We start from the raw sequence: 63,964 nt of genomic DNA, 5'->3' as shown, positions 1-63,964 counted from the left end.
CGGATATTCAAAGAGAAACAAGTCACACGTTGTGTATCTTGACTGAGTCTGCTCTTAAACCAGTACCACACGATGTAGAGAATCCAATGCCTGCCCCTCCCACAGCAGGAACGGCAATTGAAACAGACTGTTCTGATCCTGATGAAGATGTTGATTGTCACAATGTATTTCCTGATCCAGAACAACTGGAGGGTCAGCTAAGAGATCTGTTATCTAAAGAAAAGTCAGAACTGCTAGCTTCTAGACTTCAGGAATGGAATTTGCTACAACGACGCACCACAACTTCACACTTTCCCCATCGACACAACAAGTTAGCTGCATACTATGCAATGCGATGTCTGTTTCTGTACTGATGTAAATGTTGTTATGATGGAGTTAGATGGTACACATGTTCCCGATGAATGGAGGCTACTCATAGACTCTAGCAAAACAAGTTTGAAAGCTGTCTTGTTGCACAATGGTAACGAAAAACCATCTGTTCCATTGGCTCATGCGGTTGAAATGAAAGAGACCCATGTTTCTATAGAGTTAATTTTAAAAATGATCAAATACTCAGAAAATAAATTGAAAATTTGTGCTGACCTGAAAGTGGTAGCACTGCTGCTTGGCCTACAGTTAGGGTACACAAAGCATATGTTTCTTGTGCCTATGGAACAGTCGTGATAACAACAATCATGACAAAATGAGATGGTGGCCTCTCAGAGTCGAGCACACAGTTGGTCAGTACAATGTACAACACAAATCACTGGTCGATCCACTTCAAGTTTATCTTTCACCACTTCACATTAAACTTGGTTTAATGAAAAATGTTGTAATTGCATTTGATTGTGATTGAAATGGTTTCCAGTATTTGAAGGAGAAGTTTAGCACACTGAAAACTGATGCTAAAATAAAGGCCAAAATCTTTATTGGCCCTGAAATCAACATACTAATGCATGAGGACATTCAGAATAAAACTCAACTCTCTGGAACTTGCAGCTTGGGATGCATTTGTGCTAGTAGTGCAGAACCTCCTTGGGAACAGACGAACTGCAAACTATGCTGAATTAGTAGACAACATGCTTACAGCCTATGAACAACTTGGCTGCCGAATGTCATTGAAAGTGAATTTCTTACATTCCCATCTTGACTTTTTCCCACCCAATTTGGGACTCATAAGTGACTAACATGGAGAGCGGTTCCATAAAGATATTTCTACAATGGAGGACAGGCATCAAGGCCGCTGAAATCCCAACATAATGGGGGGGGGGGGGGGGCACTGCTTGTTTTTGCAACGGAAAATATGACCGTTCACAAATGCAAAAGCGGATGCCTGAAGCACTTTTAACAGTACTGGGCCTTGCTCAAGTAAGACTTTTAATCAGAAAAAAATAGACTTTGAAATTTTGTTATTCCATTACATTTTTATACACTGTTTACTATGCAAACTTTGATGTAGATCAGGTAATTGTTGGGAGTAAAACTCGCTCTGTTCAAAATTATTCAATGCTTTCCAAGTGCTTAATTCATTTAGGCATACTTATGCATAGCAAAATTTCGTGACGTGTTACAACAATTCTGACTTCGGATTTGTAATCCGCACACTAGATTTAGTATAGGACAAATTGGTTTTTGCCCAGTAGCAGACGAAATTTTTAAATTTTTTTTTGTTGTGTGGTGGGCAAGGTAGTAAGATCACATCGATCTGTAAAATGCTGATATGTATGCCCAAATATATAATCTTGAGGGTTTCCTGTAGCTCTTCTCCGACTCAGTGGGAGATAATAGTAGTGCAGTTTCTGCCCAATGTATTGCCAATGTGATGTAGGCTATAGGCAGCCTATAATCAAATAAGCAGAATATAGAGCAGAGGCCAATTCTGAAGCACTGCTGTACATAGAAACTCCCCAAACTGCGCTTGGATGAAAAATGGCGCGAAAGTGGGTGATTTTGCCAAACTATCCCCTCACGTTGTGGAGGGGTTATTTGTCCCCATGGCACTCTTTACTCTCATCCAGTCCTGTTGTAGAGCTGGAGGGAGGTAGCAGCCCTATGAGAGGGTAAGCGCAGAAGCGCTGGAAGGTAAGGGCTGTATCCACTGTAAGAGGCTGCTAATGAGCGCTGTCACCACGAGCGGATCAGCGCCGGCCGCGGTAATATGGGTGGCCTTCCAGGAACGAAGGAGAGCCGGGTGAGATGTTTTGCACCCTTGTCCTACCCTTATCCGGACTTAGATCGCCTCCAGTGCCTGACGGGTAGCGTGAGGCAGCCGTCTTTAAGCGGTAGGTCCGGAGCTCAGCTAAGACGCGGCCATTGTAAAGCGCCGTCTCCTGGAAGTCCGACTACAATTTGTTTGCATAACCTCCTTTCTGGGTTATATTCTGTCACCCCAAAGATTCTGTATGGATCCCGATTTGGGCCACGCCTACCTCACTCAAGGCTCTTCAACGGTTTCTTGGCTTTGCTAATTATTATAGAAAATACTTTAAAAAAAATTCTGTTATTACTAAACTATTAGCTGACTTAGCCAGGAAGGGGTCTGATCTTCTCCGTTGGTCTCCTAAGGCTCTGTCAGCATTTGATACGTTGAAAGGAAGATTTGTTCAGGCACCTGTACTCATCCAGCCAGACACAACGCAACCTTTTATTGTTGAGGTGGATGCATCTGAGGTAGGAGTGGGTGCTGTACTATTTCAGGGGTCGTATTCCTTAACTAATTTGAAACCCTGTGCCCTTTTCTCTAGAAAATTCTCCTCCACCAAGGAGGGCCTTTGAAAAGTGGCACCACTTTTTAGAAGGGGCTCAGCACCAAATCCTTGTGCTTACAGCTCACAAAAATTTTGATTTTTAGATACTGCCAAGCGCTTAAATCCATGGCAAGCACGATTGGCCCTGTTTTTTACATGGTTTAACTTTGTAGTCATGGATCGTCCTGGATCTATTAACGTGAAGGCTGATGCCTTGTCACGAAGTTTTGATGTTGAAGATTCAGTTGATGCTGAACCGGGTAACATTCTCTCCCCTGGTGTCGTTGTCGCCATCATTAATTCTGATCTGGTCACTGAGATTCAGTGTTGTCAGGACTTGGCTCCTAGTAATCTTCCCTCCAGTAAATTGTTTGTGCCTCTAAATATTGGCTTTATTTCTGGTAATAATTTACATTGTGTGTGTATATAGAAACTTGGGGATAAGCATTTTAGTAAAATTGATTTTAATGTATTTTTAACTTTTTGATATTCAATAAAGAATAAAAAGAAACGTTTTGGAGAAATCCTATTGCTCTGTACTGGCCAACTGGTGACCTACTGTCACGCGATGAGGGTGCCTTTTGTCTTTGCGTGTGATGTGGGTGCTAGGGCCGAGGCACCCAGGAGACTTCCTGTGGGTTTACTTGGGTTCTTTGCCCATTCCAGAGAGACCTTGGACCCACATCTCTATGGACTTCATTACGGACATTCCACCCTCCGGGGATAGGTCAATCATCTGGGTAGTCGTAGATAAATTCTCAATGATGTGTCATTTAAAGAAACTTCCTAACGTGAAAGAATTGGCTACTTTGTTCGTGGACAACATTAACACCCATGTCAGCTCCTCTAGTGGCATCTCGCCTTTTTTACTTTAATTATAGTTTTAATCCATGTGTCACGATGTGAGGGGAGGAACACCAGAATGAAAATGACCAGGAACTAGGCCTCAAGGCTAGGGAAAGGGAAACGGTAACCACCTATGAAAACCCTAAACCTATCCCTGACTCCTGTCAGTATGAAGGTGAGAATATTCATACACCGTAAACCTAGGCCCTAGTAACCCTAAATATCCCTAGGAGTAGTGACAGGGTCTGAGTCTGGTTCCTTCCCAGATGAACGAACCAGCCTCTCCCTGAGGCCTAGTAAACAACAAGCAAATGGGAACAACAAAATACAAAGTACACTCAACTTCAATAGAAAATGGATGAGCAGGAACTCCGATGAGGACCACATACCATGCAGTTGGAAGAGCTGGTGTGAAGTGTGAGTCCAGACTAAATAGAGGAGCAGTAATGACCACAAGCTGCACCCGATACAAGAGGTGTGGTCATTACCAACAACAACACTGCAACAAGTGAAAACAGAGAGACTGTCAGATAACCTCACGTTCAGCCAGTCTCTCAGATCTTCTAACCTCTGTCATGGGAGGGACCGTGACACCATGTTTTTCTTTTGTCTCTGGGTCATGCTCTGTGAATCCTGCAGTGGATGCCATCATTGACTATCTTTGCACAGTTTGGGCACAGGCTCATAAGGGCCTGGAAAAATCTCAAAGCATCCAAAGTAAACAGTCTAATAGAAACCTGTCTGTAGGTCTGAACGTGTGTTGTATCCAAGGGTTTCTGCTGACTATCCTTGTATGTCTTTGAAAGATGAGGAATCCGGATTTAAGCAATGGCTTATTTAATTAATAAAAGTAAGGTAAAAGGTTACAAGATAAATGGATAACAGAGTATAAAGCAAACCTTCCTTCAATGTCCTATACTTGAAAAGAATATAAACATACTAGTACTAGCTTCCTAACAATCAATACATATCTAACTATATCTAACTATCATTGATCTAGTGTATATTATATATCAAATCGAACCACATTCACGCCCACAATTCCACCCCTTACTCCAGTATCTTCCGGCCTCCTTCATTACCATTCGTCCAATGAACTTGCAGTAATCTGATCTGAGTCCACTTCTTCATATTGATGCAGGAACTGCCACCTTCCTGCGGATGGCGCTGGTGTCCTTTTAGTTTGCCTTGGGCCTGAGGCATGGCATATTGTTTCAGCTATGTCAACAGCTGTCCGTCCAAACTTCCTTGAGAATCAGACCTTTTAGGGCCGACAGGATGCCTACACCATTACAAATGCGCAGTCCATTGTGTATAACACCGCAGGGGCTGGTTTCAAGTCATCAGGACAGGGGAAACAGGAACCCTATCTCATTTCCATTCTTATCACTCAGATGTCAAGCTTATTCACATTGCTATTGTTGCAGCTTTTATGACAGATGCTGTTTACGACAGGATGAAAACAAGATGTTCAGGCTTATTCAGATGTTAGGCCTATTGACATTGCTATTTACACCAGGATGACAGTAGTCCATTGCTCCCCCATCAACACATCCAAGTCCATCCAAGTGTATTAACTTGTATCAAACTCATGTTGACTTCCAACATATGCCCCTTTGTGTCTGAATGACACACCATTGATGACCACTTTACAGTCCATAGTTCTCTTCAACCTTGCGGTCCATCATCATCCGAATAGAGTAAGGGTGAATCCTGTCACTCACCATTCATCACTTTCCATTCATTCCAATAAATCTTGTTACACTCTTATTAGGACATTGAGGAAGTCATTAACATTTGAATCATCAATATATTCACATACTTATAAACAAAATCAAAATACATATATCATCTATACTAAGCACACCATGAAAATATAATTCAAGTATTTCATGCATGATGTAACTAAACATTCATTTTCTGATTACAATCTGTTGTATCGTTCAGGGATCAGGCACTTTCCCCTGCTATGTCCTTGTCTGCCACAGTTGTCACATTTTAAAAGATGTTCCTCCAGGCTCTTTGGTACATCTAATTCGCATGATGCAATTTTATATTTAGTTTGTATTTCTATTTCCATGGATAGGGCCTGGAGCCTTTTATATAGATACCGTGTCATACAACACATGTAAATTTGCAATAAGGATAAAACTACAGCAACAATGAGCAATACCACAATCGGATGGATTAAGAAATTTAAGATTCCATTGGCTGCACTTGAATGCCCAAATATAACCTCCCACCAATAACCCTTAGCATTATTTTCTAACAGATGAGTAATATGTTTTAGCTCTTTCTGGTCATGGTGTATAACGATTGTAGCATTAGCTCCTTCTTGCCGTAGCTTTCTAAGCAAATATTCATCTTGATCAAATCTGATCAGCCAATCATGCAGCTCTTTCCCCATTCCCAAATTTAATGCTTGAAGATTGACAGGGTTATGATATTCAATATCAATAGATAAGTTTGCAATGGTGGGAAACACATATCTCCAACTTGGTGTCTGGATTTCCGTGACATTACCAAGCGTGCACCATGCACCCTTATCCACAGCTGTTGTTATTGAACATTGACTTGTGATCAGAGTTACATTGGTGATGTTTAATAGAAAGAAACAGATTCTCTGATGTCCTAGGTATGTGACTGGTGTCTTATCTTTTGTAATAAACTCCCCATCCAGAACACAAACCGACGAGTTGTTCCAACACTTGTCCTCCACCAACCTATCCTGGCCTGGTGTACACAATATATCCTGATTTCTATGTAAGCAGAGGGAAATATCAACCTGCTTCCACACCCCATCCTTCCTGATTACATGAGGATGGTCTAATCTTGGATGTAGTAGTGTGGATCCTCCAGTAAGAATACCAATTGAAGTGACCTTATACACTACCTCTAACGGGGAGCTTGTGTATGGAATCAGGGAAGAGGCATAACACGTTTCCAAGTTATGATTAATACATCCAATCCAAGCACTCGCCCACCATTTGGAGTGTGTGAAAGTGAGGAGCTCTGGTAATGCAGCAGTGGCCTGAGATATTAATTCATATGGCCATTGCCCATTATACAAGGTTTGAATCGCCAATTTTATATTAGTTGATAGTTCCACCTGCCCTTGTGTACAGGCCAGAGCCCAGGATATGTTCCTCCCATCAGCCTGCATATTTTCCACGAACATCTTGAAATGTTGAATAACGTCTGTTGCTACCCCAATGCTAGTGTCTATATGCCCCTGCTGTAGGTTACTGATTATTTGATTAATTTCCCTTTGTACCTCAAACCCGTTTTTACTGTTAGATGCTATGGCTGCAAGTTTGGTTTTTAAGACGCTAATATCTGCCTGATTAATGATTCCCATTCCAGCTCCTACGCCACCCAATATTGTGTCGACCATATCCCTTTTTCCTCTGCTCTTCCCATTCCTCAAATGATGACGAGCCCTAGTGTTTTTGGAAATCAACCATTGATAGAGGGAACGCACCTGATTCATTGTATGTCCTGTACATATTGGATAGTGGGTTTTAATTAACCATAGAGAAATATTAAACCGCCATGTGATAAACGCATATTGAACACCACTAGCCATTGTCTGGGCAGAGTCTAGGTTAACTTGAAAGGGTTGTCCTTCTTGTAGTTGTAAGGCCTTTTGAGTATTCTCAGAATCTTTGTTTGTGCATGGCTTAATATTATCTGGAGTGGCATCAACAATATGCATACCCCCAATCTCTATTTCACGTGTACCACATGTCCAGTGACCGACCATCTCCCTATAAGATTTATATGATTTGGACATAGTACCGATAAGATAATTTCCACCATGTTGAATTGACATATCAATGTCTTTGGCTTCCCCAAGGCTTGTCCTTCTATAAGCCAGGTTAATATTTTTTGGAGTGAACATCGGGTGCATATTGTCATGCCAATATATGCCACATACAAACAAATATTCTCCTTCCCTTAAGTAGTCACTAAATACTCCATATTGAATACCTTTCTGCTCACCCGTATTTGGCAAGTCAGACTCTTCTCCCAGCCAATAACCAGTATCATTGACATATATTGTTGCCATCATGAATGGTTGTAGTGATTCTGGCAATATTCCCTGTGCACCATGCGTTATTGCCAATCTCCCAATATTTGAACTATGATTTACCCTCCCAAAAGAGAAAACCACCCTATACTTGAATTGCCCACCAGGATTCTGATAATATCTCTTGGTTACATCCTTTCCCTCTGGAATGAGTCGCACTTTCCTACTCCTAACTTCGTGATTATTAACTCTTTGTGGCATGTCCATGGTTATCAATTCTGATGGTATCAATATTGCCTTTTCATATTCCCCATCTGGAAACATAAATGTGTCCTCATCTCCTGATTGTTCCAATTCCTGCACTCCGATAACATAGGTGATGCCAATCATCAACAAAACTGTTGTAATCTCCATATCCAGAATCCGGAATTTTCGGCCTGTTAATTCATGCTTCATTTAAGATTCTGGAATAAAAGAACAAGAGAAGCATCACATTCTTATCAGTTACATCCGTTTGCATTGATCTGCATGAACCCACTTCTCCATATCCCTCCTTTTCATGCACTTGGTCCCTTTCTTGTTGTCCACCCGTTTGACCTTTACAACCTGATCACTCAATCTTACTGTTACCAGGAATGGGCCCATCCAATTGGCATCCCATGAAGACTTAGGCACAAAGTTCTTTACCATCACCCTGTCTCCTACTTCTAGTTTAATTGGTGGCCTGCCAGGTTCCTCTTTTGCCTTTGGAGCCATATTGCTGGCCGCAAAGTATAGATATTTTTGCACCTGGTCTTGCAACTGTGCAAGGAATCTTTCCTTTTCAGCACTGTCCCTCATTGGTGTACTAAGCTTCGGGTCTGCAGGGTGGCACAGGTTCATAATTCTACCAGTCATTAATTGATATGGGGTGATTGAAGTGCCTCTTGCCTCTGTACCCCGTATTGCCATTAGAATTGTGGGTAAATGACACAACCAGTTATTTCCAGATTGTAGTACCATTTTTTTAAGTCTTTCCTTTAGGGTTCTGTTCATTCTTTCTACCATTCCTGACGATTGGGGATGATATGGCACGTGAAATTTTTGCTCAACATTTAACATCTCACACATGCCTGTCATGATCTTTCCTGTGAAGTGTGTGCCTCGGTCTGACTCTATGGTCTTAGGGAATCCCCATCTTGAGATGACTTCCCTCCATAGGGCTTTTGCTGTTGCTATTGCAGTGTCTCTCCTCATGGGTAAGGCTTCCACCCATTTAGAAAACACATCAATCACCACTAGCAAGTAACGATACCCTCCAGGAGCACTGGGTAAAGGGCCAACAAAGTCAATTTGTAGCCTTTCCCATGGTCCTTCTGCCAACGGTATCCTGGACAGCACAGGCCTTTGTCCTTTTGGCCTTGGATTCATTTGCGCACAGATTAAACATTCTTGTATAACCCTCACAACAGTGTCTTTCATGTTTTCCCACCAATATTTTGTTTGAATAAACTTTAAAGTACCCTCAGTACCCATATGCCCTGTTAGCCTATGGTTCTCTTTGGCAATGTCTTTTTGATATTGACAAGGTACCACAAATCTAGGGCCGTCTGGGGTTTCTCTGAGCAACAAATCATCCTGGATATTGTAATATTGGGGTTTCTGTGCTGTCTTTTCCCTAATGGAGCATTTGATTTGCTGTAAATTAGAGTCTTTATCCTGCTCTGCTGCTAAGCACGGTGTTGGTGCTTTAACCACAGGCAGGCATTCAAGTTTAAGATCCATTTGGTCTCCGTCCTCACTGTCATGTTCATTCCAGGCCTGTCTTCCCTCAATATCATAGGGAGTCCACCTGGCCCCCATGACAGCTGCCTCTTTGGCTAGTTTGTCTACCTCATTGTTGCCAACCGCAATTTCATCAATGCCCTTCTGATGTGCCTTCACCTTTATTATTGCTACTCTCTGTGGTTCTAAACAGGCTTTGTCCCAAATGCCCTTCAACACTGAACCATGTGCAAGTGTCTTCCCTGATGCATCACTAAATCCTCTTGTATGCCACAAAGGCATGTACTCAGTTAGTGATCTAGTAACATAGGCACTGTCGGAAAAGATAGCAATTGGGCCTGACTGAAAGTGGAAAATGGCTTCTCTTACCGCTTCCAATTCTGCTCTTTGAGCAGAGAAATTTCTTGGGCACTTAATGAGAATTTGTTCATTGGTTTGTGGACACCACATGGCGTACCCTGTGTGAAACTGCCCCTCTTCCCAATACCTAGATCCATCCACCCAAATTTTCAGATCTGCCTTTCCTGCTGTCAGTTTGAATACTTCCTGTGTCTTAGTCCTATGCACCTCTCCACAATCATGTTCCTCACCTTCGTATTGCATCAGTTGTGGCAGCACATAGGTGGTACTGTGTGCCACAGTGATGTTCCTTGGTGTCAGATCTACCAGCCATCTGGCTACCCTTTGAGATGACACTCCACTGAGCGTCCGCTCCAAGAGCATCTTGATGGGAGTGTGAGGTGTTTGTAAGATGATCTTGGCAAACCCCACTATGTGTTCTGTAGCTATCACTGCCCAGTGTACTGCCAAAAGATTTCTGACACAGTCCTCAAATCCTATTTCCACAGGACTCAATAACCTTGATAGGTATCCAACAGGAACCCATTTTCCTTGCCTCTCCTGTAGCAACACAGCCGTAATTGCTATTTTGGAGGCATTTACCTGTATTGCAAAGGGTAAATCTGGGTTCGGATTGCTTAGAGCAGGTGCCTGAGTGAGGCTGATCTTCAGCCTAACAAACGCTCCCTCATGCTCTTGCATCCACCCAAGGGGGTCTGCTTCCCGTGCCTCTCCTTTCAGGAGTTCATAGAGCGGCTTAGCTTTCTCAGCAAATCCCTCTATGAAGTCCCTACAAAATCCAACCATCCCTAAAAACTGCCTAAGGGCTGTTTTTGTGTTTGGCCTTGGCAACTTCTGTATAGTTTCACACTTGTTAGGGTCAGGAATTCTCCCTCCTTTTGAAACTATGACTCCCAAAAATGTCACCGATTCCTTCATTAACTGGGCCTTCATAGGATTTAGCTTAAGGCCTGCTTCTTCAAGAAGTCTCAACAACTCATTTAGTAACACGTAGTGTTCTTCCTTGTTGTCAGTTTGGAGCAATATGTCATCCACATATTGCACAATACAGTCAGGCTCTGAAAATGACAACAATATTCCAACCATGCATTTATGGAAGTATGTTGAACTGGATTTGAAACCCTGTGGCAATCGACAAAATGTGTATTGTTTCCCTTGAAATGTAAATGCAAATTTGTATTGGCAATCAGGATGAATAGGAATTGAAAAATACCCATTTGAGATGTCTATTGATGAGTACACCGTGGAAGATGGCTTAAGTGTTGTCATCATGTCGGGCATTTTGGCGACAACATTTGTAACGGGAGGGGTACACTTGTTTAATGCCCTGTAGTCTAGCGTAGGGCGCCACCCATTTGGTTTCCGAACGGGCCATAAAGGCGCATTGTTTGTAGACTGGCATTCCCTGATTACATTTTGGACCAGCAATTCCTCAATTGTGTTTTTGATATATGGAATTGACTCAGGTGGTATCTTGTATTGCCTCTGGGGAGGGGGATCTGGGCCTTCTACCATCACAATCATATTTGACACTTTGCCACATTGAGTTTTTGATGTTGCCCACACTTTGTTATGTTGCCACAAGATATCAGCCAATCGTTTATCCTCTGTTTTTAATAATGCAGCAGGGTCTAGAGACTCTGCACCCTTGATCGCAGCAATTCCATAGTTATCAGTAACCATTTTAAGGCAGCCTTTATATCGTGATCCTTTCCACAACATCCAGTTACACAGATCAACAATGAGCCCATGTTCCCTCATTACATCTGATCCAATGATAGTACCCTCATGTGTTGGAGACAAGTACAAACTATGCTCCACACCTAGGTTTCCCATGCTTATAGCTACCGGTACAGATTGCCTAGAAGGTACCAATTGTCCACCGAAGCCTCTCAGAAAAATACTTTTACCTCTAGGGTTCATGGTCAAATCCAAATTCGTCAAACTTACCGCTGCCCCCGTATCCATTAAAATATTTGTACGATGGCCCCCTACCGCACCCTGGATACGTGGTCTACCGCCTTTGTCCCTATCTAGCTGGCACACAAGGGACAACACAGGGGCCTGACATCCCTATGGTTTTACATAAGGATTTGTTGGTGGTGGGGCCTTAAATTCCTCTGGCAACTCCGCTATTGCTTTTCCTATCCTTCTGATTTCTTTCAAAAGTGGACCATACAATGTAGCTTCATGAGGCTGAGATACTCCATCAGCTGCATTATCTAATCCTTGCTTTTGCTGCTGTTTTCTTGGGAAAAAAGCTCTGTCATTGTTGCCTTTCCTATTACTTCTGCATTCTCTCATAGTATGACCTGTATTTCCACATTTGTAGCACTTCCCCATAAATCTTACTTTGCCTTCATTCTTAACTATCTCTGATATTCTCTTCTGAGGTTTGTTGTCATTACAAGTCTCCTGAATCCAGTCCTTTAAAATATTTAGAAAGGCTTGATAGGAATTTGCGTTCCTTAAGGCAACCTTTGTTGGGTAGTCAATAAATGTGCATTTATTAGCCATTGAATAAAGAAAACTGCTGTCGTCAGGAGGCATGTCAGGACAGTTATATGTAGCACGAAATAGGGTCAAATACTCACTACAGAAAATGATTGGGTCATCCCCTCTCCTTAATTTTGCATTCTCTAGGGCATTGGTACCTCTAATATCTCTTCCCCCCATTACTCTCTGCAACTCTTTCAGCCTATCACTTGCATTTCCCCAGTTGGAATTGAGTTCTGCAGATAATCCTTTGTGAGTGCCCACAGGAGGCTGTAACTTCTCACAAAGCTGAGAAGGGAGCCATACCCTAAATAAGGCACATGCATCCCTATTGTTCAGATTATACTGCGTAACCACAGCTTCCAGCCTGTTGGAAAGATTAATGGGTGAAGCACTTGTATCAAATTTCCCCAATATTTGGCATAGGTTTGTTTTATCCTGTATAGATAGTGTTGTGGATTGGATACGATTGCTACCATGAATATGCAAACTATCTCTTCTTTGTCTGCTTCCATCTGACACAGGAGTAAATAGAGAGGAACTATGATCTGGGGTTGATTGTGGCCCATCTGCAGTGCAAATAGGCTGCTCCTCCCCCCATTTACGATCTTTTTCCTCCTGTTCAGGGGAACTGTACACCTGTGTTTGATCACCACAACAATGATTATTAGCACTTTCCTGTGATCTCAAGGTCATATTGCAATGTTGTTTATGAATCAGTTGATTATCAACATCATGCAATCGATCTTTAAGTACTTTTACAACATCATCATTCCTTTCTTCTTTCTCTTCTAAAGATGCAATTTTCAGATCTCTAAGTCTACATCTTTCCTCATACTCCTCTATTTCATCCTCCAAATCACAATTCTGTTGAACCAGCCTATCCACTTCCTCTCTGAGATCTTCACACTCACAACCATCATTTTCAGCGCTAGCAATAGCCACAGTGATTCCCTGTTCAACTCTATCCAGCTCACCCCTTAACTGAGCCTTTTCAGAGTACCACTGCAATTCCTTTTGCTCTGCAATCTCTTTCATTTTCATTAGCATGCACAACATATTAGCCAATTTCTCTTTCTTTGTTTTCTTATTTGACTTTCTATGTTTGCTATTCGCATTCTGCTCATCACATTGCTTTATCATATCATTAAACTGATGTGTTAAAGCATCGTTTGTACAAATCTTAAAACTAGCAGATGCATGTTTTTCAACAAATTTATCGACAATTTCCATTTTACTTACTACTACAGACAACAGAACAAAATACCACTAACTTACTAGTCAGTAAATGACAATTCACAAAGAAAAATAAATATACCACAAATGTATTGCAACTAGTAAATACTAATTCATTACAAAACAAACAACACCAGGGACAAAGATTTCATAAAATCCTCCCTATGGTAATCACACTCCAAAACCACTATCAGAGTCTCGTGATTTACCTATCCTTGACTGACCGTATCTCATATACCTGATCAACTACAGATCCAAGATCCAGGCCAAGAGTGATCTCCTATTGAAGCATAAGGCTACTTCCCCTTAACATGAGGTTCAGAGAGTTTACTCTCCCTCACTTTCTTCGCAGAGATGTCTGGTTTTTTCCTTTAGATCCTATGAGTACTCCAGTCAACAGGGTACTAACCCTAATTTGCCGGCAACACTTAACAATTCAACACATACACAGGCCTGAACTGCATAGATTATTACTAACATACATAACATAACATTGCATATATACAATTCAAGTAAAGGAACTGCTACTCACCAATTAAACGCGTCCGTTTTTACTGATGCAGTATAATCTCGAACTTCAGGTTGATGTCTCAGGTGTTCCTTAGAATTCACGAACCAGCGTGCTACTTGTCCACCAATGATACTTCCCCTTGTTCTGTCTTTCTTAGCAAAGGTTTTGGTCCGGTCTCAATGCAGGATATTCCTTGATCTTTCAATAACTGAATAAAGCAGAATCAAATCGTCTGGGTCCTTCGTAGAGTGCTGTTTTCCACGGTCCCATCTGGGGTGCCAAATGTTGTATCCAAGGGTTTCTGCTGACTATCCTTGTATGTCTTTGAAAGATGAGGAATCCGGATTTAAGCAATGGCTTATTTAATTAATAAAAGTAAGGTAAAAGGTTACAAGATAAATGGATAACAGAGTATAAAGCAAACCTTCCTTCAATGTCCTATACTTGAAAAGAATATAAACATACTAGTACTAGCTTCCTAACAATCAATACATATCTAACTATATCTAACTATCATTGATCTAGTGTATATTATATATCAAATCGAACCACATTCACGCCCACAATTCCACCCCTTACTCCAGTATCTTCCGGCCTCCTTCATTACCATTCGTCCAATGAACTTGCAGTAATCTGATCTGAGTCCACTTCTTCATATTGATGCAGGAACTGCCACCTTCCTGCGGATGGCGCTGGTGTCCTTTTAGTTTGCCTTGGGCCTGAGGCATGGCATATTGTTTCAGCTATGTCAACAGCTGTCCGTCCAAACTTCCTTGAGAATCAGACCTTTTAGGGCCGACAGGATGCCTACACCATTACAAATGCGCAGTCCATTGTGTATAACACCGCAGGGGCTGGTTTCAAGTCATCAGGACAGGGGAAACAGGAACCCTATCTCATTTCCATTCTTATCACTCAGATGTCAAGCTTATTCACATTGCTATTGTTGCAGCTTTTATGACAGATGCTGTTTACGACAGGATGAAAACAAGATGTTCAGGCTTATTCAGATGTTAGGCCTATTGACATTGCTATTTACACCAGGATGACAGTAGTCCATTGCTCCCCCATCAACACATCCAAGTCCATCCAAGTGTATTAACTTGTATCAAACTCATGTTGACTTCCAACAACGTGTTTGGGTGAGCTCATCTGGCTTTCTACAAAAAATCTGTGTCTCAGAGTAACATCTGGCAAACTTGCGCCTAAGTTTCTTTAGACCATATCTTTTCGTCTTCAGTTGCCCTCCTCGCTCAGGATACATGAGGTCTTCCATAAGTCATTGCTTAAATAAATTTCTCCTGTGATTTGTCCACCTAAACCTCCAGACCCAATGGTAGTTCTGGGTGAGCTTGAGTACGAGGTGGAGGGAATTCTTGACTCCCGGAAAGTTTAAGGCTCAGTGCAGTACTTAATCAATTGGAAGGGGTATGGTCCTGATAAGAAATAGGTGCCCACTCGGGATGTTCATGCTCCTTGCCTAATTAGGAAGTTCCATTTAAAATTTCCATTTAAGCCTGCTTCCCATGTTGAGGGTCCAGTGGCCACTCTTAAGAGGAGGGATAATGTCACAAACTTACCTGTCTAGGCTCCAGCGGCAAGATCTCCAGCTTTGACACAACTCCACTGGGAGAGACACACTCCTAATCCATGATCCCTGGTGATGCGACATTAGCAACAGGATGCAATGTTCTTTCTCCCCACAGCGGGCATGTGCTGGAGGAAACTATCAGTAGGCTGATTGCTCAGCTGATATATTCCTGTGTGCTACTGTTCTGACTAATGGAGTGCCGAGTCATAACTGATCAGGTTCTGATCCTGGGACTCTGTGCTCTATTTAAACTCATTTCTGGCATTATACCAGTGCCAGTCATAGTCATTGACTCCCTAGCTGTGCTCCTGGTTCCGGTTCTGTGTGTGTTTGGATTGCTTCTATTATTGACCTCTGCTTGCCTTTCACCACCCTCCATCTCGTGTTTTAGTACGGTGTTTCTTGTTTGGTTCTCTACTTCGACTTGACTATTTGACTACCCCTAAGAATGGGTTTCAGGTTCCATATTCTATTTGCAATGCCCCTGAAGTACCACTATAGTGGAAAATCCAAAGAAATAACCCCATTTTGGAATCTATAAACCCCAAAAATTCAGCGGGGTGCAGTGGTTTTGCCCCCCCCCCCCCCCCAGGTGTTTCTTAGACTTTCTTAACACTGATTGATTAAACATATTTGTGGTCGAGGCAGCTATATGAGAGCTCATTTATTTGTAGCATTTTGGGGTACATACATCTTTTTGGTGAGGTAGCCAAATGATAGCAATTGTCAGTGTTTTTTTAATTGGGTTCATCATGTGGGTAAATAACTTTTATTCTGCTAGTTGATATGATTACAATAATATCAAATTGATATCATTGTTATTATGGTTTGTATTGCTTATTAATATCAAAAATTATAATGGCAGTATCTGAAGTTACTGGTATAAAAAAATGCTAAATATTACCAATTATCAGATGATAATGGTCAATATTCCCCTTTTCCCCCTAGTTCTTGGGATTGTTCTTAGCTACAATATGTCGCCTTGGCATCACCAGGAATAACGCACAACTCAGATGTAATGTAATATAAAATACACCTTTACTTAAAGGGGTTATCCAACCCCTATAATGACCCGCTAATGCCTGGGCCCCTCAGGTTATACTTACCCCCAGTGTCAGACTGGGGTGCCTAGGGCCCACCAGTGGAATTGATTTTGGGGGCCCACCCTAGAGCTGGAGATATTACTTGTTCATTTTTCAGTCTCGCGCACATGAATGTATGCATTTTAGCACACAATACAGTATGCTAAACAGAACAGTATTGTGCACTGCACTATAACTAATTGTTTCTTATTAAGCAACTCATTTAATTCATAACTGTCTGTTATTTACAGTCGGTAGTTTGGACAGCAGTCACACGTGGACATTCCATGTCCTAGATGAACCACCCAGTCCCCCAGCCAGCCTAAACACTATCCAAAGTTAAGGAAATGTTTCCCGGCATTTTCAAAAGGATGTTTAGTGAAGTGATCGCAGTAGTGCCACGGCCTCCTTACAGCTCACCAAGCTCGGCTCTGTACATTGTATAGTGGCTGTGCTTGGTATCATGCTCAGCCCCATTCACTTCTGTGGGGCTGAGCTGCGCCTTGGCCACTTGATCAATGAACGTGACATCACCTGGCCTAGGAAAAGCACAGAGAAGGGCACAGGGCTCACAGGAGCACCGGTGCCCTCTCAAACAGCTGATCGGCAGAGGTCCCGGGTATTAGACCCCCACCGATCAGATACTGATGACCTATCCAGAGGAAAGGTCATCAGTTATAATATCTCAGAAAAACCCTTTAAATATACGGTACATTGTGAGTTGGATATTTAAAGATGGCGCCCACTCGCAAGCGCAGCAGGTGTTATAGCCACTAAGTGCTTGCTGTTTTAAACGGCAGACACCGAGGGCTAATGTATGCAATTGACAATAACGTCAGTCTCACACTTTTAACTCCTCAGATGCCATGGTCAAATGTGACCACAACATCTGGAATCTTAAAAACCTAGTGGCGATCAGGGTACCCAGATGGTGCTCGGTCCTTCTGAACGATCCGAGGATGCAGCAGCTATGTTCCAAAGAAGACCCTGCCTGAAACTCTGTTGAGGAAATCTGATAATTTCTTGTTCAAGTTCCCTAGGGGAATTATTAAAGTGTTAAAAAAAAAAATAATAAGTTATTGAATAAAAAGTGAGCAAACAGTTGTGCACACTCCAACATGTTATCAATAAAAACTAGATTGTCCAGCAAAAAATTAGCCCTAACACAGCTCCATAGCCATAGATTTAATACTGAAAAAAATACATTTGGAAAAAACTAAGCATATGTGGTATACATGTAATCATACTGACCCAGAGAATAAAAGTAACAAGTCAGTTTTACAGCAAGACACGGAGGCTCATATTGCCATCTCTTCCTTTACTGTCCACCAATAGCAGCAAAGAAATTTACATAAGAAACATGTGACCATAACAATCATGGACCCTCCCCTGTCAGCCCTTATAACAGGCAGCTCCTCTTCTGGATCCTCCTCTTTCTTTGCTGCTGCCACCAGATAAGTAACATCTGTACATTTTTTCCTTATGTATAGTGACGTTTAATGTCTGTATTGGCTTTATCGGTTTGCCAAAACTGTTAACCCCTGAGCTTCCCCTTAGTCCAGGGGCTCTGTGCTGTGCTTAGTCCGCACCCTATTTGTGCTGTGCTTATTCTGTACCCTGTTTTTCATTTTGCTTTGGCCCCGGTTTTCCCTTGTGTGGCTTTCCTGTGGCCATTTTTTCCAACTGCATTCCCACCACTATCATCCCTTCCCCTTTGCTGGCGCCGCTCCTGCACGCCGATTCTTTCTGACCTACCTTTCCTATACCGCCGCTTCTTGTGGGCTCTGCGATCCTCCGGTGGTGGGGAAGATCGCATGTGATCTCGGCGGCCATCTTGGGCACATTGCTCCTGTGCTTCTCTCTCTCCTGTGGTGCGGGATCTCGGCAGCCATTTTACCTGGACACTTGCCAGACGCTCCGGTTCTTGCGCTCCTGCTGCGGCTCGTCTTTGGGGGTGATTAACCCCTTGTGCTTAGCCCAACTAGCTCTACTTCCCTTGAGGTTTGTTAGGTTAGTTATCCGACCCTACTAGCACTCTTATTGGTTGCCACATTATATTATGTCTGCAGCAGACCAAACACCTGCCGGCCTAATCCCCCTCCCTCCAGGGGACGACCGGCCCTCTGACATAAATGCTCAGGCCCTTGACCTCCAGCGCTCTGTCTCCAGCGCCATTATGGAGGCAATGGGGTCTATGTCCTCCATTTTATCACAGACCATATCACAAGCTTTGCCCCTGGCCTCTCCCGGCAGATGCCTTTAATGCCTAATACGCAGCCTACCGTATTTGAACCTCCTACCACACAGGAGAATTTGACTGGTGTGATTACAGCCACCCATGATGGCATGCCTAGATCACGCAAGAGAGCCTTACCGCGCCAGGCAGAACGGGCGCGCACGTGGAAATGTGCTAGAGGACATAATAGTGATTCGGAATCAGACTTTGGGTCTGAGACGGAGGCTTATGCGGAGGAGAGTTGCCACTCTGAGGAGGAGGCTGATGACGTTATACCAGGCACTGCATACCCTAATCCTTCCACCTCCTTAACTAAGCAACCAGCCTCCACCACCGCAGACGCGGACTCTTCACTGGTGGATCCCTCGGGCGCTCATTTGTTTGACCCTGATACCCTCCACCACCCTAGGTCGGCGGAGTGGCTACCAGCTGCTCATGTGAACAACTATCTTGAACACTGGGTTTGATGCCCTCTAAGCAAGGAGGCCCGTAGCAAACTCAGGGCTGAGTGCCCCAGACCCCTGGTCCCCAACAAGGTCTGTAAGACCCCATTAGTTGACCCTAAGATGACCCAGTTCTTGTCAAAAACTGGCTGGAACCCCCGTAAAGGGTTAGACTCTGCATTACGGAGCTACCAAGACAAGCTCCTTGATATATTTGGCCCCCTAGCCAAAATATTTGAGATGGCCGAGATGGCCAGAGTGGAAGGCTCTCCTATTGATCCGGAGGAGCTTACTGGCTGGATACAAAGGGCGATTTGTATCGCGGGTAGTACAAATTCGTCCCTAGCCATTGAACGGCGTAAGGCCATCCTATTTAAAATTGACCCTAAATTGGCAAACCTGGCCCTTACCGAGGCAGGTAAAGATGCGCAGGGTCTGTTATTTGGGGATTCTTTTATCAAAGACCTCAGTCGCTTCGTGGGGGCATTTACAGCCCTTGACAAAGCCCAGTCCTCAATGCGCAGGGTCTTTCAGGGACGGGTCTCCACCAGGGCCGGCAGTAGGCGGGGCCGTTCAAGTTTTCAAGCCCGCAGCTCGGGCAGAGGCTCCTTTACCCAGAGACCGCCTTTCCAGGAACAGAGGAACCCGCCTCCATTCTTCGTGGCCAGTGGCGATCAAGGTCCTTTAGAGGGAACCCGAATTTCCGCAAGTCATTCGGTAAGTCTATCCCCAGTGGGGACTTCTTTGGGTCATTGTGTAGGGGGCAGACTCAATCACTGTTTCCACGCTTGGTCAAACATAACGTCAGACCCATGGGTGTTGACCACGGTGAGAGGCTTCCACATAGAGCTCACGGACTCCCCGAGTCTCGTCCCTCCTCCCCCTCCGCTGTCATTGTCACAGCCAGACATAAAGCTCATAGACATCGAGCTCGTCTCCCTCTTTCACAAAAGGGCAATTTGAAGGGCTCCCCCTATTCCCGAGGGAGTCCTCAGCAACATTTGTCTGGTCCAGAAGAAGGGCGGTCAAATGCGGCCGGTGATAAATCTTCGTGCCTTGAACGCAGTGGTACGCTATCGCCACTTCGAAATGGAAGGGATTCACCTTCTTTGAGACCTGTTGATTCCCGGGGACTGGATGGTGAAGTTGGACCTCAAAGACGCCTATCTGACGGTTCCGGTTGCCGCGACGTCCAGGGATCTTCTCAGTTTCCGGTGGAGAGGCGAGGTGTGGCGTTTCACCTGTCTCCCGTTCGGCCTTTCTTCGGCGCCTTGGTGCTTCACCAAGCTGCTGCGCCCAGTCATGTCCTGGCTGCGGAGTCGAGGAGTTCGTCTTGTCATATATCTGGACGACATGCTCATTTATGCACCAATCTCGGTCCTGTTACAACATCTTCATTGGACATCGGATCTCCTGACGGTTCTTGGGTTTCTCATGAACCTGGAGAAATCCTGCCTCACACCGTCACAACGGATGGAGTTCCTGGGTTTTACGGTGGACTCGATCTCGGAATCCCTCAGCCTTCCGGCGGAGAAATTGCGGTCGATCCGCAAAGAACTGAGGCATGCTCTATTGGCTGCCTGCCTGTCCCTGCAGCACCTGGCCCGCATCATCGGCCTGTTGGCCTCCTCGATTCAGGCGGTATTCCCGACCCCTCTGCATTATCGCGCCCTCCAGCGGCTGAAGATTGCACACCTTCGTTCCGGTGCCGCATTGGCGGATACGGTGGTTCTGGATACAGAGGCTCGGGAAGAGCTTCATTGGTGGATCGACAACTTGGAGGCATGGAACGGCAGAGCGATTTTCGGCTTTCAACCGTAATTCACCGTGGAATTGGACGTGAGTCTCCAGGGTTGGGGTGCTAACTGCGACGGAATTTCCACTGGAGGTCAGTGGTCAGAAGTCGAAGCCCACCTCCACATCAATGTGCTGGAACTCCTGGCGGGTTCGTTTGCCATCCAGAGTTTTACCAACGGTATCGCCCATGCGTGCATCAGGTTGCGCATGGACCATTTTTCAGCAGTCCTCTACGTCAATCGATTGGGTGGTACCCAGTCGGCAACGTTGGCACGCCTGGCGAAGGAGTTCTGGTTCTACTGCCTATCCAGGGACATCATGGCGCAAGCGGAATACCTTCCGGGCTTACACAACTACCGGGCGGATTAGAGCTCCCAATACTTTGCGGACGGCAGCGACTGGAGACTAGCGCCGGAGGTGTTTTCTACAGTGTCGGAAACCTGGGGTCCTTTTGCCATAGACCTCTTTGCCTCCCGACTCAATGCTCACCTGCCCCGGTTCTTCAGCTGGCGCCCGGACCCGGAGGCAGAAGCGGTGGATGCATTCCTTCAAGACTGGTCGACTGCTCTGCATTATGCGTTTTCACCTTTTGCTATGATTCCGAGGATGTTGTTGCAGACTCGTTGTCAGGAGGCGGAATTGTTGGTGGTGGTCCCCTTTTGGGGGACTCAGGCCTGGTATCTGATCCTTCTGGAACTTCTGGTGGATGTGCCTCTCCTCCTGCCGTGTCAGCGGAATCTTCTCCACGGACCTCTAGGCGTACAACACCCTCTACTGATCGACTGCTCGCTTCAACTTCTGGCGTGCCAAATCTCAGGACGCCCGGAGAGGTCAAAGGTATTTCAGAGGCAACTAGACGCCTCCTGGACAACGCTTGGGCTCCCGGCACCAGAAAATCTTATCGGGCAGCCTGAGGAACTTGGGTAGCTGGTGCTTGGAACGGGACCTAGATCCCATTTCGGCATCTGTGACTCATCTTTTGCAATTCCTTACATCCCTTTTTGAAGTGGGAAGAGCCTATAGGACTATTAACCTATTCTGCTCAGCCATTTCCTCCACTCAATAGGGATTCGACGGTGTTCCTGCGGGACAGCATCCTTCTGTTTCTCGCTTGTTGCGTGGCTCGCACTTGGCTCGTCCACCCCGTCCACGCTTCACCACGACGTGGGATGTCTCCTTGGTCCTCTCCTTCCTATCCACGTGGCCGGACAATCCGAATCTTTCCCTTTGTCAACTGTCGGCTAAATTGTTGACCCTTTGTTGTCTCGTCTCCTGTAAGAGGGTTTCCGATGTGACGGCCCTTGATCATGACGCAAGATCCTTTTCTCCGGAGGGCGTCACGTTTAACATCTCTCGACGCACCAAGACTAATATTAGGTCAGTGTCCTATCCCTGCTTTCCGGCTACACTGGTGCTTTGTCCTGTGGCCTGTTTGAAGGAATATGAGTCTCGGACACGGGCTCACCGCTCTTTGGATGTCCCGCAACTGTTTCTCTCCATTCGTCATCCTTTCGGACCGGTTTCCAGTCCAACTCTGGCGCGAGGGATGAAGTGGATCATGTCCCTTTCGGGAGTAGATACCGCTGTCTTTACTGCACACTCGGCCAGAGGCGCGACGGCCACTTCCCTGACGATTTCAGGGGCTCGCTTGGAGGACATTTTGCGTTTGGCTGACTGGTCTAGGGCCACGACTTTAGAGAATTTTACTTTCGTCCGCCTCCTCATGTGTTCTCGTCTATTATTGATCAGCTTTGAACTTGCAATATGAGCCTCCGTGTCTTGCTGTAAAACTTAATGATTTTCCTAGTCTATGACGTAAAGTCATGGTTTTATTAAAGACACGGAGGCGAGTATTGCCCACCCTGGTTTGTTCTTCCCGCCCATTTATGATTATTATTATTATTTATGTTGTAAAGTTTCTTGGTTATTCATTATGTATATTTATTACGGTTATATTATAAGTTACGACCTTACGGTTTATTACCTTTCCGAAGGCCTGACTTTGTGCAGTTTTCTGCCTGTTTTTCACACTGGCTATATTTATTTTGTTTCAGGTTGATTTCCCGCAGAGTCTAGAGATCTACTTCCTTCTGCGTTTCCACGGGTATTAGCCATGTTGGCTTGGTTCTACGGTTCGGTTGGAGCTGAGAGGTTGTCTCTTCCCGAGTCCGGTTCCAGTTCCGGTTCCAGTTGAGGTTCTAATGTTGGTGTCAGAGATCCAAAGAAAGAGGAGGATCCAGAAGAGGAGCTGCCTGTTATAGGGGCTGACAGGGGAGGGTCCATGATTGTTATGGTCACATGTTTCTTATGTAAATTTCTTTGCTGCTATTGGTGGACAGTAAAGGAAGAGATAGCAATACTCGCCTCCGTGTCTTTAATAAAACCATGACTTTACGTCATAGACTAGGAAAATCATTAAGTTTTACCGCATAGAAATTGCTGTGAAAACAAAACCTGTAAAACTGTAGCCGAACTTTTTTTTTTTAAATAATTCTACACCATTTAAAAATGTTTTCCCATTTCCCACTACATTGTATGCAAGCGTAAATTGTGTCGTTAAAACGTGCAACTAATCCCGCAAAAAAACAAGCTGTCATACAGCTATGTGAATGGAAAAATAAAAATGTTATGGCTCTTGGAGGGCTGGTAGTAAAAAAAACTAATGAAAAAAATGGAAAATGGCCCTGTCTTGAAGGGGTTAAACCCGCAACTGTCCCAAGAACAGACATGTCTACTTTTGATGCAGTGGCCTTTCATGGCTTAGCTCCATTCAATGCAGTGTATATATCAGCAGAAGCCACAGCCAGCAGTTTCTATCATAGTGTGAATAGGCCTAGGAGTATGGCATTTTGCAGTGAGGAAAGCTACAACTCTCAGCAGGTCCCGAAGGTCTGCATCTGACAGGGCATGCTGGGAGTTGTAATTTTCAGAGAGGGGAACAGTAAAAACATGAGCGTTTTTTTTTTTCACATCAGTAAATACCTACCTAGTTTAGGGACTTGGAGACTGGCCTGGCTGGACACATTATTGTAGCTTTATTTAAAAAAGATCCTCCTGCTTCTCTTCTCCTGCCCTGTCATCACATTCGCCCACACTGAACTCCCGCACTCCACTCAGCCTCTGGAACACGGGCGGCAGGATAGCTCTCTCTCTCTCTACGTGCAGTGACATCTTGTCGTGGGAGCAGAGGTCAGGAGGTAGGGGCCCACAGTTGAGTAAGATCGGCTCCAAAGCACTGTGCCAGCTATACAAGAGTATGGTAAATGCTGCGCTGTTTATTACAACAGCGCTTGTCAGCAGGCAGCTGGGGTTGCCGCTGACCGGTATAAGCAGACAGGCAAGGGGCCCACCAAGGATTTCACCGGCTCCCGGTGGGCCAGTTCGAGCCTGCTTACTCCGGTTCCCGGTCATAGGGGGCAGAAGGAGGGGGCGGCAGCCAATAGCAGGCCTCAATGGGGACGAGCCTCCCTAGCATTATGGGTGCCACTAGGGTGGCCTTCTATTGGCTGCCCCCACCTCTGTCGCCGGATGTTTTGATCCATGCGGTGGGGAGATGCTGCTGTGGCGGCCTTGCTTGGCTAGGTGTATTGCTTTTAACACCTGCCTACTCACAATTCATTGTACCTGTGATGTCCGTATGGAAAGGGGTGGAGTCATGACTATAGAACCACATGGCAGCTTGAAGTTACTCTCTAAACTATGTGTCTAATTTAAATATCAAAACGGGACTGATTCTCAATCCTCTAACACCATAAAATCACATTTAAAAAAAATAATCATTTGTATTTTCGTCATATTCTAGGAACCATCATTTTTCTGTTGACAGTGCTCTATGAGGGCTTTTTTTTTTTCCCCCCCCCCAAGACAAAATATAGTTTCCATTGATGCCCATTTGGAGTAAATATGACATTTCTATCCTTTTTTATTCTATTTTCTGTAAGGTGGCCATATAATAGCAATTCAATTTTTATTGTTTATTTAGTTTTTTTTTTTTATGGGGCTCACCATGCCGGAATTGAAATGATAACTTTATTCTATGGGTTAATATAATTACAACGGCACAAAATGTATAAACTTTTTTCTGTATTACTACTTGTGCATCATAAAGTGACTTAAAAAAATATATAATTTGTATTTTACATTGTCATATTCTAACGTAACATGAGTTTTCTCAAACTTATGTCTATGCCACATATGTTGCGCAACATATGTGGTTGTGTACCTCCATCCTGAGGGCACATGCGGTCACAATAAACTTTCCTTGTAAAACGTGCACTACCTGTAATCTGAACTTCTATTTGTAATGTGCTAATGAAATACTTTTGGTGAAACTGAGGAAAGACTTATGTCACCGGCAGTGAATTTTAAAACAGATGAGCATTCTAACTTTAGATCGTGATGCTGCAAATACTTGTTACACTGTTGGCTTTCGTTAGCTTTACAGACCAGTCATCTGCACATGATCGTTTCCATGGGAGATTTGTCTGCTTCAGTATTTTCCATTGTTAATCATTAGAGATGAGTGAATCGAATCAGGCGAAGTGGAATTCGATCCGAATTTCAGGAAAAATTTGATTCACAACTAATGCGAATTTCCTCGCGCTTCGTGGTAACGAAGCGCAATTTTTCCTACAATGGCGGATACACGTGTGAGGACATGGGGCAAGGAACTCTGGGAAGAGAGGCTGACCCATTTATTCCATGCATGCAGCCAATCAGCAGCCAGCCAGCCCTATAAATACCCGCAGCCATCTTGGATTCAGACATTTTCCAGCCTTCTGAGTGCAGGGACAGACTTTGCAGGCACTAGGGAGAGTTTTACTGAAAACCTCATTGTGAAAAAAAAAAAAGCGATTTATAAGTGCAGGGAAACATTATTCAAATTACAGGGAAACGATAGGGAGGAATCATTTCACAGCATCTTAGTGCAGGGAGAGACGTCTGAAGTCGCTAGGGACAGTGCTAGAAAAACCTCATTGTAAAAAAAAAACAACGATTTACAAGTGCAGGGAAACATTATTTGGGGATCCAAATAGCTATTATACAGCTCTGGCATTCCAGCAATTTGTTCTTGTTATTGGGGTGCAAGTGCTATGTTGAAAAGTCTTTAGTTGCTTATATCTGTGGAAAAAGAAAAATTATATACGCGTTTCACTTCTGCAGTTATTTGTGTTGAAAGAGTTTAGTGGCCTATTTCAGTACAAAAAGGAAAAATGTATACGCATTTCACTTCTGCAGTTATTTGTGGTGAAAGAGTTTAGTGGCCTATTTCAGTACAAAACGAAAAATATATACGCATTTCACTTCTGTTATTATTTCAGTACAAAAACAAAATATATTCAGCGTTCACTTTTGCAGTTATATGTGGTAAAACGTTTAGTGACGTATTTCGGTAGAAAAACTAAATATATTCATCGTTCAACGCTGCAGTAAAATTTGTGGTAAAACCTTTAGTGGCGTATTTCGGTAGAAAATTATACATTTATTCTGCGTTCAGCGTCGCAGTTATACGTCGTAAAGCTTTTAGTTGCATATTTCAATAGAAAACGAAAAATGTATTCTTATAAAAACTTTTATGCTTATTAAGGAGGGGTCCACAGAAGCAGCGGCGGTGTCAGTCAGTGCGTAGTGTTGTCGGTAAAATCACCTACTCTGCGGTGTGGCAGCTTTTTGTAAGGCCACCGGAGGAGGTGAACATGGCCATATGTAGAATCTGTGGGCAGAAGGTGAAGCGTGGCCATTGTGCCAATGTTGGCACCACAGCTATGGGTCAACATATGCAGCGTCACCATAAAGTGGCCTGGGAGAACCGTGGCTCCAATGTGGTGGCCCAGCCTGCCGCAGCAACCACTGCATGACCCAGTGGCACGCCGCACCCGATTTCAGGCAGTCAAGGCTCCACCACCTTAGGCAAAGGGAGCTGTCTGTTGTTCCCATCGTCTGCTGGTCCTGATGCTCCTTGTCAGTCATTCTGTCAGCAATCGATCACCGAAGCAAATGCCAAGAGACAACAGTATGCGTGCACGCATCCAACGGCGCAGAAGCTGAACGTGCTGCTGTCCAAGTTGCTGGTGCTGCAGTCCCTCCCTTTCCAAGTGGTGGACTCTGCACCTTTCAGAGAACTGATGGCTTGTGGAGAGTCCCAAGCCTTTAATGACGTATTTCGGTAGCAAAAAATGTTTTTTTTATTCAGCATTCAGTGCTGCAGTTATATGTGGTAAAACCTTTTGTGACGTATTTCGGTCGAAAAACTAATGTGCCACTCCGTGGCCTTCTCCTGATGCTGCTACTGCCGCCACCTCCAGACTCTGTCATTGTGCCACTTGGTGGCTTCCCCATACTACTGCCACTTCCACACTCTGTCTTTAACGCTGCCACTCGGTGGCCGCCTCATACTGCTGCAAACTCAAGACTCTGTCATTGTGGCACTGGAGGCCTTCTCCATCTAATTAAAAGCACATGGTAAATGGGCTGGTGGTGCACGGTTGAATCTCACCATCATCTGTATGTCATACTGGCAGAATTATTTCATTACCAGAGCAGAATCCCTATGCGTGTTACAATGCACAGTGTTCTACACCACTATAAAGGCTCTCTGCAGCCTGGAAATAGCAGTTTTTTAACGCAATTTGGATCGAAGCTAATCTTTTTGGAAAATTCGGCAAACCAGCAGAATTTTTGAGAGACCACCAGAAAGTATTTATTGTGCTGTGAAAATGTATGTTGTTTTGTTCCCAAAGGCTTCTAGTATTGTCATATCCTATGGTTTATGAGCTCTTAACATAGAGTATTAGATATGTTACCTAATAAAAACTGTTTTCAAATATTAAAACATTTAACATCCACGTGACCAAGGAAAAGGTAGGCTTGTTAAAAGGGTTGTCTCACTTCAGCAAATGTATTTATTATTGTAATTACACAAGTTAGGCCTCTTTCACGTGGCAGATTATGCAAAGGAAAAGTCTGCCTACATATTCCACTGCAGAGACCCATCTGGTTTGTACTGCATTTTTTTGTGTGTGAATGCCGTGGACCCACTCGTGGTTTAGCCCCAATTTTTTCTGCCTATCCATCCACATCAATAGTTTTCTTTTACACAATAGCACAAACATTATTGGAATACAGAGATTTCTAAAAATCCAAATTGCATCAAAAAATGAAATAATATACAAGGTGGGCTTTAATATACAGATAGGAGCCAGACAAACACTTTTCTGGATCAATATTGTAAATGTAATGATGCAAATTTGTACTTTAGATCAAAAAGAGGGACATTTAAGGAGCAAAGCGGGGCAGAGGGACTTGGATCAAAAGTAGGGACTGTCCCTCCAAAAGAGGGACCATTGGGAGGTTTGTAATTACATTGCTGGAATCCTTGTCTCTTCAGCTAGCCACACGTTATAGTAGTATGGGGGGGGTGTTACAAAGTGACAGATTCCCTTTAAATTCTGCAACTATTAATGGACTCTGACACACACGGGTCACCTTGTTTGCAAGTCTTGTGATTTGTCTGTGATCTAGCGTGTGATAAAATCCTGAGAAAAAACTTTGGGCAGTAGAGCTAGAACATGAGACAACATGATAAAGTGGTTTGGTACTAGCGGAATGAAATTGCATTAATACATCTGTCTCCAGAATATAGTATATAGTCTGAGCATTAGTTGTGATTGACATATAAGAAGACCTGCACAGTGTCCTAACTCTGTTCCAGAAATACAATTATTGTGCAATGTAATCACAGAAGATCCTGCTGTCTGTGTTTGGACTAAGCTGTAACGTGGCAACAGAGTGCGGGGCTTCACGTTTCCAACATGTTGCTTTTCGAGCTGCCCAACAAGTTATGTGCCCTTGCTCAGCCTGCGTAAACAAAGACATAATGCAAGGTTAACAGCATCTCAGTATCAGTCTGGAAATTTGAGCTGGTTGCTAGGTTAGGTCCAGGTTTAGCTGGCTGCAGTGGTGGACAGCCTGTGAATGAAGGAGTTGGGAGGCAGAAACAATGAAATAGAACAGCAAAGGACTCAGCAAACATCCTAGAAAGACAAACTGAGAACAGAACACACTGTAAAGGCAGAGCTGGCCTGAGATCATTTCACAGATCATTGTGTTGACAAGTTAGAGGAGATCAGGGCCCCAATCTAATTTTAGAGCTGTTAGTCCCTATGTTTGTATCAGAAATCTCAAGTAGAAAATAAAGGGCTAAGGTGCAAAGGGTTTGCAATCTACAAGAGACAACAGGTGAGGGTAGAATCTGCATATATAGTCACATAGATACAGTGAAAGTGTATTCATGATGAGCTCCATCAAATCCCACCTAGCTTGACTGACAAGCTCCTTTCAGTGTACCACCTCCTCTGTTGCTGCTAAAATCCGACACTGTTGTCTTTAAACACGGCATCTGGTGCACATACACTGTCTGGTGGGCCCCTGACAGTAGTGAAAATTTTTAACTGTATTTGTGTCCTCTGGACCCAAATACAATGAAAAGTTGGAGTACAGAAGCCATCATTTACTCCTGCTCGTATACTGTGGGCAGTATCAGGAAGAATGTGGGACCCAGCAGGCAGCAGCCAACCCCAATCTTGTTCCCCATAAAGAAGAATTAAGGACGGTGGAGAGGTCTGTTCAGCAGGAGGACACAGGCTAGAACAACAGAGTGAAGAGATGGCTCTCAGTGAAGTAGTCAAGGAAGGAAGGGAATCTTAGGAGAAGCAGAGTGGCTACACCCAAGACAGATGAGAGAAGGTGAGCACCTGCATCTGGAGAGGTAGAGCATCAGCATTTATTATTTGTTAAGTCACAGAAAGGGACTTTATGACTGTTGGGGGGCACAAAAGCATTTGATCACTGTGGAAGTATTTTTATTACTGCTGTGGGAAGCATTAAGAGGAGCATTACAGTTTGGCGTCTAAAAGAGGCATCATTGGACTGTGAGGGCCTAAACGGGGTATTATTGCTGTGTGGAGCACAAAGGAGGGCAGTTTTACTGTATGGAGGAACATTTAGTCACATTTAGGCTACATGCACACGACCGTGCCTTTTTTTGAGGTCCGCAAACTGCAATTTGCGGAACGGGCGCTAGCAATGTAAATTCCTATTCTTGTCCGCAAAGTGTTATTTTTTTAGCGGGGCTGCGGAACGTAGCCACGGATCTTTTGCGGCCCCATTGAAATGAAAGCCGACTCGGATGCGGACCCAAACAACGGTACCTTGTGGGACACTACCTGTTTAAGCATGAAGACAGTGTTCAGGGCAGCGGGAAAGGGGGGTTAACAGCAACAGGACATAGTCATAAGACCTTTGCACTAGGACCACCAACATATTAAAATGGTCCTGCTGCTCAATACATGCTGCAGCTTGTCAGTTAGGCAAGGTGGGCCCACAAAGGCAAAGTATTAAGGAAAACATCAGCGCTGGTGAAGTTAGAAAAAGCACGAATCCTAAAGCTTCAAATAGACAATAAAATATCTTAACGTTATCAACACATCAATGCTGTATTCAACAGGTTCAGATTCGATACATGAATCTCTTCACAGTTGCGGGGAGCAACTCCTCTCGAAATAAAATGCAGCACTACTGCATGGTCCTCTTGGAAGTGAAGTGTCAGCCCTTCCAGGAACAAACCAAATATCCAGTGCGGCCTGTTAATGTTCTTTTAGTCCTCCTCACTGTGTCATCTACTAGAAATGAAACAGACTTAAAAGAGTGCTTCATGTAAATAGGCAAGCATGCCTAGTATATAGCCCGACCCTTGGTTTTGACGTGTCGTCTTCTTTTAGGGCACTGAGAGGTTGAGTTCAGCTCATGAATACACCTGAACTCATAAAATGCTCAAAATAGCAAGCTGGAATAAAAAAGGGTTATATAGCCATTCTGACTTGGATTTTCAAAGTACACCAGCCTCATCAGCTCCAGCGGTGGCATGTTCCCAAAAGACTTGTCACTTCTGAAGCCAGTCATTGGCTGCAGCGGAGCAGGTGATCATGCTCACGCTGGAAGGAAAGTGCACCATAAGTATGTTTCTTACCCCAGAGGAGGCAGACTGCAGGAATCGGGTAAAAATTATTTATTCTCATTTAAATGAAAAATTTTGAAGATAGCCACAGACTGTCCGGGCATGAAGGGGGGTTGTAGTTTTTGGACTGGAGAGCCAAAGGTTAGGAAACTAAGGCAAAAAGGTACACCATAAAAAAGGTTGTGGGCCAGTTGTTTCTTCCTCAAAATGTTAGGAGGGTCAATAATGTAATTAATAATAGCAGGCAACTAAGATCTCACTCTGTGCCATGGAAATAGCAAACAAAGGCCTAGGTCCTGGACGTCCCGAAACTAAAACATGCACAGATTGCTCAAAGTTTAGACGTTTAGAATCACATGACCCTCCATCTCCTGCCATTTTATGGACGAGTATGGCCTGCTGTAGAGGGAAAAACCATTTCTGGACCAGGAGGAGTGGCTTTCTAGACCAAGAAAACGATTAATGAATACATAGGCACGTTATCTATTGTCCTGCCTGCCACATGTTAGCATAGAATTAACATAAAGTAGCCAACTCCATAAAGAAATGGCACCCACAGCTATGAAAAAATCTGTATGCTCTGCCCATTATGGGCAGAGGAACAGCTTTTCATATTGCGCATGCGCCAGTCAGCTGTCTTTAGTTGGCCGGCGCATGCGCAATAGCTGTTTCTCTGCCCATAATGGGCAGAGCAGTGTGCAGGTGCGAGCCAGTTCCCAGCCTGACTTCTTCTCTTGCCGCTCGTGACGTCCGCCGGCTGGAGGCAGAGGAGGAGGTAATAATAGGACAGAAGGGTGGGCCAGAGAGCTGAAAGAGGTATGTTTTTCTGGGCACATCGCCCAGTAACACCTCCCCTGGGCACCTTCAGAAGCTCATTTGCATACGTTTAAAAAGTGTTTTTTTTCAATATCTGGACGAGGGACACAGAAAACAAAGGTAACATTGTAATGAGGGTCAGAGTCTATAACCTGATCTGAACGGTCTAAAACGCTCAGATTAGGTGAAAGACTCCCTTTAAATTGCGTTGGTGGCATAACTTCAGAAGTACATGCCTATCGACAAGACACAATCATTTTGATGCACGTGTTCTCACATCATTTGCCAAGCCTAAAACAGTGATGGGAAAAACTTAGCTTGATGTTACATTGTTGTATGTGGGTATCATGCTAGTCTACATCAAACAAAGGCAATCAATACCAAGACTCTTTCAAGATGCTGGCTAATTAGAATGTCTCCATGTAAAATCAATCTTTTTTTACATTACATACAATATATTTACCTGAAAATTTTCATGGTGGATGCTCTAACACTGTAAGGCCTCCTGCACACGACCATTTCCCCCCCCCCCCCGCCCGTTTACTGGCCGTTTTTTGCGTTCCGTATACGGAACCATTCATTTCAATGGTTCCGCAAAAAAAACGGAATGTACTCCGTATGCATTCGGTTTCCGTTTTTCCGTTCCGTTTAGGCTGCATTCACACGTCCGTGCTGTGTTGCGGACTCGCAACACACCCGCCCGGCACCCCTATAGAAATGCCTATTCTTGTCCGTAGCTGCGGACAAGAATAGGACATACTCTATCTTTTTGCGGACCCAAAGATCGGGGCCGCGCTCCGCAAATACGGATGCAGACAGCACACTGTGTGCTGTTCGCATCCATTCCGTCCCCATAGAGAATGAATGGGTCCGCACCCGTTCCGCAAAATTGCGGAACGGATGCGGACCCATTTTGCGGACGTGTGAATGGAGCCTTAAAGGTAGAACATGTCCTATTATTGCCCACAAATCACGTTCCGTGGCTCCATTCAAGTCAATGGGTCCGCAAAAAAACGGAACACATACGGAAATGCATCCGTATGTCTTCCGTTTCCGTTCTGTTTTTTGCGGAACCATCTATTGAAAATGTTATGCCTAGCCCAATTTTATCTATGTAATTACTGTATACTGTATATGCCATACGGAAAAACAGAACGGAAAAACGGAACAGAAACACAACGGAAACAAAAAACGGAACAACGGATCCATGAAAAACGGACCGCAAAACACTGAAAAAGCCATACGGTCGTGAGCAGGAGGCCTAAGGCTATGTTCACACAATACAATTTTGAAGATGAAAAATACAGAGCTGCTTTCAAGAAAAATCTGCATCTTTTATGGTGTATTTTTTTTTCAGCAGCATTTTCAGCTGTGTAAATGCCAGCCAAATACATTCCAAATAGCGAATAAGTGTATTTGGAGTGTATTTTGGCAAAATCAGCTTCAAACAACTGCTTGACACTTCCAGAAGCATTTCACATAGGTGGCAATCAAATATGTGACTATGTGAACGCTAGCATGTATTTCACAGAGAACCCTAACTAAAGTTTATTACCAAAGGATTATGGCGCATAAAATAGTCATTTTGCACAACAAAACATGATGATTATTTTGCCACTTGTAAATAGCCTTAAAGGGTTTTTCCAGGCTCCCAATATTGATGACCTATCCTTAGGATAGGTCATTAATATTCGATCGGTGAGGGTCCAACACCCCCCATCCTCACCTATTAGCTGTTCCCTGCAGGAGAGGGAATGACACAGCAAAACCACTACACGGTGAACAGAGCTTTTTGTTCTATTTGCCGTGTCGGTTCTAGCACCGGAGGCTGCAGGTAACAGCTGATTGGTAGGGTTGCAAGGTTCAGACCCTAACTGATGAGATATATACCTGTACACCGCTTAATGCATAATCACATACAGGTGAAACTCGAAAAAGTCCATTTATTTCAATAATGCAATTTAAAAGGAATTGCATTAATGCAGCTTAAAATCAGAATTTTATGAAAAGGTTCAAAATTCTAAGCTCAAAGGGTCACACTCTAGTCAGATAATTAATCCATACCCCCTGAGCAAAGGGTACCTCAAAATAGTGACTTTGGGGTTTCATAAGCTATAAGTCATAATCATCCAAATTATAACAAATAAAGGCTTGAAATATCTCACTTTGCATGTATTAAGCCTATCTCATATATTCGTTTCACATTTTAAGTTACATTACTGAAATAAATGAACTTTGCACGATATTCTACTTTTCGAGTTTCACCTGTACATGTACATCATTATGAGTAAGGAGATGTATAGAGCAGGTTGCTGGGCTGAGCCAGCTCCATACATGGCAGATGCCAGCTGTATAATGCAGCCTCACCCAGCAACAATTACCAGGATCGGTGATGACGCCGAACTCAGTCATTTAACAACGTTTAATGTGGCGTTCAATAGCTATTGATTAAAGCATCTGTGGGTTTAGATAGAGGTTACCATGACCGCCCTAGGCCTGCTGAAGGTTCTCAGGGCTCTCATGATTAACTGCCTGTAAAACCGTGCATGAGCTGCTTAGCAGGCAGAGTGTCAGAATCCTATAGACCACAATAGTTTTCTATTATGGTCTATAGGACAAGTGATCAGACGATCGCAAGTTCTGGCCCCCAAAGGGGGCTAAAATTTATGTAAAAAATTTCAAATCCCCCTGTCCCAATTTTGCATATAAAAATAAACCATAAAAAAGAACATAACCGGTATCGTCGCGTCCGAAAATGTCTGAAGTTTCTTTGTGGATTTGTCAGGTGAAATCCACACTGAAATTAAATTTACTTTGCTCATACAGTAAGGTGCTGCAGAATTGCTGTTCACAAATCTGCATGGTGTACATCCATGGTGGATGCACCCTTAAGCCTCATTCACTCCTCCGTGATTCACGGACGTGTGCTGTTTCTATTCTCCACGGACATCACACATACCCATTTATTTTAATGTGTATTCATATATCCGTGATTTAGTGCAGTCCGTGGCACCGTGGTTTTAGCACGGAAGTATGCTCTATTTTGTCCATGTTCACGGATCCACCACACCCTTTTAAGTCTATGGATCTGTGAAGAACACTGACACAACACGGATGCCATCCATGTTTCATGGACCATTAGGAGGAGATGCAATGAAAATCAATTGTGAGCTGTACTGTGTCTGTGAAACACAGATGACACACTGAGAGAGCAAAACACGGACACATGGAACAAATATGGATTCTTCACGGATGAATCATTGACCATCTTATCACGGATTACATCACGGACATAGACATGTGAATGAGCCTTAAAGGGGTTGTCCCACAAAAAACATTCTAGTTTTCAAACCAGCACCTGGATCTGAATACTTTTGTAATTGCATGTAATTAAAAATGTGCTATAATTACTGAGTTATTCAATAAATCGTATCTGTACAGCTCCACTTGATGATTTTGTTTTTTTCTTATTTCGTTGTCCTGTTCACTGAGAAGGCCGCACATGCTCAGTTTCATCCTTCAACTGCCCCCTGAGCTGTGATAGGTAGCGCTGAGACACGCCCCCTTAGCTGCAGCAGAAAAGACACTCCCCTTGAGCGGTCAGCTTGATATAAATCTAGCAGAGCAATGAATGTGGAGATCTCTGGATCCGTTTGAGGTACAGGGCTGGTTCTAGCTTTGTTAGAAAGAGATTGTCATGTACTATATGATGTCTGATTTAATTATTTACATTAGTCATAGGATAAACCCTTAAACGTGTAGGAACCACCGCATGTACGGCGGTGCGGGATGTGACTTAAAGGGGTATTCCCATCAGAGACAATGGGGGCATATCGCTAGGATATGCTCCCATTGTCTGATAGGTCAGAGTTCCACCTCTGGGACCCGCACCTACAATGAGAACGGAGCAGGGAAATGAACGGAGGGCGCACTGCGCAGTCGCCCTCCATTTATTTCTATGGGGCCGCCAAAAATAGCCGAGCACTGGCTTGGCTATTTCCGTCTGCCCCACAGAAATGAATGGGAGCAGGGGCCGCGCGTGCACGGTGCGCTCCCATTCTCTTCTATGGGAGCAGCGGGGAGCAGCACTTGGTGGTGGACGGACCCTGGGAAATCCGGGGTCCTTCAGCCACAGCTGTCCCTGCTCCTTTCTTGCTGTAGGTGCGGGTCCCAGAGGTGGGACCCGCACCTATCAGACAATGGGGGCATATCCTAGCGATATGCCCCCATTGTCTGTGATAGGAATACCCCTTTAAACCCCAGTGCCATACAGGTATAGTGGGCTGATCGGGTGGGTGCACGAGCTGCGTCCGCCCGATCAGCAGCAGGGGTCCAGCTGTTCCTGACAGCCGTGCCCCTGCTGTATGCCCGGCCATCGGAGAAAACACCAATGCCGACGCATTAACCCTAGCTGTGCCGCGGTCAGCTCTGACCGTGGCATGTGCGATATGTGTGGAGGGAGGGACCCGATGGCTAGGAAGTCCATAGTCATTGTGCTGCCTTCTGAGTCTCACAGGCAAGCAGGCTGTAAGTGTATTACACTATGTAATACACTTACAGCCAATACATTACAATACAGATGTATTGTAATGCATTGTACAGGGGATCAGACCCCCAAAACTTGAAGTCCCATAGTGGGACAAAAAAAAGAAGTGTTTTATATAATAAATTTTTTTTTTGTTTCAAGTAAAAAAAAAAAAAAAAAACATCCTTTTCCCATAATTAAAGGGACACTGACAGGCCCAATAAGCATATTTAGCTATATATATGACTGCACAGGTCTTCTAAAGTGTATTAAAATCACATAAGTATACCCCCTGTCCACCTTATAAATAAAGTAAACTGATGTTTTATAACCTGGTAGAATCGTCTTCTTTCTGCCCAAGGGGCGGCGTTTCAGTTTCACTTGCGCCCAGCCAGCCGCCGTTTTGAAGCGCCGCCCAGCTCATCAATATTCACTTCGCTGGGCGGCTTCTGCTGTCCCCGACTTTACAAGATCCGGCGCATGCCCAATACAAAGCTATGGGCATCGGACTCCATTTCATCTTCAGCGCATGCGCCCGGCACCCTCACTGGCCGGGATCACATCGCTCTGAAGCGCTGCTCTGAAGAGTGCCGAACGCAGAGGCTGAAGCGGCCTCTAAGAAGCAGAGTGGACCCAGGCGCGATGTGATCCCGGCCAGTGAGGGTGCCGGGTGCATGCGCTGAAGATAAAATGGAGTCCGATGCCCATAGCTTTGTATTGGGCATGCGCCGGATTTTGTAAAGTCGGGGACAGCAGAAGCCGCCCAGTGAAGTGAATATTGATGAGCTGGGCGGCGCTTCAAAACGGCGGTTGGGGGCGGCTGTCTGGGCGCAAGTGAAACTGAAACGCCGCCCCTTGGGCAGAAAGAAGACGATTCTACCAGGTTATAAAACATCAGTTTACTTTATTTATAAGGTGGACAGGGGGTATACTTATATGATTTTAATACACTTTAGAAGACCTGTGCAGTCATATATATAGCTAAATATGCTTATTGGGCCTGTCAGTGTCCCTTTAAGTTATAAAAAACTGTACAAAAAAAATAGGAGAAAAAAGAAAAGTAGACATATTAGGTATCGCTGGCTCTATAAGAATATCACATGATCCACCCGGTCAGGTGAATGCTGTAAAAAAAAAAAAAAAGTTCCAAAAGAGTAATTTTTTGGTCACCTTTCCTCACAAATAGTGTAAAACCAAACGATCAAAAAGGCATATGTACCCCAAAATTGTACCAATAAAACCATCATCTAATTACGCAAAAAATTAGACCCTATATAAGATAATCGCTCCAAAAATAAAAAAAATATGTCTCTCAGAAAATGGCAACACAAAAACAATATATTTTTCTTTTCAAAAATGCTTTTACTGCGTAAAACTTAACAAAAAAAAATAAAAATTTACACATTAGGTATAGCCGCGTCCGTAACAACCTGCTCTATAAAAATATCACATAATATGCCTCCTCAGGTGAATACTGTAAAAAAATTAAAACTGTGCCAAAACAGCCATTTTCTGGTCACCTTGCCTTACAAATAGTGTAATACCAAGCGATCAAAAAGGCATATGTACCCAAAAATTATACCAATCAAATCATCAGCTCATTCCGCAAAAAATGAGACCCTACATAAGACGATCGCTCAAAACATAAACCTGCTCTATAAAAATATCACATGATATACTCTGTCAGGTGAACGCTGTAAAAATAATATAAATAAAAAATATGCCAGAACAGTTGTTTTGTCACGTCGGATTACAAAATGCATAAAATCGAGTGATCAAAAAGTCACATGTATCCCAAAATGGCACCAATGAAAACGTCACCTCATGCCGCAAAAATGAACCCCCACATAAGACAATCACTCAAAAAATAAAAACCAATGGCGCCTGTAAACCAATCCATCAAAATCCGCGCTGCAAAAGCCATATGGCGCTCCTTCCTTTCTGAGTCCTGAGCAGTTTACCACCACATATGGGGTGTTACCGTATTCAGAAAATGGGTAACAAATTATGGGGTGCTTTTTCTCCTGTTACCCCTTGTGAAAATTAAAAATTTGGGGCTAAGGCAACATTTTATTGGAAAAGATTAAACTTTTCATCTTCACAGCCAAGTGTTTCCAAATTCCATAAATCGCTTATGGGGTCAAAGTGCTCAGTACACCCCTTAATATATTCTTTGAGGGGTGTAGTTTCCAAAATGTGGTCACTTTTTGAGGGTTTCCACTGTAGGGGTACGTCAGGGTCTCTTCAAATACAAAATGGTACCCAAGAACGATTCTAGCAAAATCTGCCTCCAAAAACCATATGGCACTCCTTTCCTTCTGACCACTGCCATGTGCCCCGACAGCAGTTTACTACCACATATGAGGTATTTCTGTAAACTGCAGAATCAGAGTAATGTATATTGAGGTTTATTTTACTGTTAACCCTTGCTGTATTGCAAGAAAAAATTAACATAAAAAAATCTACAAAGAAAATGAAATTTAGAAATTTCACCTCCATTTTCCTTTAATTCTTGTGGAACACCTCAAGGGTTAACAAAGTTTGTAACATCAGTTTTAAATGATTTGAGGGGTGTAGTTTCTAAAATGTGGTCAATTATGGTTGGTTTCCATTATGTAAGCCCCTCAAAATCACTTTATAACTGAATTAGTACTTTAAAAGATTCTTGAAAATTATAAAAATTGCTTCTAAAATTCTAAGCCTTCTAATGGCCTAAAAAAATTTAATGACATTTACAAAATGATGCAAATGTGTAGACATATAGAAAATGTAAAGTAATAACTATTTTGTGAGGTATCACTATCTGCCATAAAAAAATAGAAATTCATTTTTATAAAATAGTGCATTTTTCCAAATTTTTTCAAATTTTGGGATTTTTTTTAAGAAATAAAGGTAAAACATATTGACTCAAATTTATCACTAATATGAAATACAAAGTGTCACGAGAAAACAATATCAGAATGGCTTGGATAAGAAAAAGCTTTCCAAAGTTATTACCACAAAAAGTGACACTTCAGATTTCCAAAAATCGGCCTGGGATTTAAAGGGGTTCTGCACTTTCATTTAACTGATGATCTATCCTCTGGATAGATCCTCAGCATCTGATCGGCGGGGGTCCAACAGCCGGGACCCCCGCCGATCAGCTGTTTGAGAAGGCAGCGGCGCTCCAGCAGCGCCGCGGCCTTCTCACTGTTTACCGCCGGCCCACTGACGTCACGACTAGTATCAACTAGCGTGGGCAGGGCTAAGCTCTGTTCACTTGAATGGATTTTTGGAAATCTGAAGTGTCACTTTTTGTGGTAATAACTTTGGAAAGCTTTTTCTTATCCAAGCCATTCTGATACACAGTTTTATGGAGGAGGTTTTGAAGATTCTGCAGGAATTTTGCCAAAGTTATTTTTGGATTTGAAAGAATCAAAAATGACTTATACTTCTCTTTCCTGGGGGGTCCACTTCTGGCTTTGGCTGAAAATCCTGCAGAATACAAAAAATCTTGAACAAAAAACTTTGTGTGGCCGTACCCTTAATGAGCCACTGCAAAGGCAAGCCAGATACTCTGCTCATGTGCCAGGCGAGAAAAATTGGCTTGTGGAATTGCTTAACCAGCATCAAAGTCTACAATATCATATCGCTACTATCTTTTGCACATACATACTATAATAATGTTATTTTGCAAGAATTTACAGTAAATTATAGTAAAAGTAGAATTAATGTAAAGTTTTTTCCAAATTTCCCTAAGTCCCTTTTTTAACAGAGCAAGGATTTTTCAACATAGCATTTCTAAACATACTAGTTTTCTTTTGAACATACTACAACAGAACTATTTCATAAGAAACAAATATCGCTGAGGTCAATATTAGCCCCCTTAAGAACTGACTTTTTTATTGAGCCATAGCAAGAACCACTGCTGTGCGATGGTGTGCTTTAACTCTGCAATGATGAAAGCAAGTTAAAACAAGTCATAGCTGAGGGTTATCTAGAAACTGATATTTCAGGGGGAGGGTGACATAGCTGTTTTTTTTTCTGGGTTCTGTGAAGATCCAGTAGTGCCCCTCATTTTGTGAACTTTTTAATACAGATAATGTCTTCCTGGTTAATTGAACCCATAAAACATAGTACAAGGGGTTGTCCAGCCTTTTTTAATTTATGGGCTATCCTCCATGGAGCTACACAGAACAGCTGATTGGTGGCGGGTGCTAAGTGCCAGACCCCAGCCAATCAGCTAGTGATGGCCTGTCCTGAGGATGTCATCATTTAGAAAAGGCTGGACAAGCCCTTTAACCTGTGCACATAGCAGATACACTACTCACAAAAAGTTAGGGATATTTGGCTTATGGGTGAAATTTCAGGATGAACCTAAAACTTTTTACGTTTTCCATAAATTCCCCCTCAAAAGCCAAATATTCCTAACTTTTTGTGAGTAGTGTATATGCTGACATAAGCTCCATCAACAACAACTGCCATTTACTTCTGTTGGAGCAAAACCATCATGCAGCTGTAAATGGCTCAGCTGCATCAAAATGGAACTTCTGTGCAGCCGCTCCACCGCTGCTCTGCACCACCTGTCCTGATTTGACATGCTGGAAACGCTAGAAAAAAGACCCACTCAGACAATCTTTTAGGCCACCTGTGAACGCACAAAAAAATCTGCTACAAATTTCCGTGTGGACTTATGTCTGTTTCTGCAGCACATCCACGCCAAAATCTGCAATTTCTAACAGCAGTTTTTGGTGAGGATTTGATGCAGTTCTGAAGCAGATCTCACCCCTCATTGGAAAAGGGTGAAATCTGCAGCTAAAACCGCAAACATAATTGGCTTTTGAAATCCACAGTGCAGGTCAATTTCTGCATGGAAAAAATCTGCAACGTGTACATGAGATTTGTGTAATCTTATACACTTTGGTGGTACTGTAATACACTGTGTTTTTTCTACATGGAAAAACAGCATGTATTCCTCAACATGTGCAGGCGGTCTTAGTTGTCACCTGCCTTTCTGGCGTGTTGAGTCAGGATAGGAAACTTACAGCAGCGAGACCAGAGCAGGGGCGGAATGCTTAACACTTCACGGCGGGTTCAGACCTGAGCGTACTGAACGTGCGCTCTGTACAGAATATGTAGGACAGAATCGAACGCCCATTGTCGCGCGTTCCTGGAAGTCTATGTACGGGAACGCGTGACACTACGCCCCAAAGAAGCTCCTGAACTTCTTGGGGCGTCGGGCGTTTTACAGTGCGATCGTACGCGCTGTAAAACGCCCAGGTGAGAACCATGCCGATAGGGAGGCATTGGTTTCTCCTTGTTGAGCGTTTTTAGCGCGTAGGAACGCGCTGTAAAACGCGCTGTAAAACGCGCCGTAAAACGCGCTGTAAAACACGCTGTAAAACACGCTGTAAAACACGCTGTAAAACGCTCAGGTCTGAAACGGCTGTTAGTGATTTGGTCAGCCAAAACCAGGAGTAGAGGTTACACAGAGATAAGTTATAATAGAAAAACCTGCACCTGTTCTGTGTTTTTGACCCACACTGAGTTTTTGCTCAAAATCACTGATAGAAACCACTGACTAAGGCCTCATGCACACGACCGTTTTTTTTTTGCGGTCCGCAAAACGGATTTCCGTTGTTCCGTGACCGGTTTTTCTTCCGTGGGTCTTCCTTGATTATTGGAGGATCCACGGACATGAAAAAAAAGTCGTTTTGGTGTCCGCCTGGCCGTGCGGAGCCAAACGGATCCGTCCTGTCGGGTGGTAATAATTCAATTAAGAATTATTAATTATGGTCATAAAATAATTAACCATAAAAAAATAACATTTATAAAATTTGTCATAAATTCTTAAAATCATGACCTGGTGAATTGTAGACAACCTAATTGATACAATTCACATCTGAGTCCGACTATTTCCTCAGATAAATAAGCTCTTTTTGACGTGAGATGACGTTAATGATAAAATGTAGTTCTGCATTATACAATGATACACAGGTATTATAAAAATATGCAGATTTATTGGTTACAAGATTATAAACATATATAAGTGAATAAACACAATGATACATGCAAATGAATATATATAGCGTTAACATAAAGCATTACAAGCTTAACAATACATGTGAGTGGAAATAACTTGTCACATTATAACCAAGATATTATTAGGTTAGGATATCAAAGTAGAAACATAAGTTAATACATTACTTCTGTTCAGAGAAAACCTCATGATATCAGGATGGGCATGTCTAATCCTAGACATCATTATAGAATGCTAAATACATTCCGCCCCCCTCTAACCAACTACACATCACATGGCTTCAGGCATGGGCAAATCCATCCAAGGATATAACTTAGAAGAGATAACTGTATCCTTCCCCCCATCCTGGACTATTTTCACACACATAACTTTGGTAAGACTATTAAGACAAATAACAGGGATCTAGGATCTTAAAATGGGAAGGACTTGACGTCTTTCCGGTGGGAATCCATCACTTAGCTTGGCGAAGAATGTTCTATCAATATATATATAAAAGCAATCATTTAACGCTTTGCTAGATTATGAGTCTAGATTCTTCTGCAGGTAGAATGAAGCCTCACAATATCCTAAGACTACATCTCAATATGGAGATGATTAATTTATTTAATTATTTATTTATTCGCCAATCTAGATGGTATAATTTCACCCACACTATCAAATTAGTCTTAATAAAATGAAATATCATTTTCTGTGTCTCTTACCAAGTCCTAGCAGGAATCTCACTTCTGCTCCTAGGAAAGCTGGGTGGTCCATCATAGCGCATCTCATTATGGCTTCCATCTTGATAGACCTCAACTTCTCCTCTCCTCCCTCTCTCTTTCTCTTGATCGCTCTTTTTCTCCTCTTGCTCGCCCCGCACACGAATAATTATTCCCCCCCCTTATCTAAGAATCATCCCCTTTAGATTATGGATTCCCAATCAGGTAGGGTGGGTGTATTCGCATGCTAATAACCTCATGACGTTATCTCACCTCCTAATATGGAATGGAATAAATAATGAAATAATATAATGTTGCCCATCTGCCTCCAGATGGCACTGCGGTACTGTAGGTGAACATCCCAACTTTTAAGCATTAAAATTAAATATCTAATAATACTTTCACAGGACCTTATTGACCTTCCTACCATAAATCACTGAGGAAGGTCTTTTCCTTACACTTTTAATTACCTATATCCCGGATTTGTTGGAGTTGACTGTCTTCTCCTATCTTTCTGAAATATGGGTTGACTTGATGAAAATTTTATGTAGCGGCTTTGATGCTGGGCATCGGAATTTGTACATTTAATTTATCTACTCCCATGAATAACTATTGTTTTGAAATCCAATTAACTTAAACTTACTGAGTTGTTTCTGTAGTTTCTAAATGGTAAATACATGGTATAACATATATATAAATCGATACATTGTTACACATAGATAACACATTATATGAATTATTGATTAACATATATTGTAAACTAAATATACCATGCAGAGATATATATATATATAATTATGAATATATAAATTGAACCTCATACACCAGGTGTGTGATACGGACATGAATCCTTATCAAGTAACCTTGTCCCCTCCATGTTTTAGGGAGTTGACTTACTTCTTACAGATGGTCTCATATCTTTAGCACTAACTTTCAAATACAATGTCCATTTATGTTCCCAATTATTATTTTTTTAAATATAAACTGAACTTGCCATGAACTCATCTTGGCTTTTTCAGCCACATAACAAAACTTTGGTTCAGGCTGAATCCTATTCTTAAAGGCAATGAGATGAGCATTCATTTTAATTATAATGTCATTAGATAATATTGTATACGTATGAAAATGCCCAACAGTCCTGACTTACAATGCAAGTCAATGGGGACGGATCCGTTTGACGTTGACACAATATGGTGCAATTGCAAACGGATCCGTCCCCCATTGACTTTCAATGTAAAGTCAGGAGTCCCTATTAATATACCATCAGATCGGAGTTTTCTCCAATCAGATGGTATATTTTAACTTGAAGCGTCCCCATCACCATGGGAACGCCTCTATGTTAGAATATACCATCGGATTTGAGTTAGATCGTGAAACTCAGATCCGACAGTATAGTCTAACACAGAGGCGTTCCCATGGTGATGGGGACGCTTCAGGTTAGAATATACTAAAAGAACTGTGTACATGACTGCCCCCTGCTGCCTGGCAGGTGCTGCCAGGCAGCAAAGGGCAGACCCTCCCTCCCCCCCTGTATTTAACTCATTGGTGGCCAGTGCGGCCGGCCCCCCTCCCTCCCTTGTATTTAACACAATGTTGGCCAGTGCGGCCGGCCCCCCCTCCCTCCCTCCCTTGTATTTAACACATTGGTGGCCAGTGCGGCCGGCCCCCCCTCCCTCCTTCCCTTGTATTTAACACATTGGTGGCCAGTGCGGCCGGCCCCCCCTCTCTCCCTTGTATTTAACACATTGGTGGCCAGTGCGGCCGCCCCCCCCCCTCCCTTTCTTGTATTTAACACATTGGTGGCCAGTGCGGCCGCCCCCCCCTCCCTCCCTTGTATTTAACACATGTATAGACAAAAGACCGGCACTCACTGTTTGATGGTATTGTTGGCTTTATTCAAAGCATGGATACAGCATTACTCAGAGCAACACGTGTTTCGGCTCAACAATGAGCCTTTGTCAAGCATAATGAAACTGAGTTACAAAGGAATTTAAATAGAGCGCCATGACCGGCGTACAAACGTGGTGACGTCACATTGCCATAGTAACAATATGTATACAAAGTAAAAAGTTGTAGCTGAAGACATAGTCAATTGATCAATCACTCAAATCGGTGATCGCAATACTAAAGCAAATGCTCTAGTACTATATAAGGAAAAAACAAGGGACAAGAAAATAGAAAAAACGGCAAGCATGTGGTGCAGACATACACAAAAGCCAATTAGACTGAAAAAATAATGATAAATGTCCTGAGATATCTCCATCTCTTACAGACTAAACTTAATTCCATGAATTTTCTATATTTCAATTTTGCATTATTTTCATTGTTTTCAATTTTCATTTTTTCTGTGACTAAAGAAGAAGGGAACAAAATAAATAAATTACCTCATAAAAGGGAACTCAATTCATACTCTCGATTGAGACCTTTCGGTTCCAAAGTCTGCAAAGTGTGGATCCAAAAGCTTTCCCGTTTTTTGAGCATTAATAACCTGTTGCCACCTCTACGTGGTTGCTGAACCTGTTCAATAATTTGAAATCTTAATTGTGATATATTGTGAGAACATCTGTCAAAATGAAAGGGAATAGGTAATAGCAGATTTTTCTTCCGTATACTGGACTTGTGGTTACTGAACCTATCTTTCATTCTGACAGATGTCTCCCCAATATATACCAAGCCACAGGGGCATTTTAGCAGGTATACTACATAGTTGCTGTCACAAGTAAAAAATCCCTTGACCGGGAATTTTTTTCCTGTGTGCGGATGGGAAAAAGTTTCACCTTTAATCACTGCTGAGCAGTGAACACAATGCAGACAAGGGAAGGTACCCTTTTTAGGAGTAGAAAGAAAAAGTTGACGTGACATCTTACTGCCACCTATATCAGCTTTAACAATTATATCTCTGATATTTTTGGTTCTTTTATAACAAATCATAGGCACATCTCTGAATTCAACAACATCAGGGTAAGCCGCACGCACAATCCCCCAATGTTTATTTATCACATGTCGGAATTTGTTAATCCACGGATGGTACTTAACAATAAACGGTAGTCGTCTATTATCAATACAAGATCTTTTTTTGTTATCAGCCTCACCACTACATTTCTTAATTTCACAATCTAACAGAGGTTTCGGGTAGCCCCTAGAAGAAAACTTATCTGCCATCTCTTTTAGTCTCGTTGTTCTCACTGTTTCATCTGACACAATTCTTTCAACACGTCTAAATTGTGAGAGGGGCAGAGATTTTTTTTACCGATGGTGAATGATTGCTAGAATAATGAAGCAGACTGTTTTTGTCCGTTTTTTTTATATGTAAATCCGTCTGTATTGAATTATCAGGGCCTTTTATTACCCAAGTATCCAAGAAATTTATCTTGTTTGGATCACTTTGAACCGTGAATGTTAATTCAGGCCATACATTATTCAGATGTTTAGTAAATAAGTCCAGGGACTCGATGCCGCCCCGCCATATGCAAAAAATATCGTCTATAAATCGACGCCAAAAAATGCAAAATTGTGTATATAATGGATTATTGTATACAAAATGTTGTTCAAACCAAGCCATATAGCTATTTGCATATGGCGGTGCGGCATGCGAGCCCATCGCGGTCCCCCGTTTCTGCTTGAAGAATGTGTCCTGGAATAAAAAATAGTTTTCCTCTAGAACTAGTTGTAATAATTGAAGAAAAAAATATTTTTCTTGTACATTGTAACTTGAAAACTCCAGGACCCATTCCACAGCAGTAAGGCCTTTCACGTGTTCTATAGATGTATACAGGCTGCATACATCGTAAGTAACAAAAATGTCTCCTGTCTCTAAATGTACATTCCGAATATCGGACAAAAAATGAGTGGTATCCAATAAAAAAGAGGGAGTTTTCTTAATCAGCGGAGTCAACACTTTTTCAAGAAGCATCGCAGGTGCAGACAATATATAGTCATTAGAGGCTACAATCGGCCGACCAGGGGGGGCTGTCAGACATTTATGAATTTTAGGCAACATATATAAAACAGGGGTTACCAGATATTGATTAATTAAAAATTGGCACAGTTTGTCATCTATTAGCCCTTTATCTTTATGTATATTCACAACCTCGGATAATTTACGTTTAATATCAAAAAACCGGATCCCTGTCTAATGGATAGTATGTATCACGATCTGATAATTGTGATAAAATTTCGGAGACATAATATTCCCTGTCTAGCATCACCAGCGAACCCCCTTTATCTGCAGGTTTAAATATGACCGATTTGTCATCCAATAACGTGTATAATGCATGTCTTTCTTCCTTGGTTAAGTTCTGTGCAACAGCCAAACCCTCATGTTGAAAATCAGAGATGATTGCACTAAAATCCCTCTGCACCAAGGATATGTATGTCTCAGCATGGATGATATATTTTTGGAGGCTGGAAATTACTCTTCAATCTTAAACCAAATTGGTTCAAGTTTAAGCAATGATGTATAGGTGTAATCAATGTAGAGACCGACACATCCTTGGTTGCAAAATGTGCTTTTAAACGTATACTCCTAAAAAAACGACTTACCATGTCATTTGCATACAGCGAGGAGAGAGCACGAGAGATTGTGTCTGAGGTCACCACTAGCACGGAGTTCCTGAAGACGCTGCCTACTGAAACACGCAGTAAGGAGTGGGAGAGGGAATCGAGGAAGCTGGTAGCACCAATGTGTTAAATACAAGGGAGGGGGGGGGGGGCGGCCGCACTGGCCACCAATGTGTTAAATACAAGGGAGAGAGGGGGTGCCGGTCTTTTGTCTATACATTGAAGCGGGTCTTCTCATACCCTGGACGCGAGCACCACGATACAAGAGAGGAGTGCCGACTGTTTCATAAGCAATGCGTAACACAGACCTTTCACTTACCAGTAGGAGGAGCGCCCGGCCGGTCACAGACATCGCAGGTAAGTATAATGCTTCTAAAATTGCTAAGTAACCATGGCAGCCAGGACTGCAGTAGCGTCTTGGCTGCCATGGTAACTGATCGGAGCCCCAGCGATTAAACTGGGACTCCGATCGGAACTCTCCACTGCCACCAATGATGGGGGGTCGGTCATTTTAATTAGGGGGGGGGAGGGAGGGATGGGGGCCGGCCGCACTGGCCACCAATGTGTTAAATACAAGGGAGAGAGGGAGGGGGAGCCGGCCGCACTGGCAGTCATGTACACAGTTCTTTTAGTATATTCTAACCCCATCACCATGGGAACGCCTCTGTGTTAGAATATACTGTCGGATCTGAGTTTTCACGAAGTGAAAAATCAGATCTAAAAAGCTTTTATGCAGACGGATCAGCGGATCAGTCTGTGTGAAAGTAGCCTACGGACAAGGATGACGGACGCGGATGGCAATCTTGTGTGCATTCGTGTTTTTTCACGGACCCATTGAATTGAATGGGTCCGTGAACCGTTGTCCATCAAAAAAATAGGACAGGTCATATTTTTTTGACGGACAGGAAACACGGATCACGGATGCGGCTGCAAAACGGTGCATTTTCCGATTTTTCCACGGACCCATTGAAAGTCAATGGGTCCGCGAAAAAAAACCCAGAAAACGGAACAACGGCCGCGGATGCACACAACGGTCGTGTGTATGAGGCCTAAGGCCTCATGCACACGACCGTTGTTGTGTTCCGTTCCGCAAAATGGGGTTCCGTTGTTCCGTGATCCGTTTCCGTTTTTGTTTCCGTGTGTCTTCCTTTATTTTTGGAGCATCACCAGACATGAAGGAAAGTTAAAAAAAAGTCTAAGTCAAGTTTGCCATGCAAATGATAGGAAAAAAACGGATGCGGACGCGGATGACAATCTTGTGTGCCTCCGCGTTTTTTCACGGTCCCATTGACTTGAATAGGTCCGCGAAAAAAATAGGACAGGTTATATTTTTTTAACGGACTGGAACCACGGATCACGGACGCGGATGACAAACGGTGCTTTAGCCGAGTTTTCAACGGACCCATTGAAAGTCAATGGGTCCGCAGAAAATCACGAAAAACTGAACAACGGACACGGAATAAAACAACGGTCGTGTGCATGAGGCCTAAATCACTGAAGTGTGAACTAGGCCTAAGGCCCCTTTCAGACGAGCAAGTGTCACGCTCCGGATTTGCAGCACAGATCCCGTCCTGAACTTCCAGCACTGCCAGGGTCGCATAGCATTATATTGATTTATGATGCTATGTAACCCTTAGAGGTCTGGAATGTACTTGATAACAATGACATAATGCTGTCAGTGTTAGGCCTCATGCACACGACAGTGTTTTTTCACTGTCAGTGATTTGGCTTCAGTGGTCCGGGTCCGATTTTGCTTCAGTTGTGTTTCCTTTTGTCTTCCTTTTTTTTTGTCTGACAGGAAAAAAAAAGGAAGGTTAATGAAAAGTGTAATTTTATTGCAACAAGGTCTTGTAGAAAAAAGCGGACACGGATGAAATACCAGTTGTGCATCCATTTTTTTTGACAGACCCATTGACTTGAATGGGTCAGTCCTCCGTTTTCCACTGACAAGAATAGGACAGGTTATATTTTTTTGACAGACTGGAATCACGGACGCGGAGAAAAAACGGAGGACTATCAGTTTTTTTTCACAGCTCCATAGAAATTAATGGGACCTCCGCTAAACTGTGAAAAATGACAGAATGGACGCGGATGCACACAACCATCGTGTGCATGAGGCTTCATCCAATACATTCCAGTACTGTAATGCATGCACTACTTTTTTGCGGTGCAGACGGACCATGGACCCATTAAAGTTTAATGGGTCTGGATCCATCTGCGGAATCCGCATGGATATTGCCCGTGCATTGGGGACCGCAAATTGCAGTCCCCGATGCACGGAACGGACGATCAACGGCCGTGTGCATGAGCCCTTAAGGTGATTTACAACGATTTCTTATTTTTAACAACTTCTGGCCCATTAAAAAAAATAAAAAATTCTCCCTCGGAAACTCCCTGAGGGTGGACTCAGGCACGGTTTTTAGTGGTGTTTTGAGCATGTTGCTTTTTTGTGGGGCTTTTTCTGCTCAAATGTTTTTTTGTCCAGAAGAAAGCTATCTCCAGATGTTGGCTGGAAGTCTATGATAAATATGAAATGCAGGACACTCGTGTCTCTTTAGTACTATTGTTTATTTTTTTTTTCAATTTGGTAACATTTTTTGAGTCACTTCTTTTTTCATGTGTCCCCCATGTGTCAAGTGACCCATGGCTAAGATCCAGTGATGTGGAGAAAACCGCCTTAAGGAGGACCTGTCACTTCTCCTGATATGCCTGTTTTAATAGCTTCATGCATTCCCCATGTAATAATATTCTTATGTCTGTATGTTGTGTCATTCCTTTATTATTTCTACTAGAAGTTATGAATTGCTAGCAGTCTGCAGTAAGGGCACAGTGGGGTGGTAACCAGTTGGGGGTGTGTACCTGCACAGACTGAAAATGGCAGCACTGATTGGATAGAGCGAGACTGTGCAGGTACACACCCCTAACTGGTCACCACCCCTCTGTACCCTTACTGCAGACTGCTAGCAATTCATAACTTCTAGTATAAATAATAAAGGAATGGCACACAATAGAGCCAGAGGAATAGATGTTCCAGAATTGTTATTTCATGGGGAATGCATGAAGCTATTAAACAGGCATGTCAGGAGTGGTAACAGGTCCTCTTTAAGATTATTACTCCCAGAATGACAGCGCAGAGACACAGTATGGCGACCACTGCTCGATCAGCTACATACATCAGCATCTTTTATCTCTCACTACAAAAAAGTATAAATGTTGACAAAACTGTAACAATATACAGTGGAGGGCGTTTATCTGGAGTAAGGTCTACACTGGGTACAATTGGTTGGGATGTAAACAAGAATAACATTTACTAATGTGATTGTATATAGACTGTGGAGCATCTCATTGTATAAAGAGCCACTGCACCATTTTGTCAAAAATACTTATAGCGGTTGTTCAATTTTATTAAAGGGGTTCTCCAGGAATTAAGAAAATGAAAATACTTAAATATTACTTTATTATAAATATATTTTCAAATACCTCTCAGTGTTTATAATGGCTCGTTTTGTCTGGGGAGCAATCATCAGGGGAAACAAAATGGCCGCTGTCCCATTAGTTCACACAAAACCTGTCCTGATCACCAGTGATGGCCAGTTCGCCCGCGAACACATGCGAGTTCCCATCTTAACTGACAAGTCCGGCGATGCACAGGTAAGTCCTTACCTGTGCGCGAGCATGTCTGAAATGAAATGCGGTCTCCGGGTGCAGGCAGTTCCGAGAACAGCCCGATGAAGGCCCCCGGAGGCTGTTCTCGGAACTGCCTGCTCCCGGTGACCGCATTTCATTTCAGACCGGCTTGCGCACAGGTAAGGACTTACCTGTGTATCGCCGGACTTGTCAGTTAAGATGGCAGCTCGCATGTGTTCGCGGGCGAACTGGCCATCACTGCTGATCACACATGAGGACAAGTTACAGATGATAAGAACTTTAGCTGAATCTCTGGGGAATTTAGTTCATGAGGAGACATGAAGTATAGAGAGGATGGACAGACTGCGGTAATGGAGACTGTAACAAGTGCTGCTGCTCATTACCACACCTCACCCTCCTCTCATGTCTCCTCATCATCTCCATTCCCACAGAGATTCACCTATATTTAGGATTCCTGACAATCAGAGCAGAGAAGAAGATGAGGCAGCACTATGGCTCATTGTGGTGAAGTAACATGTCCTCCTGTGTGATTAGGACAGGTTTTGTCTGTACTAATAGGACAGCGGCCATTTTATTTCTCCTAATGATTGCTCCCTGGACAAAACAAGCCATTCTAAGTAATGAAAGGTATTTGTGAATATATTTATTATCAAATAATATTTAAAGAGGACCTTTTACTAGTTTAAAAACTAAAAACTGACTATATCAGTGGGCAAAGCGGCGCCCAGGGGCCCCCCTGCACTTACTAGTATGTCTGGGCGCCGCTGCAGCAAGGGACAACCCTAATACAAAAACTCCGCCCAGTACAACAGAGGGAGCTGCAAACACCAGAGCCTATACCGGGCGAACGGAGTGGCGCCCAGACATACTAGTAAGTGCAGGGGGACCCTTGGGCGCCGCTCTGCCCACTGATACAGTTAGTTTTTAAACTAGTGAAAGGTCCTCTTTAAGTATTTTCATGTTTTTTAATTCCTAGAGAACCCCTTTGAGTGATGAGCTATACTCAGGATAGACCAATACTACTCCTACACCCCCCGATCAGCTATTCGGCAATAACTCTGGCACTGAAAGCCAACAGCTCCGTTTATTTTGTAGCGGACTGAGTTAATCAATGGGAGCAGTGCTAAAGTGACGAGCTCAATGCACTACAAAGTAGAATGACCTCTGTCTGCTTCTAGTGCTACTGCTGAACGGCTGATCGTCAGGTTTTGGGGTGTCGGACCCCCAGCATGTGACTTTCAAGACAGGCCATCACGTAATATTAGGCAAACAACCCCTTTAACACAAAAGAGGAATAACCTAAATTTTTGGCCCATAACTGAATCACAAAGTAAGCCTACCAAAAGGCCGTGTCCATAAGGCCTCTTGCACACGAACGTGTGCGCCCCGTTGCCGTATTGCGGACCGCATTTCCGGATCCGCAATACATGGGTGCCGTTCCGTGGGCATTCCGCATCACGGATGTGGACCCATTCACTTCAATGGGTCCGCAAATCCGGAGATGCGGAATGGTACGGAACGGAACCCTACGGAAGCACGACGGAGTGCTTCCGTGGGGTTTCGTCCCGTACTTCCATTCCGCAAAAAGATGTCCTATCTTTTTGCGGAACGGCCGGATCGCGGACCCATTAAAGTGAATGGGTCCGCGATCCGCTGCCCCACGGACTGTGCTCATGCATTGCAGTCCGCATTTTGCGGGCCGCAGCACGACCACGTGTGCAAGAGGCCTAACACCGCTAATGGTTTCCACTGTTCTGCTCCATTATAGAAGCTTAACAGCAAAGACAGGACATAACTTAGACAAATAGCAGCAGACGGACCCTGCTGACTATAATGGGGGTCTGACAAAGCTCACGCGAAACACGCGTGGAGGAACCTGGACATCCTGCCGGCGTGGATCGCGCATTGTCACAGCAGGCAAGTGATGTCGTGCTACAGTGTCAATAAATTGAGTAACTACCCTGTGTAAAGCATATTATATGGATAGTGTTATATCTCTATACTCATGTGTTGTTATATAATTTGATAGTGCTATAAATAGGACTTTTCAAGTAAATAGGCCACAGCACTCTTTTCAATAAAAGGCAAGGGTGGGTGCACGTCTGGGTTGTGTTCTGTAGCTCCACCTCAAGAACTGTAGGTATCACACAAATATTTAGACAGCACTCCTTAAGTGATGATAATTAATGATTATTATCACTTAAGGAGTGCTATAAATAGGACTTGTTACTAGTACTTAGCTTAGCAAGCATTTATATGTAGCAGATTCAGGCCACATATATTGTTCACATACAGTGCTGCCCATAATTATTCATACTCCTGGCAAATTTTGACTTAACCCCTTAAGGACACAGCCTTTTTACACCTTAGGACCAGGCCATTTTTTGAAAATCTGACCAGAGTCCCTTTAAGTGCTGATAACTTTAAAACGCTTTGACTTATCCAGGCCGTTCTGAGATAGTTTTTTCGTCACATATTGTACTTCATGACACTGGTAAAATGGAGTCAAAAAAATAATTTTTTTTGCACTAAAAAATACCTAATTTAACAAAAATTTGGAAAAATTTGCAAATTTCAAAGTTTCAGTTTCTCTACTTCTGTAATACATAGTAATACCCCCAAAAATTGTGATGAATTTACATTCCCCATATGTCTACTTCATGTTTGAATTGTTTTGGGAATGATATTTTATTTTTCGGGGATGTTATAAGGCTTAGAAGTTTAGAAGCAAATCTTGAAATTTTTCAGAAATTTACAAAAACTCAATTTTTAGGGACCAGTTCAGGTCTCAAGTCACTTTGCGAGGCTTACATTATAGAAACCACCCAAAAATGACCCCATCTAATAAACTACACCCCTCAAGGTATTCAAAACTGATTTTGCATACGTTGTTAACCCTTTAGGTGTTGCACAAGAGTTATTGGCAAATGGGGAGGAAATTTGAGAATTTCATTTTTTTGTCTAATTTTTAATTTTAACCCATTTTTTCCACTAACAAACCAAGGGTTAACAGCCAAACAAGACTGTATCTTTATTGCCCTGACTCTGCCGTTTACAGAAACACCCAATATGTGGCCGTAAACTACTGTACGGCCACACAGCGGGGCGTAGAGTGAAAGGTGCGCCGTTTGGTTTTTGGAGGGCTGATTTTTATGGACTGGTTTATTTACACCATGTCCCATTTGAAGCCCCCTGATGCACCCCTAGAGGAGAAACTCCCTAAAAGTGACCCCATCTAAGAAACTACACCCCTCAAGGTATTCAAAACTGATTTTACATACGTCGTTAACCCTTTAGGTGTTGCACAAGATTTAATGGAAAATAGAGATACAATTTCAAAATTTCACTTTTTTGGCAGATTTTCCATTTTAATATTTTTTTTCCAGTTACAAAGCAAGGGTTAACAGCCAAACAAAACTCATTATTTATGGCCCTAATTCTGTAGTTTACAGAAACACCCCATATGTGGCCGTAAACTACTGTACGGGCACACGGCAGGGCGCAGAAGGAAAGGAATGCCATACGGTTTTTGGAAGGCAGATTTTGCTGGACTGGTTTTTTGACACCATGTCCCATTTGAAGCCCCCCTGATGCACCCCTAGAGTAGAAACTCCAAAAAAGTGACCCCATTTTAGAAACTACGGGATAGGTTGGCAGTTTTGTTGGTACTAGTTTAGGGTACATATGATTTTTGGTTGCTCTATATTACACTTTTTGTGCGGCAAGGTAACAAGAAATAGCTTTTTTGGCACCGTTTTTTTTTTTGTTATTTACAACATTCATCTGACAGGTTAGATCATGTGGTAATTTTATATAGCAGGTTGTCACGGACGAGGCGATACCTAATATGTATAAAAATTTTTTTATTTATGTAAGTTTTACACAATGATTTCATTTTTAAAACAAAAAAAATGTTTTAGTGTCTCCATAGTCTAAGAGCCATAGTTTTTTCAGTTTTTGGGCGATTATCTTAAGTAGGGTCTTATTTTTTGCGGGATGAGATGACGGTTTGATTGGCATCTATTTTGGGGTGCATATGACTTTTTGATTGCTTGCTATTACACTTTTTGTGACGTAAGATGACAAAAAATGGCTTTTTTTACACCGTTTTTATTTTTATTTTTTTACGGTGGTCATCTGAGGGGTTAGATCATGTGATATTTTTATAGAGCCGGGCGATACGGACGCGGCGATACCTAATATGTATACTTTTTTTTTATTTATGTAAGTTTTACACAATGATTTCATTTTTGAAACAAAAAAAATCATGTTTTAGTGTTTCCATAATCTAAGAGCCATAGTTTTTTCAGTTTTTCGGCGATTATCTTGGGTAGGGTATGATTTTTGCGGGATGAGATGACGGTTTGATTGTTACAATTTTGGCGTACATGCAACTTTTTTGATCACTTTTATTACCTTTTTTGGGAAGTAAGGTGGGCAAAATTTCAATTTCATCATAGTTTTTTATTTTTTATTTTTATGGCGTTCACCGTTCGGGTAAAGTAACATGACCGTTTTATAGATCAGGTCGTTACGGACGCGGCGATACCAAACATGTGTAGGGAATTTTATTTTTTTCATTTTTTATCAGTGATAAATGTGTTTTTTGATTTTTACTTTTTTTTCACTTTTATTCACTTTTTTTTGACCCAGACCCACTTGGTTCTTGAAGATCCAGTGGGTCTGATGTCTGTATAATACAGTACAGTACAATATATATTGTACTGCACTGTATTTTACTTACACTGAACAGATCTATGCCTTTTAGCACAGATCTTTTCAGCACCATGGACAGCAGGACGCCTGAGAGGCGTCCTGTTGCCATGGGAACCTTCCCCGTCTGCTCAGTTCTGGTCAGAACTTCGCAGACGGGGAAGGGTAAGGAGGGGATCTGTCGGGGGGCTGTCTAGGGGCTCTCTCCCTCCCCATCGGGGGGCTGCAAAGGCACAGCAGCCCCCCGATGGGAGAGGGAGGGAGCTCCCTGCGTTGTTAACTTTTTCCATACAGCGGTCCGTACGGACCGCTGTATGGAAAGGGTTAAACGGCTGACATCGCATCGCAGATGTCAGCCGTTTATACCAGGGTGCCAGCAATGTGCTGGCACCCTGGTATACCCACTAGAAACCAACGATTATACAAGGGGAGGCGGGCGGGGGATCGCGATCCCGCCTGCCGCACCGCCCGCCTCCTGCACCGCCCACACCCCTCCCGCCACCATAAAATCATTCGGGGGTGCAGGGGGGGGGGGGGTGTGAATAAAACGTTTTTTTAGGCATATAAAGTTTCTGATCCCCGCGGTCCGACCAGAAACTGCAGAAATCGCAGCAAACCGCAGGTCTGGATTGACCTGCGGTTTGCCGCGATCGCCGACATGGGTCATTTAACCTAGGTGCCTGCTCAATGATTTGAGCAGGCACCGGGTTCCGATCACTGCCAGCCGCATGGCAGTGATCTAAAATACACAGGGCGTACATGTACGCCCTGTGTCCTTAAGTACCAGGGCACAAGGGCGTACCTGTACGCCCTATGTCCTTAAGAGGTTAAAGAGGACCTTTCACTAGAATAAAACATCTAAACTAACTATACAGACATGGAGAGCGGCGCCCAGGGATCCCGCTGCACTTACTATTATCCCCGGGTGCCGCTCCGTTCGCCCGGTATGAGCTGAGCGCTGTGATTGGCCAGCGCTACAGCATGGGAGAATGAGACGCCGGAAGGTTCCCCTGGGTGGAGCCTAACTATGAATATACCGGAGGCTATACCGGGCGAACGGAGCGGCGCCCGGGGAAAACAGTAAGTGCAGGGGGATCCCTGGGCGCCGCTCTACATGTCTGTATACTTAGTTTAGATGTTTTATTCTAGTGAAAGGTCCTCTTTAAAGTTACTTTTATTCAACCAGCAAGTAAATTTTTGACCTTTGCAAAAGCTCATCTGGACAGAGAAGACAAAGAAGAAGTCTTCTGTGTTATGGTCAGATGAAACAAAAATGTAATTGTTTGGTCACAATGATGTTTCCTTCATTTGGCGTAAAAAAGGAGAAGCCTTCAACCCAAAGAACACCATCCCCACTGTCAAACATGGTGGTGGGAACCTAATGCTTTGGGGGTGTTTTTCAGCCAATGGACCAGGGAACCTAATCACAGTAAACGGCACCATGAAAAAAGAGCAATAGATGAGGATTCTCAACGACATCATCAGGCAGTCTGCAGAGAAACGTGGCCTTGGCACCAGTGGACATTTCAGCATGACAATGACCCAAAACACACAGCAAAAGTGGGGAAGAAATGGTTAGCAGACAACAACATTAACGTTTTGGAGAGGCCCAGCCAGAGTCCAGACTTGAATCCAATTGAGAATCTGTGGAGGGAGCTAAAGATCAGGGTGATGGCAAGAAGACCCTCCAACCTGAAAGATTTGGAGCTCATTGCTAAAGATGAATGGGCAGAAATCCCTGTGGAGACATGCAAAAAGCTGGTCTGCAATTATAGGAAGCGTCTGATTGCTGTAATAGCCAATAAAGGCTTTTCTATTGATGATTGAGAAGGGTATGAATCATTTTGGACTGGACACTTTTTACTCAAATGTAAATAAAAGCTGAGAAATGTTTTTTTTTCCCACAATAATGCCTCTTGTACATCGTCTTATTATCTTTTGGGAGACACCCATGTCATTTCCCGTCAAAAAATTACTTGCTGGTTGAATAAAAGTAACTTGAAGTCAAAATTTGCCAGGGGTATGAATAATTATGGGCAGCACTGTATATGCTCCATGAATAGTAATTTGCTGGATGTCCGAGGGTAGGAATTTTGATTTACCCCCATCATGTTAATTGTATTTGGTATTTTTAACTGTACTTAATAAAATAATTTTTTATGGGAACATTAAGGCTATGGATTGCTTTTGGAGTCATATAACTATATTGGGGTCTGTCAGGTTTTCTTTAGGGAGTCCAGCATTTTACCAACCAAAACAGTCTTGCATGCAGAACTAACACTAATGGAAAATGAAGAAAGAACACCTGGAAAACTAAAAGTGATTGAGCTGAGATCGACAAAGTATAACCTGCTACTGGTGCTTGGTCAATGATCTCACAACCAAGGTGGGGCACCCTTTATTTTGGGTTCTGCAGCAGGATGTATGTTGAGGCAGGGTCACAATAATACTGGGTGGCATCTCCCCTTGCTGTGATACAGGCTGCCACACTGGTATGGTAATGGTCATACACAGTGTCAGACTTGGGTGCCTAGGGCCCATCAGTAAAATTTATTTTGGGGGCCCACCATATGGATACATTCAAATATCTGCTAAGGGTACTTTCACACTAGCGTTATTCATTTACGGCATTGAGTTCCGTCCTAGGAGCTCAATACCGGAAAAGAACTGATCAGTTTAATCCTAATGCGTTCTGAATGGAGAGCAATCCGTTCAGTATGCATCAGGACGTCTTCAGTTCAGTCCCTCTTACGGTATTTGGACGGTGAAAAAATACTGCAGCATGCAGTAAGAAAAACGCAAGTGTGAAAGTAGCCTTAATTGACAGAAGAAGGGCCAACATAATTAGGTAGGGCCAACATATATAGGCAGGGACAAAAGAAGTAGGCAGGACCAGCAATACCATAGTGCAGAGCAATATACCGCCCCAGTACAACCAAATACCACAGTGTAGCACAAAATTTCCCTGTAGGGTCTATGGCCAATCCGCCCCTGGTACTATTGATGTACTGCAGCAAGGGGAGATGCCACCCAGTATTGATGTGACCCTGCCTCAACATACACCCTGCTGCAGAACCCAAAATAAAGGGTGCCCCACCTTGGTTGTGAGATCATTAACCAAGCACCAGTAGCAGGTTATACTTTGTTAATCTCATATTAATCTGATATTTTGAAGGGATCTACTAAGGAGGTCCAGAGGCAGGTGTGAACACAGTCTTAGCGACAGGACTTTGTTTTCCATCTTGCATAACGGGACCCAGACGGATCCGTTTTCCTTTCCCATAGACTTCTATTAGGACGGAGAGCAAACGGAATGCCTTTTAAAGGCTTCCGTTTTGCATTCTGTCTGTGCATTGCGTTATAACCATGTTATAATGGAATCCCTAACGCTAGTGTGAACCCACCCTTAGGGTCCATTCACATTTGCGGATCTGCAAAACTCGGACACTGGCAATGTGCATTCCGCATTTTGCGGACCACACAACGCCGGCACTCTCATAGAAAATGCCTTTTCTTGTCCGCAATTGCCGACAAGAATAGGACATGTTCTATTTTTTTTGCAGAACGGAAGTGGAGATCCACAAATGCAGACAGCACATTCCGGCCCCATTGAAAATGAATGGGTCCACACCTGTTCCGCAAAATTACGGAACGGATACGGACCCATTTTGCGGACGTGTTAATGGACCCTTAGGGTCCTTTCACACTTACGGCAGAGGATTCTGGCAGGCAGTTTTGTCGCCGGAACTGCCTGCCGGACCCGGATACAAACTGATGGCATTTGTCAGACGGATCAGTCTGACAAATGCATTGAAATACCGGATCCGTCTCTCCGGTGTAATCTGGAAAAATGGATCCGGTATTAATTTTTTTTGCATTTTTAAAGGTCTGCGCATGCGCAGATCGGAAAGCTGGATCCGTTTTGCCGGAACTATAATGCCGGATCCGGCATGTGATCAGTATTTTTAGCCGGAGAGAAAATTGCAGCATGTTGCGGTATTTTCTCCATCCAAAAAACGTAAGAGGGACTGAACTGATGCATCCTGAACGGATTGCTCTCCATTCAGAATGCATTAGGATAAACCTGATCAGTTTTTTTCCGGTATTGAGCCCCTAGGACGGAACTCAATACCGGAAAACAAAAAAAGTACCCTATTTAGACGACATTGCGTAGCTATGCACGAGCTCTATCATGCGACCTGAGCCGCTGTGATGTATGAGTGAACTCCTTCACAGTTGCCCTGGACCACCGGCCAGCACACGGTATACTCGACAGTCCTCTGCCGTCTCCTCCGCCCCCGTCGGTCACACGGAGCCGTCTCGCTTCCCACCAATCCTCTGCCGCCAGTGACGTCAGCGCTCTCCGCCCCTCGCCTCGCGCCTGCTGACACAGAGGCTCACGCTCCCCAGCTGGTAACTGTGTGAGGTGAGTGCGCGGCGGCCCGGTGAGCGGAGTGTGCGACCGGAGAGAGAGAGAGGACACCCGGCCGGGGAGAAGGTGAGTGGCCGCCTCCTCTTATCACTGTACGGGATACTGCTCGTTAGGTAGTGGAAGCAAAGCTGCCTCCTCCGCTGCAGGGCTAGGAGGACAGGCCGTGCATTACCGCACACCCAGAGTGCACCGCGGTACCGGAGCCCTGTCACCTACAGTCTCCTCCCTCCCGTATCATGGCCGTCACCCAGCACACACGTCACTCCCCGGACCCTGGGCTCTGCAGACGGTAACGGTTACCTGACCCAGGCTCTGACTAGGATTCCGTTATTGGTGGATGTCTCAGCGGGACTACAACTCCCTGCATGCTCTGACAGGCTGTGTCATGCTGGGAGTTGTAGTAGTCGCTATCCAGTAGTATTGTGCAGGAAGAGCCATTTCCTATGTCCTCACATATGTCCCTTCCTGTTGTGCTGATTTTGACACTTAAGTGCTTCCATGATTGATACTTAAGGTGTCCTGGTTCCTCTAATAACCTGAAAAATTCCTTCAGTGGAAATTCAGGACAGGGTCCCGATAACGCGCCTGGAATTCGGTGACGAGGAGGAATATCGCGTATTGGGAGAGAATCTGTCATCAGGCCCCATGGAGTTACCACATTCCATACACCTCCATTTACCAGGAGTGCGTGTTCATTTCTGTGGCTGTACAGGGCTCTCTGCCACCCTAAGGACTCTCTCACACCAGCAAGTTTTCCTTCCAGATGCGTGTAGTGAACGCAGAGCATCTGGACTGAATCTGGATCCATTTATTTCCATGGCCCTGTGTCTCTGCATTTAGGAAACAAATCTCAACATCTTCGATATTGTGCATTTTTCACGCAGTTCTGGCTCCATAGAAGTGAATGGGGTCTGTGTGAAAAACGGAAGACGTCTGGTTCCTAGAATCAGCAACCTCCGGCACTCCAGCTGTTCAGAAACTACAACTCCCAGAATGCTCTATTCCCTTCTATAGGAGTTAGAAGAACAGCCAAGCATGTTTGCATGCTGAGAGTTGTAGTTTCGCAGCACATGGCGTGCTGAAGGTTGCTGATCCTTGTCCTAGGAGATTTACAGTATCTCACAAAAGTGGGTACACCCCTCAATATTTTATTATATCTTTTCATGGGACAACACTGAAGATATGACACTTTGATGTAATGTAAAGTAGTCAGTGTACAGCTTGTATCAGGGTACTTTCACACTAGCGTTTTTCTTTTCCGGCATAGAGTTCCGTCCTAGGGGCTCTATACCGGAAAATAACTGATCAGTTTTATCCTAATGCATTCTGAATGGAGAGCAATCCGTTCAGGATGCATCAGGATGTCTTCAGTTCAGTCTTTTTCAGTCTTTTTGACCGGTTTTATCTTCGTCCAAAATTCCGGAACACTTGCTGGAATGCCGGATCCGTCCTTCCGGTCTGCGCATGCCCAGACCTTTTGAAAATTTGAAAAAAAATAGAAACGCATCCGTTTGTCCGTATGACAAACGGACAGACGGATCCGCTCTTGCAATGCATTTGTGGGACGGATGCGCATCCGGATCTGTCTACAAATGCTGTCCGTTTGCATGCAGATTGCCTGATCCGGCAGGCATTTTCAGTGACAGAACTGCTTCCCGGATCACTCTGCCGCAAGTGTGAAAGTAGCCTATGGCTGCATTCACACGTCCATGCTGTGTTGCGGACCTGCAAATTGCAGATCCGCAACACACCCGCCCGGCACCCCTATAGAAATGCCTATTCTTGTCCGCAGCTGCGGACAAGAATAGGACATGCTCTATCTTTTTGCGGAGCTGCGGACCCAAACATCGGGGCCGCGCTCTGCAAATGCGGATGCGGACAGCACACTGTGTGCTGTCCGCATCCATTCCGTCCCCATAGAGAATGAATGGGTCCGCACCCGTTCCGCAAAATTGTGGAACGGATGCGGACCCATTTTGCGGACGTGTGAATGGAGCCTTACAGTGTAAATTTGGTGTGCCCTCAAAATAACTCCAATCTCCAATGTCTAAACCGCTGGCGAACAAAAGTGAAAAAGTAAAAATTGTGCCCAATTAGCCATTTTCCCTCCCCGGACCATAAAGCAGTTTAACAAGACAGGTTCCACTCAGAACAGGCCTCGCCATGGTCAACAGAGACGTTGAGTTGTCTTTTCAAAATAGATGTATGAGTGCTGCCAGCAGAGATTAAAGGGGATGCGTTCCCTCCTGTCAATCGCCTGCTCGCTAGAGGAGGAGACTGCTGCTAATACATGCAGCAATCTCCTCCTCAGTATAGGGACAAACGATCGCTCATGCATTGCTCGCCCCTGTACTGTCTTATTGTTTGCTGGCAGCAGAGCGGCTATTACAGGGTGCGATCTGCCACAGGCAAACCAGAATTTATTTGTTAAATGTTTAAAAAAATCCTGATGAATGAGGATATGCTCGTTCATTGGGTAATCGGCAACAGTATTACACTGCCAGATGACTGCTAAAGAGCGTTCATAGCGATCACCTTAACAATAATCTGCCCGTGTAATAGGGCCTTAAGTGAATGGGATCACATTGCAACCTGCAAGTTGGGAAAAAAAAAATCTATCTCCTGGATATTTCGCAGCAACTTGTGATCACCGAGCTTGTCCTGGCCAAAGTTACCTAAAAATAAAATATCAACAGTGCAGTCCAGCAGAAAGATTAGCTTATGTGCTAAAGAGGCTTGAGGGGTCCTCTGCCGTGGAGTTTGGGACCCATTGTCAGTCCTTGTTCAAGGCCAACTGCTCTCTGCTGCACCCCTGGGCTGCCATGATGGGGCATGCCAGTAAATTCCCCCCTTCAGTACAGAGCCAAACCCCAGTACATATCCGTTCTGCTGTGTGCTGATGGTCAGAAGTAGTCATGTCAAAGGGGGGTTTATATGCATTTAAAGCATTGCTGCAGTCTGGCATTGTAAGGTCAACCCACTTAAAGGGATGTTCTGGTTTGATGATATGATAGTTCATCAGTTTCAGACTGGTGGAGGTCCAACTGCCAGCAACCCTGCACGTCGTCTACATTGTAGTGGTGGTAACAAGGGTGTTCTGAGAGTCAGACCTCCCTCCAATGGTCTGAAATTGATGAGCTATCTCGAGGATAGATCAACAATTCCTCGAAACTGAAATATCCCTTTAACGTACTTGATAACTTTTGTTAGGGCGTCTTCTGTCCACACATGCACACACCCTTTTAATACCAGTTTCATTGGGCTGCTGTGGCACTACACGTGTCCACTCCTCCTCATGAAATCACATGTCTTGCATAAAGTGGCTATGAATAGGCTTGAATGAATTGATATGCTATGATGGATCACTAGCTTTTATCTTTGCAAAGTCCAATGTGAATTCTTGTTTGACTCCTTCACTTA

General features: G+C 43.6%; 3 protein-coding genes across 8 annotated transcripts in view; 1 reads left to right on the top strand and 2 right to left on the bottom strand.

Moving 5' to 3' along the window:
- Positions 1-5,434: 5,434 nt before the first annotated feature.
- Positions 5,435-14,192, bottom strand: LOC120988598. Its single transcript, XM_040416163.1, has 2 exons — positions 13,991-14,192; positions 5,435-8,066 (listed from the first exon to the last, which is right to left on the bottom strand). The coding sequence occupies exon 2, from the start codon at positions 8,056-8,058 to the stop codon at positions 5,497-5,499; it is 2,562 nt and encodes an 853-aa protein (XP_040272097.1). The 5' UTR covers positions 8,059-8,066; positions 13,991-14,192; the 3' UTR covers positions 5,435-5,496.
- LOC120990761 (posterior protein-like) lies at positions 11,800-13,455 on the bottom strand. The gene is made up of 2 exons (XM_040419663.1): positions 12,879-13,455; positions 11,800-12,830 (listed from the first exon to the last, which is right to left on the bottom strand). Exons 1-2 carry the CDS (start codon positions 13,453-13,455, stop codon positions 11,800-11,802), a joined length of 1,608 nt encoding a protein of 535 aa, XP_040275597.1.
- Positions 14,193-60,471: 46,279 nt separating the features above from the next.
- Positions 60,472-63,964, top strand: part of CLIP1 (CAP-Gly domain containing linker protein 1) — a 113,959-nt gene continuing 110,466 nt past the window's right edge. For all 6 annotated transcript variants that reach the window (XR_005776153.1, XM_040416162.1, XM_040416160.1 and 3 more), the window contains exon 1: positions 60,472-60,610. The gene's annotated coding sequence lies outside the window, so the exon portion shown is untranslated. The remainder of the gene's footprint in view (positions 60,611-63,964) is intronic.

Source organism: Bufo bufo, chromosome 2 (genome assembly GCF_905171765.1).
Source record: "Bufo bufo chromosome 2, aBufBuf1.1, whole genome shotgun sequence".
In the NCBI taxonomy this organism is placed as follows: Eukaryota; Metazoa; Chordata; class Amphibia; order Anura; family Bufonidae; genus Bufo; species Bufo bufo.
The sequence above is the reverse complement of the archived record's forward strand: the minus strand, read 5'-3'. Positions and strand labels throughout refer to the sequence as shown.

What these genes read in the sequence shown, in the direction of transcription:
- LOC120988598 (XM_040416163.1), bottom strand. Translation starts at nt 8,058, where the DNA reads ATGAAGCATGAATTAACAGGCCGAAAATTCCGGATTCTGGATATGGAG.
- LOC120990761 (XM_040419663.1), bottom strand. Translation starts at nt 13,455, where the DNA reads ATGGAAATTGTCGATAAATTTGTTGAAAAACATGCATCTGCTAGTTTT. An exon ending in AAGTGCTAATAATCATTGTT is followed by an intron (nt 12,831 to 12,878) that starts GTGGTGATCAAA and finishes AGGAGGAAAAAG; the next exon opens with ATCGTAAATGGGGGGAGGAG.